The 61501-nt window shown below is 40.6% G+C and overlaps 2 protein-coding genes and 1 long non-coding RNA gene across 5 annotated transcripts; 1 reads left to right on the plus strand and 2 right to left on the minus strand.

Annotated features, from left to right (window-relative positions):
- Positions 1-652: 652 nt before the first annotated feature.
- Positions 653-11396, minus strand: snupn (snurportin 1). Its single transcript, XM_026175225.2, has 9 exons — positions 11107-11396; positions 9444-9608; positions 8508-8691; positions 8015-8119; positions 3896-3992; positions 2435-2532; positions 2177-2254; positions 1611-1691; positions 653-1518 (listed from the first exon to the last, which is right to left on the minus strand). Exons 2-9 carry the CDS (start codon positions 9599-9601, stop codon positions 1198-1200), a joined length of 1122 nt encoding a protein of 373 aa, XP_026031010.2. The 5' UTR covers positions 9602-9608; positions 11107-11396; the 3' UTR covers positions 653-1197.
- A 568-nt stretch (positions 11397-11964) lies between these two features.
- snx33 (sorting nexin 33) lies at positions 11965-37640 on the plus strand. 2 transcript variants are annotated; one of them, XM_026175227.2, is made up of 2 exons: positions 11965-14306; positions 16956-17181. In XM_026175227.2, the coding sequence occupies exons 1-2, from the start codon at positions 12887-12889 to the stop codon at positions 17048-17050; spliced, it is 1515 nt and encodes a 504-aa protein (XP_026031012.1). In that variant the 5' UTR covers positions 11965-12886; the 3' UTR covers positions 17051-17181. The 2 variants fall into 2 exon arrangements, with proteins under 2 accessions (XP_026031012.1, XP_026031011.1); XM_026175226.2 differs by lacking the exon at positions 16956-17181 and adding an exon at positions 34348-37640 and having other exon boundaries at positions 11968-14306.
- Positions 37217-55302, minus strand: LOC145430143 (uncharacterized). Of its 2 annotated transcripts, none has more exons than XR_013910563.1 (3): positions 55043-55301; positions 54806-54965; positions 37217-40031 (listed from the first exon to the last, which is right to left on the minus strand). It is a non-coding gene; the product is annotated as an uncharacterized LOC145430143 (long non-coding RNA). The 2 variants fall into 2 exon arrangements; XR_013910564.1 differs by lacking the exon at positions 37217-40031 and adding an exon at positions 50432-50925 and having other exon boundaries at positions 55043-55302.
- Between the last annotated feature and the right edge of the window lie 6199 nt (positions 55303-61501).

Raw genomic sequence — 61501 nt, forward strand, 5'->3', positions numbered from 1 at the left:
ATTTAATTTATAGAGAAATTATAGACGAATAATTGAAAACAGAATCGAGGTACTTAAAAAAAATACTATGGGAGCAAAGGGTGAAAGGTATTCTTTCTTAGAAAGACACTATCAACATCAGACAGCCTAGATGTGGTAACCTCAGGCAATCGTCTGTGGCGTGCCTGCTCAGAGGATGTGCTGGCACAGGTTGCTGAAACATAACCCCAACAGACACTTTCACGTCTTTTCCTGTTGACAGTTTCCACCCTCCTCTTCACGGTTATGCAAATGGCTCAGTAAGCCAAATGTGGCTCAGCTCACAGGAGATGCTCATGAATGCTGCTATTGAGTGCTCTCTCATTATTACGAGTCATACACTGAAACATCACCTACTCAACACCTATACTGACAGAGCAATCAAGTCTGAACTGTCTACCTAGGGCTTTTAAACACAACACATTTTATGTATCCACATTAACATGTATGTATATTTTTTAAGGTTATCAATGTTGCCAGCTTTTCAGTGAAGGACTTATATTACAATGAAATATGTCATGTTTAACTTGCACTAATATTTTGACAAAATGTCTCAAATCAAACTGATTTAGTCTTTTAACAAAACTGCAAAAATCCAGCAGTCTGTGGTAACAAAGTGAATAGCAAAGCAAAGGCCAATAAAAAAACATTTATTTAGAATACACACAGTTTAAAACATTTCCTAAGCAATTTCAAATTCAACATTACATCGTAAAAACCCATGTCCCTGTTGCTGATAAGCACTAACTAACAGGATGTGACCAGTCAGCATTACCGCGCCTTCCAAATTGCTGAGTGTTCATTCTGCAGACTCTGTAGCGTTTGCTCAGCTAATGAGCGAACTGCTCCAAAAAATTTCTGCAATAAACCTGCATAAACTGACAACAGTAATGATGAGATGCTTCTTTTGCAAGACCCTGCTCAAGTGAAAAAAAGGGTAGATCACAACCTTCACTGTGCTGCACTTTGGCCATTTATGCCAACACGTTTCTCATTCTATTCTAACTGCAGCTGCAGACGTATGATGTTAGGAATATGCATGTGGTGAAATACTGTGTGAGGAAAGTCTTTTCAAGCTTTCAATTGGTCAGATCTGCAGAACCATTCAGAAGAAATTCTAAAGAACCATATATGGGCTTTCACCACCATTTAGAATTTGCATCTCGTTAAGCCTCCCACTCAGATCTCCATATATGCTTCTCGTATTGGCGTCTGTTTCAAAGAGTTCAGAGTGTCCTCACTGCCCTGGTTTGGAGTGGACAGGTACTCTAACTCATACCCTCCGCTTCTGTTGACCGGGCGGACTTCACTTGATGTTTTCTTATGTTCCAGGATCTGCTGTAGCTGATGGCTGGCATATTCTGGCTTCTTGGTGAGAGGTCCTGCAGGAACTTCTATACCCAGGATGTCAGTGACCATGTAAGGGCGAAGCCAGCCGACCAGAGGGGTGCTGCCAGGGGTGTAGTGGGTCTGCCGATGGTAGAAGAGGAGACCATCCACCTGCAACCGGAAAACCAGAATTAAGGCAAACATGAAACACTGTTTGCATTTAAAGAATAACTGGAGATAAATAATTCACAGTCTGCTCTTACACTGAAGCTGTACTCTGCTGCCAGGGCTGCCTTTATTGATTCTGCTGTGCAGTCTGTGCTCTGGAGCCCCACAAACCGGAACTGTGGGACCAAACAAAAATCAGAGAACCACACTGCTAGCTCAAAACACAATTTGCCCTCTTGTCACATGTGAGAATTTGCCTTCCAGTGACGAATCTACTCAGTAAGCACTGAACCTGATTTAGCAGATTTGGCAGTTCCACACAAACACTTAAGAATGAATAGATGGACCTTGAACTCAAGCTCTCTCAGGCCTCCACAAACATCCATAACCTTAAAGATGTGTCACTTTAGGGCGCATTTAATACAAAAAATTGGGGGACTGATTTTCTTTTTTCTCCTTGGCCTGAGGAGTTCCACATTTAAGTTTGGGATTTTATTAAAACCATATGTGGAAATAATGAGCAAGGCACAACAAACACAATGCAGACAATGTGTGACTGTGTAAACACGTTGCAGTGTCCCAATTAACAAACAATAAACTTGGACTTTAAAAAAATGGAGGCACAAGGAAAAAGGCTTTGATTTGTGTTGCTGGTACACACAGGGTTGCGTTTGGTGATCTCTGATAGGCTGTCGGTCTCCTGGACTTTGGACTGGAGCCAAAAGAAACGGAACTCGGTCTGTTGACGAGAAATCAAGCAGTGAGAACAAAAAACTGCTTTTCACCTTCTGAGCCAATGAACTGGACAACATGGCAACACAACCCCCCCAACATAAGGCACATCTGTGTCCCAGACTCTGCTACTTATGCAATTAGACAAGCATTCCTGGATTGCTGGAAGATTAGAAGACAATCTTACTGGGCAGTCGTAGACCGGGTGGCCTCTCCAGCACATGACGTCCAGAATGTAGTAAGTTCTGTCCACCTCGCTGTAAATGCAGTCCAAGATTGTGTAGTCTGCATGCAGCACATTACAAAAAGAAGCTTTAAACTCTTATTACAACTTCATTCTCAATCAATAAAATCAAATAAGAAGGTATAACTTCATATTACAAAGGATCAGATATTCACTGCTGTGAAAAAGTAGTTACTCTTTTCTTGATTTCTTGTTGATTATTTTGCATATTTGACAGACTTAAATGCTTCAGATCATCAAACTAAATATAATATCAGATAAAGATAACCTGAATAAATACAAAATGCAGCTTTTAAATAATGATTTCATTTATTAAGGGATTTAAGTTATCCAACCTACCTGACCATCTGTGACCCAGTAATTACCTCCTAATCCTATCAGCTTGTGCAACAACTGCAGCCAACTGTTTGCAATAACTCATAATAATAATTTTGTCTCACTCTTCAAAATTGTTTTCATTCAGTCACATTGGGGGTTCATAAGCATGAATGGTCTGTAAAGTCATGCCAAATCCAATCCAGACTTTGTCTAGGCCACTCCAAAACTTTCATTCAGTTTGTTATTCAGCCAGTCAGAGGTGGACTTGCTGGTGTATGGATCATTGTACAGCTGCATAATCCAACGATTTTTTAGACTCCACTAACTACAGCAAGTTGTTCAGGTCCTGAAGCAGCAAAGCAGCCCCAGAAGATCACACTACCACCACCATGTTTGAGTGTTGGTCTGATGTTCTCTTTATGAAATCCAGTGTTAGTTTTACACCAGATGTAACAGGACTCAAACCTTCAACTTTCATTCTGTCAGCCCACTGAATGTTTTCCCAAAGGTCTTGGGGGAATCACAAAGATGTTTTGGTCAGCAGTGGTTTTCTCCTTTGAACTGTTTGCTCTGGCTCTTTGTTACTGCTTTGTCAGGTTTTTAAACTTGTCTCTTTTCTGTAAATGCCCACTTGAAATCAGGTTTTCTCAGTAATTTCCGCTTTGGTAGTTTTAATCTGAGTAAAAATCTCTTCACAAGAAATGCAGTGCTGCCTAAACTAACGGAAATATCTGAAACTCACATTCCATAGTTTTCTTTTCTTAAATGATAACATCGTCTAATCAAATGGAAATCATCTGCACTTGTACTTCATACACAAAACTCCAGCCTGTCAACTACTTGCCTAATCCCATGTAGTGAGCTGTACCGATTGTCCCACTAATATAGGTGGAGTTGAAAAGGATGTGAAAAAGCTTTGTGATTATCACATAAAAAAAGCGCCTGGAAGCTGTTTCGATGTGGCTGAAATGAAATAAACTCACAGGTGAATGGGAGAACCTGCTGTTTGCCGATCACTTCCTCGTGTTGTTAAAATGCCTAAGTGGCCCATTATAGAGATCCAAATACACAGTCGGGCCCACCTACCTTTTCCCATAGCAGAGTTGTGTCTGTTCCCACCAGGCAGCAGGGAGGGGAAACGGTTCACACAATAGCCACTTTTGGTGTACGCTGCAGTGGAACCCTTTAGAAGAAAACCAGAAACAATACAGGAGGGAAGAAACCAGTGTTATCATTTCATTTACATGTCTCCACAATTCTGTCAATGTGAGCATTAAAGAGCAGGAGTTAGAAACGGCTTTAACAATGTTTATGTTCAACTGTTAAAAGGGAGAAAAATAACTAGAATGTATTTTCCCCTCATGGTTGTCCTTATTTTCTCCATACATCAAAGGCAGCTATCAGACAAGTGCAGTGCATTTAGAGCTCCGCATGTAAGGTCAGCTCATTGAAATCTAATCATAGGAGATAATTTACATTCACTGGCCACTTTATTAGGTTTACACTGAGCACAGCTACACTGCTTCAATCTGACTGGAAGGGAACAATAGCTCAAATTATGACTCGCTACAACCAAAATATGCAGAAGAGCATCTCTTCCGGTCAGCATGACGCTGAGCCTTGAAGCAGAAGGGCTACAGCAGCAGAAGAAGTGTGATGAATCTCAATTTGTGCTGTCACATTCAGTCGATGGTGTAAGCACGAAAGCACAGATCCATCCTGCCTTGTATCAAGGGCTCAGGCTGCTGATGGTGGTGTAATAGTGTGGGGGATATTTGTGGCATCTGAGCATTGTTTGAGACACCACAGTTGACCCTTTATAACTACAGCGTAAAGGCAGGTCTGGTGGAAGTAGCAAGGTGACGTAAAAAAGCAGCGAGTGTATCATCACTAAATATTGCATTTCCTTGCAAAATGCCTATGATCAAATTAACTGCTTGCCTCTGTGCAATAAATGAGGCAAAGCTCTTTACATAAGTGGAGCAAGAACTTTTATGACTCATGTTGTCAGTTTTTAATTGTAATGTAGTTGTAATCAGTCATTTAACCTACAGAGAGGTAATCATATAGAGAAGGAGCTCAGTTTTCACAGCACAGTTTCACCAACACTATGAGGACCACAGTCTTAATCAAGCGTGAATACTTAGTCTCATTCACTCTTCCTCAGGACATGGAAAACATCTTCATCTTAATCTCGTAACCTTTTTTTTTGTTTGTTTTTGGTGCTGATTCAGGGAATTCATTGACAGCGAGCTCGAGCCGTGATATAATGAACAAGGAACCAGATGACTGTAGATGCACAGTCATTATGATTTCCTCCATGGTTGCATCAGAGGGTGTGTGGTTTCAGTAACACTAGTACAACACCAGCTTCTGGGTGCAGTAAGAGGGAAAATGGGTGCAGTTCAGTTTCCTTGACATGACTACAATTTCAAGGAATCTCATCCAAGCATTTGACAGCCTTGCCATTACTCATGAACATCAACATCATCAGGTAAATTGCATATTTAAGGCTAAATCACATAAACAGCTGAGGAAAAAAAAAAACCCCTCAAGTGCACTTTTTCACAAGAGGCTACGATAGCTGCTTTCACTTCCCTAAATTGATGTCTTGGTGATGATATTGAAATTTCTACAGAGGATATAAGATCTTAAAGGGTTTGTCTGCGGTTGGGTTTTTGACTTTCTCGTTTCTCATGAATCAACAGAAGTCGTCCTGAGGATCACCGCTCCCCCTGCCTCCACGCAACTCGACTCCAATTTTACTCGTCAATTTGGAGTTCTGTCACAGCACGGTTCATTCTCGGAACACCTTCTATTCGACATACTTTTCCTCACTGCTGGTTAATGAACTGCATCTTATTTCAGATGATCTTTGCAAAACAAAATAATAAAGATGAAACACTTAGTGTGCTGTAATCACACTCCTGATTTTTTTCTTTTGTTTTAAAATCCTTTGTTGGTACAGCAGTGCACTCCTGGTCTCTCTTTAAAGCTCAAACTCACTATTTATTTGAGCTCTGACTAAATCATGCTGGTCGTCAACAAGACTTATCTAAAGGAAGAAAGGAGGTGTAAAAAGGCATCCACAGGTGAACCTGCAACCTGCTCTTCTCACTGCTCCTTTTTAGGGTTAAAAAGGCACATTTTAAAGTTCAGTTACCAAGTTTTCTAAACTTATTGAGCAATAGTTTTAATGTATATTGGTGATGCCAATATATACCACACTAATATTGTTTATGACTTCTGCTCTCCTTCTCCAATTTTTTACAGCCTTGGTACAGCCAGGATTATATGCACAGCAGCAAAAGAACACAAGGGAAGAAAGAAGGGACAGAAAGAAAAACTTTGGATATTAATAATGAATATCAGGTATTTTATCTCCTCTGCACCTCTGAAGCTCCCGCTTTCAAACTCGCCCTGCTTTTTTGTTATTGGCAATAAGGTTTGGACTTGATAACAACTCAGTGATTCCAATTCTCTTATCGCTTCTCATTGGCTCGGTTCTGGCAGTCCCCACCATCGGTAAGCAGCATAAAAAAATTACATTCATGCAAATTAATTGCATACTGTGGGTCAAATGTTTGTGCATGTTTGTTAAAGATATTTCCCCTCTTTGGTGTGATCAGTGTTGGAGTCATTGCTCAAAAAAGTCATCATTAAACATATAACACAGAACGCCTTTCTTAAAAGTAGTCCAGTACATCATTTAACTACTCCCAGGAAAAACTAATTTATTATACTGCAGGTTGCATTACTTTCATGCTACTCTGTAAAATAGCTGAAACACCGTTTCATGATCATTATTTAACAATATAAACCTGAGGCTACAACCACACACACCAACACAAATCCCTAATGAGGACACATCTCTAAGATCTTTCTCTTAGCACAATACAAAGCTGACCACACAGAGTGAAGATGAAGAAAAAAGACATCGCTACAGTGACTTTGCTTTAGAAATGGGAACAGGTAGCAAGAGAGGCTGCAGCCTGACTGCTCATCTGCTCGTTACCTGTTGAAGTTCAGGGTCTGGCTGCTGGGGTCGGCATTCGCTCAGCTTTCACTCTGGGTTCTTGGCTAGCTTAGCGTTAGCATGCTGTCTGTGCAGATGCTTGCAAAGAACCGAAGTTGTGTAAGCAGCATAATGCAGCTGTTTCTATCCTTGGTGCAGTGTGCACCTTTATCTTGTCCTTTTGTGCAATAAAAATAATATGTCTATATCCATGCCATGGACTGCGTTGCTATTTCCCTCTGACACATGAACTGAAATCAGCTGTGAGTGCAAGAACTGATAAGCAGGATCGATATGCAGACAAACAATTCCAAGGAATTGGACTACTGGGAAAGGGTTCTACAAGAATTGGTTCTCGATTCCCATCCCTAGTTGGCAAGTTAAATGAATGGCAATGCAAACACAACACAGTCAGCTCAACTTGGAAATTTGGTGATGATGGATGGATGACCTGTGCCGATGACCTACTTGAGCTCAAAATCAGCACGCTGCCACAAGTTTAAAGAGGAAAACCACCAAAAAACGCTCAAGAAGATCCCATCTGATTATTTTGTAGGTATTTTTTTTTTAGCTTTTAAACCAAATTCTTCGCTTTATTTTTTCACTTTCTAAATGGAGAAAAGTGGTATAAGCATGACACATATTAAAAACCTCCGTGTTGCTTTTTTTAATCATTTCTGGAGCACACAGTCATCTTTCTAATTTAATCTACTGATTCTAATCTATTGACTGTGACTCTTTATCGCAGCTCGAGGAAAATTCTCTCAAACTGTTTGCCACATTATTAAGATATTGGGCAGCGTACCTCTGACAAGGTGGCTCATTTCAAACACAGACACAATCCACATCGTCCTCTGCAATACCACGAAGGCAGCGTTGAAATAAAAAGCAACAGATGCAAAGTACAACAATCCTCTCCAAACACACTCACTTTAGCACTGCACTCAAACTGCAGGAAATACTGACTGCTGTTTTTCAAAGACTGATACGACTTTTGATCAGGACTGCAAGATGACAATCTGATGATTCAAAAATTCAGAAATCAGTAAGCCTTCTGTTTCAGTCATCGCTGTGAATAGTGACTACAAAAAAGGAATGTTTAAAGAGATGACTTTAAAGTTACTCGCTAGATTCTGAAATTCAGAAACAGGCATCAACGTGGAGGCAAAGAAAAGAGGAACGGCTCCTACCTTAGAGGCAACAATCAGAGATCTTTTGCCCACAGGAGAGACCACCATCAGCCAATCAGTGTCCAGCTCTGATGGTATATCCACTAGCCACTCTGATAGCATGAGCTGAGGAGGAAAAGGGACATGTCACCTTCATCAAAACTTTATTTAAGCCTACAAGAATGACAATGACAATGAACACAACAGTGTGAGTTATTACAGAGTTTCATGTTTGGTGACCAGGAGCCCCACTTTATAACAGACTGTCATGCCACATTTTAGCTAGCTTTAGTATTCAGAAGTTAGTACACCAAAAAAGACACTTTTCTTTCAGACTCAGAAACAAAAACTTTCCCACACAAACAAACTCTTTGTTCCATGCTTTGTTTGTTGGGATCTGCCTGCTCTATTCTCCAGACCGGAGTTGTAACTTTAGGACTCAAGCGCCCTCTGCTGGAAAAGACAGGAATTCAACAAAACTTCACACAGCAATGTCCATGCATCAAACACTGACCTGGTTTGCATAATGTTTTGGCAGCTTCCTCCTCTCGATCTCCATCTCCTCCTCTTCTGTGTTGCCATCTTGTGCTCGTTCTCCCTCCTCCTGTTTCTCCATTTCTTCCTCCCCATCACTGTCTGCCCCCGTCCAATCCCCATCAGCCAGACGCCGTGCATGGTTGACATAGTTTAACCTTTTACTAAAATAAGAAATGGAAAAAGAGTCACTGAGATGCTTTTGCATGGCGCAGTGTAAACATATAGTGTTTTACACCTGTTTAAGCTTATCTCCACTGGTTGCCAGTGAGGATTTGAATGGAGTTCAAGAAAAGCCGTTCATGGTTTGGCTCTTTCCTACATCTCTGACCTCTTACAACCCTATTCAGCTTCCAGGTCCCTCTGGTGAGCTGATCAGATGCTTCGAAGTGTCCCACGCTTCACATTTACCAAAACAAGCTTTATAAATAAATCTGAGTTGAGTTGGGGCTGTGATGGTATGGGGGATATTTGTTGACATGCTCCTTCCCCCTTAGTGCCAACTGATGCATGTAAAATGCCACAGCTTGTCTGAGTGTTCTTGATGAATATGTTCATCCCTTTATGGCCACAGTTTACTCATTTTCTGATGACACAGTGCAAGGTAACACATCATGTCATAAAGAATCATCTCAAACTGGTTTCTTGAGCATGACGAGTTCACTGTACTCAAATGACCTTCACAGTGGTGAAGAGGATTTGTCTCCTGGACAAAGCCGACACATCTGGAGCGACTGTGTGACAAAATCATGTTAGTGTAGAGCAAAATCTCCGAGGACTGTTTGCAGTACCGTGTTGAATCTGTGCCATGAGGAATTAAAGCAGTTCGGAATATCAAAGAGGGTCCAGGAAATATGTACCTAATAAACTGTCAGGTAAGACTATGTAGATGTTAAATAATGAGCTGGATGATTACCTTTTTTGCCAATCAAGAAAACGCTGCCGTCGCTCACTCTGCTCCAGCACACTGTACTTGCTTTTGTACTGGGCCAGCCGAGGGTGGGGGCAGGCTGTACTGTTGGGCTCCTTGGACACAGCAAAGCTGGCCGAGAGGGCTTGGGTCAGGTCATCCATGAGGGCACTGAAAATCAACACCCCAGTACTTATTTTATATTACAAGGAAGAGTGGTTAATAGGTCTGAGAAGTAAGACTACAGGCAACCCAGTGGCTTATCTGTTTTTGTGTGCTAGAGCTCTTGTACAGGTTAGCTTGAAAGATTAACAATATGTACTTCAACGTAGTCATTATATTCTAATGCTCAGTGTTTGTTGAGATGCACCAGTGTTTATGTGCTTTTAATTTACTGCAGATATCTTCTGACAGTTTGGTTGCGCATTTAAATTTAAGCCATATTGAATGATTCAGGCCTATCAGCATGTGTTCAAAGATAGTGTGATAAAGAGCGGAAAGAGTTTCGATGTCTCGATTTCCCTTGAAATAGGGACACATCTACCTATCTCTGAATGTTCATTTAAATTACAATGTTGGATTGTAGCAACTTATTAAAACTATATGAAATAATATGACTAGTGTCCCACTTTCGATTTATGGTCATGGTTGTTTTGCATTTGGCACATTATTTGGCCTCAACATAAAAGTAAAGTTAAAGTAAATTAAAACATTTTTCTACAGCACCTTTCAAGGCAAATATCAAAAAGTGCTTCATAACAAAATGCCAAAAATATAACAACATAAAGTTACCCATAAGCAAGTTTGTAAAGACGAATTTGTAGCTGCTTTTTAAAAATATCACCAGACCACAGATCTCAGTCCAACTCCCCACCACACAGTGGCAGATTTAGTTGACTTCACACATAACACTATATTTTTAACGTATTTATAATTAAAGTTTGAGGATTTCGTTTCTAAATTAAACTCTTATTTTTCCAAAGCCCATGGGTAATCGTTTTACATATTCATGATCTTAATAATGACGTGACTACTTATGAATACTTCTTCATAATCTGTACATCCTTAATAATTCATCAGCTAATTTCTACAAATTAAGTATGTCATGGCCGATTATTTGACCTTCATAAACCAGCGTTAGTAGCAATGTTAACATCTAGTCCAATTTGCCCCCCACGATCACCGAGAGCTTAGGATCATCCTGTATGTACTCTAAATCAAATATAGTCTATAGAAAGTGCGGGTACAAGTGACTTTGCTTGTACAACATTTACACACTTAACTAGGACAAACATGTGCTGATTGACGGGATGTTTTTTTAATTTAAGCTTAATATTGCACAGGTAATACCAATATAATCAAGCACCAAACGCCCTGGTCTAGTGGGGCATCTGTCTAGATTGTACTTCGCGGAAAAAGGCCAGAAAAGCCTCCTATTACGGACTACTACAACTGGCCAGTCACATAGCTTAGCTGCTAGCATTGCATCGCGCTAAACCTGCTAGCACGCTCTGGTTGCTAACTATGCAACCAGTTAGGAACTTTGACCCTAGCGCGTTTTGCAACAAAAACGTGCTTTCGTACAAACTATACACAAATACTGGACTCAAACGCAATGCAGTAAACTTTATGAGATGTTAGTTTTCACAAAGCTAGCGTAAACAGATACCTTGGACATTCAGGGAGGGTGCTGCCGAAACGTCACGCTGTCATCATTTTTGCCGGGTGGCGTTTTTCAGTTGGCCGACAAAAAAGCTCAACCTAACCCGGAGTTTGTTTTTTCACACGATAGAAATAATATCGGTCACTTATGTGGAACTATTACAAAAAACAAAACACTCTCAAAGTTATCCTAGCAAATTTGACGGTGCTAAACGTGTTAAATAAATAAAGTAGGGTAAAAACAACAACGTTTAAATGTAGAGGAGTTAAAAAGTATAAAGGAGGCCACATAAACATGTACTGTATATAAATTCAGTTTAAACGCAGCACTTAAATGAGACTATTACGGCTACATTGTTGCTCGGTTGGATAGTCTAACACCTTATGTCTAAGAATTTATTGAAGCTTTGAAATATATATCATATCAACGTTATTGTGGTAGCCAATAGGAAGTAGGTTTCCTAAATTATAAAGACTATATTTAATAGTAGTAAGCATCACTGCAATAATAATAATACACTAAATCGTAATTATCGCCAACATTAAGCTTAACTATAGTGTAAAGTATAATTTATTATTCTTTTTTATACTTTTTAAAATTTAAGTTGACTTTCTGAGTTAATAGTTTTTCTTTCATTATTTTCAGAAACCTGGTATTTATTTTCATTATTCAAGACAAAATATACAAGAATAAACGAAACAAACAAACTAAACTCGAAAATACAAAACTATAATATGCCTGGTAACCCACGACATAAATTGTGCTTGGATGTTGTAATCTTCACTGTATGTAATGCTCCTTCCCTCCTGGAGGGGGCGGCATCGAGCCTGTTCCGCCTCTTCCAAACAATATAAAGGAGCTGATGAAAAAAAAAGGCGAAGTTGCCTTCAATTGTCTGACCGCACGTCATGGAAAGAGTTACTTTGTTGCCGCTCGCAAAGGAATAAACTCCAAGAAATAGCAGCGGCTCGTGGCGTGTGCTGATACTTAGTGGGCGCGGATTGTTTTTGGCCGTTTTCTGCTTTTGCTGAAAAAGGATCGACTGAAGATGCGCAGGAACCTGTTTACAAAGGAACACGCAGCAAGTTTCAGTGTGAGGGAATGCGGCGTTTAAAAATGCACAGGGATACCATTACTCATCCATCTGTTTTTCCTTCACACCGGGCCACTTTATCCTGGAAGTAGTCCCATCACGGATGGTTTTAAAGCTCGGTAATGAGACACAATTGTACAATAAGTTAACAGCGAGGCTGAAGCCCACTTTGAGAGGATTTTAAAACGACCGTCGGCGCTTTTGGAGGAGCTCTTCGGTGAAAACACTTTTGGTTTTGAACCTGTTGTGTTTGTGATGAGAAAGGAGACACGGGGTCCTTCTGTATTGAGAGGCCTATTGTGTTACAGATCTTTTGTAGGTTAAAGTTCTTGTTAGACCTGCTAGTATAATGCAATAATAGATCAACAGCCTCAATGGGCTGAGTATACTAATTGTTACCCTAGGCCTGTTTCAGACTTTTTATTTTTGGCAGATAGAAGTAATAGTTTTATGTAACTTTTGACAAGCTCTGTGTTTATCTAGTGTCAGATCATTAAATTTACATAGGTCATATTGTGCTGTGGCACACACGATCGAACAGCTGCGATGCCATTTGATATGAGTTTAAATATTACAGTGAGCTAGTGTCAAATGTTTCCAATGTGGCATGCACCGAGACAGCAGCATCGATATAATCTAAGCACTATGTGCATGTAGAATTCTCTGGTTTCGCAGCCACGGGAGTAATCAAAGATGTCAGTGAAAGCCAAAGCCCTCTATACTTTTTTAAGCGAAAACAATGGGGAGATTAGCATCCAGGAGAATGAGGAACTGATTATCTTTGACGAGAACTCAGTGGACGGCTGGTTTCAGGGGGAGAACAGCCGAGGAGAGAGGGGTATCTTCCCTGCATCTTATGTGGAAATTATACGCAGTCGCTCCAACTCTAATGTTACCGACTGCTCCATAAGCCCAGCGGGCTCTTTAGGAAAGGACTTCTCCACTCCAAACACCTCGCTCCATTATCCACAGAATGATTATGATGATGACGATTATGACGACTGGGATGACTGGGATGACAGGTCCACTGTTGTGGATGATGCTGATCACACCAGGAATCCTGGAGCCAATGGACATGCCCCTGAGAACCCGATGACCAACAATCCCAATGTGCACTATCGACCCAAGCCGGCATCCAGACAAGATAGCATCACCAGTTCTAGGAAGGGCAGTATGGTGGGCAGGAACTTGAACAGATTTTCCAGCTTTGTCCGCTCAGGGGTAGAGGCATTTGTGTTGGGTGATGTCCCAATGATGGCAAAGATAGCTGAGACTTACTCCATTGACATGGGTCCCCTAGGGCCCCGGTGGAAGGAGAATCCAAAGCCTTTCTCCTGCTCCATTGAGGATCCCACCAAACAGACAAAGTTCAAGGGCATCAAGACCTACATTTCGTACCGGGTGACACCAAGTCATACAGGGCGTCCCGTCTACAGACGTTACAAACACTTTGACTGGCTGTACAACCGCCTGCTTCACAAGTTCACTGTGATCTCTGTGCCTCACCTGCCCGAGAAGCAGGCCACGGGGCGATTCGAGGAAGACTTCATTGAGAAGCGCAAGAGGCGACTGATACTGTGGATGAACCACATGACCAGTCACCCAGTCCTTTCCCAATATGAAGGCTTTGAGCACTTTCTCATGTGTGCTGATGACAAGCAGTGGAAATTGGGCAAGAGAAGGGCGGAGAAGGACGAGATGGTGGGCGCGCATTTCATGCTAACCCTTCAAATCCCCAAAGAGCACCAGGACCTTCAGGACGTCGAGGAACGAGTCGACAACTTCAAGGCCTTTGCCAGGAAGATGGACGACAGCGTTATGCAGCTGACACACGTCGCCTCGGAGCTGGTGCGCAAACACCTGGGTGGATTCAGGAAAGAGTTCCAGCGTCTTGGAAATGCCTTCCAGTCTATCAGCCACGCATTCACGTTGGACCCTCCCTATAGGTCAGATGGACTCAACAATGCCATCTCCCATACTGGCCGCACCTATGAGAACATTGGAGAGTTGTTTGCAGAGCAACCTAAGTATGACCTCTTCCACATGCTGGATAAGTTGTCGCTCTATCAAGGCCTGCTCGCCAACTTCCCCGACATCATTCATCTACAGAAAGGTGAGCCTGAGAAATTTAAACGTGTCAGAGAATTTTCTGATGAATCTGTGCACGAAAAAAAAGCAAAACAAATGCCACAGGAGTCAGAAATCGTAACGATAATTGCATCCATATGCTGGATGCAATTATTAATACGGTTGTTCAAACAAACAAAGCCACACACTGGGCCACATAATCAGCTTTTCTGACATGTCATTTACAATTTGAATTCATCAGAAAGCTGTGCTGAAGGGTAAAGGATTAATTGGTTCAAGATGTCATTTTGTTAACCTAAATTTTGTGACTTATCCATCAGTAATCAGAGAGCCTGCATCAGCTGCAACAAGAAAGCGTTTCATTTTGCTAACTGTTAGGAATAATAAACAAAGTGTCTGCTAATAGGAACATGGTGAGCTGATAGCTCACAATCATGTTTTGTTGCTCAAGCCGTGCAGTTTATTTTGTTATGGATGGCAGACGAGGGCAGGCCTTCCATAGCTCCCCTCCCCTCATGACAGACACAGACACATAGATACACAATACCTGAGCCCAAGATTAAATCATAGTGTTAGCCTGTTATATTTTTCACTTTTTTGACGGATGCAGTAATAAGAATCATTTTAGTAATTTTATGTGGAAAAATGCCAGATATTCTTCAGTTTGAGTTTCTTAATTGAGATGATTTACTGCTTTTTTTTTCATCAGTGAAAAAATAAAAACAGATTCGTGTAATACTTTAATGGTACAACAGTCAGCCATGTTTACTTGGTTGTCATTGACAAGAAGTGGTCTTTGTAGTCAGTGTAGTCACTATAAGAGGCATGTTTATGGTAGGTTGTCAAGCTAGTATTACAGTATTTTGGTTCGTTCTCCAGGTTTTAACTAACAAATTAGTGCTGACACACACACACTTTTTTTTCATCTCTTAGTTAAGACATTGAATTGATATAACGCTTTCCCTAGCCTACCCTAACCATCAAAAATGAACGCCTAACCCTCAACCGTCGTTGTAATTTACCAGTCTTCAGGAATAGTTCTCCAGACTTCTTGAAGCATATTCAAAACAGTTCTTTGCATGTTGCCTACCTTTTGCTCTCAAACTACTTCAGTATAGCTGAGGTGTGTTTAGTGTGTTTGGGATTGTTGACATGCTGAAAAATGAATTAATTGCTAATTAGATGCTTTTAAATGGCGACTCAAACTCTAATGGTCCTTTGGTGTGTTTGCATTTCCTTTGGTTTTGACAAGATACCTAACACCACTGGCTAAAACACGGCTACAAACCATTACAGAGCCTCTGCCGTGTTTTACAGATGGCTCTCTATTATGTCTCTCTCTTTAATCAGAGATTTCAAATCTGGTTTCATCCCTCCATAAAACCTGTTCCCACGGACTTTCAGTTCAGTTCTAATTTGGCATACCTTTGCTTTTTCTCAATGTGTTCCTTCCTTAAAAATGGTTGGTGCACATACTATTTTTTCACAGTACTGTATGCACTAGTATATAGTTTTTAGTATATTATTGCTTCTGTTTGAAAATGTGAAATACACATTACCCTTTGCACAAGTTTTCAAAAACGATGCAGTTGGATATTAGCATAGAAATGTGCAACGAGTACATTTATTGACCTGAAATCATGAAACGCACCATTGTTTTGTAACTGTGCTGCTCCTTATTTGCATATGCAATTTTCTGTTTGAGATGCCCAATTTTCTTAATCCTACATGGAGTTCTGGTAAACTTGGAGCTTGTAAAGTTTTACGCTCGAGCAGAGCACAGATAAATCAGCATTCTGTGTCAGCTCTCAAATAAACAACACATCAACCGATTGGAGTTTGTTCAGGAGGAAGGAAGGGGCTGCTGCCAGTGAGGAAGGAGGAACGCTGTTGGTAAATGTTATTATCTCCCTTCAAACAGCTGGTGCGTATTATCGCAGAGGTCATTCATGTTACAATACAGCTAGTTACACGAAAGCACTCCACCCAGGAACAAAAGAGAAAATGTGAGCCATCTGAATGAAATTAAAGGGCCAGTCCACCAAGACCCCCCCAAAAACAAACAAACAAACAAACAAACAAAAAAACCATGGGGAATCTTTCAACCTCAGAGTATCAGGTCATGCAGATGGTTTCAGTGTTATGTATCGAGATTGGTCGGACTCTGATATTGAAATGTATAATCCATTCACCTCCACTATATGACATTATAGTAAACAGAATAAATAGTGTTTACCCCAAAGAATCAAAGTTGTTAGGCCTGGCGTTCATTTGCTCTTTTGATTCTATAAGTTCATGTGTAATACCTGAATGGGGGTGATTGACCATTTCAGGTAAGATGTTTTTGTTTAGCACTCAACATTAAGCCTGGATTATTTAAACCACACTGTTTCCAACAGATTCAGATTTTATTTGTGTTTGTGGCATCCGTGCATACCCATGTGTGTTCATCTACGTATGTACAGCTCCTGCAGGGTGAAGGCTTGCCTAAGTTTTTAAATAATACATTTTGAAAAGGCAAATAATATCACTAAATGCTACATGACAATAATGAAACAATATAATGCTGCTTCTTTAGTGAGACTCTTGCGGAACAAATGCCAGTGTTACCATCCTGTTCTACAGCTGTAGATGCAGTAGTAAGTAGTACAGTAGTTCCTCTACTCTTTTGCAGGATCATTGAGCTCGTGTAGCAGCACATGTGCCAGTTCCCTAATGGGTAAAGTTCCTCTCCAGCTTTCAGCAGACCTTCGACTACCAGACATCTGAGTATGCACACTCAGGGGATAGGATCCTCTCTGTAGAAGAAGCTAATTTATAACATGACCACTACAACAGAAACCTGGCAACCAGCTTGCCTGTAGGCCGGGGCTAGCTGGTCAGCAGCGACTAACCTTTCAAAATAAAAGCGAGGAGCCTGTCAACTCGCAAATGGATTGTGGGTAGGTGTCGCTGACAAACAAAATTATATGTTAAAATTATTTGCCTTGTATCCTTGGGCTGCTGCTGCTGATATAACTGGGCTGCCCACCCCAGTAAAGTCTGCGTGTGAGGAAACACTGATGTAATAAAAGCATGATGTTGGAATCTACATAAAAAATTTGATTTGGCAGCAGTGTCTACAAATAGTTCTCACCCCAACCAGGAGGTGATAAATACTGTAGGAAACTGTATTTTGTTCAGGCAGAGACCCTTTCCCCCCCTCTGCTGAGTCTTCCCTGTCGGTCCACATAACTCCCCTTGATAGGACTTGTGTTCTGCTGAACCAGATACAGCTGTGGCAACAGTCGGAACACAGAGATCTGAGGTCGACCTTTTCCGGTACACTCCTCCTTCATCCCTTATGGCTTTTTCTTTATTCCCTGCCTGCCTTCGCTGAGGTCTACAGGAGCTGATTTTTAACTGTGATCCATGTCAGGATGTGAACTCCAGGAATTTTAACTGGTGGTGGGCAAGCGAGCCACGCAGGTTGTGTGAGGTTTTGGGCAGTGTCAGGAAAATCTGAGGGTGTGCTCCATTTGTGTTTTCATCCAAATTGAACAGACATTCACTTTTGGTTTCTGCCTTGAAATCAGTCTGCAGCCAAAGCTGCCGCACATGCTTCAACTATGTTTCGCTATTCTCTTTACATCTTTTTCTCCTTGTCCCACATCTGCCCATATCAGAACTCTTTGACTGGGAAGTTTCCTTGGCTTAGATACAAGAGAAGGTAAATCTATCCTGGTTTCAAATGCTTGATCTCCTAACGGTGCATACGCTGTGCTTTGAACATCTGCCAAAACAAATCCCTTAGTTAGACCTTGATCTCATTTGAATACAATTGAAAGTCTTGATGTGAAGAGTAAATAACATTGCATTGTTGGACAATAAAGACCTTCTGAGGGTTTTGTGTGAGGCGGATCTAAGCACTCCCAGCTACAGTTGGGATGCCTTTTACAATCACTTGTTTGTTAGTCATCCTGGCCTCTGAAATTCACTTCGCTCCTTCACTTTGAATGATTGGAGTCATTGCGCTCCCTCAGCGTTCATCAGGTCTTAAATATTACATGTGTGATTTATTTATTTATTTTTTTTGTCCAGTGTCTGTGAGAATTTGGGTAGAGATCATGTTCTGTAGATTCTGTACCTGGCGACAATCACTGCACTGATCTTACACAAAAGCCAGCTCTTCAGGGGTTGAATACGTATAAAAAGAAAACACAATAGAGTGAAACCAACGCGCTCCACAGCGAGGGTATCGGACCAGATGATCTGGTCACATGTTGTGTAAGATGAGATCAGGGGTGTTGGCTCTGCATGAAATCGGGATCTGCATCATCCGAGAATGACATGTAGAGCAAAGTAAGGCCACGATCACCGTTTAGTTGTAAAACTAAGCTGTTCAGTTTGTATTTTTATTTATTTATTTATTTTTTAAAGGAGTGGACTTTTTGTCTTTTTGCTACTTTAGCAGCTGCTTGTAGTTGGATAAAACCTGTGATCCACACCACATCATTATGCAGTTTGAGAATGAACTAGCTACCCTGGGACACCTTTAGCAGGCCAGACTTTTAATATGGACAAAAGGTTAGTTGTCCTCCATATGGCAACGCATAACAAAACCACATGCAGGCTCTTGCATGTGCATTTTTGAATAAAAAGATATTTTGCTTTCCAGCTCCGGGGAAATGTGTGTGCCAAATGCCCTGTTGATTTGAGCAGATAACACACAGCCATCTAACTTTTAGTTCTAGTACTTATAAGACAACCACACAGCTCTTTGGTTAATTTCCAAAGACTTGACCAGGAGCGCGTATGGCGTTAATATGATCTGACAAATCTGTCGAGGATTAACGTTCCATATGTTGGTGAAAGTCCAAAGCCAAAGGCAGCGTTTTCTGCAGGTGCACAAACAGCAGTCTGTGCAATTAGCCTTGCATTTCGTTAGCATAGAGTGGACAAGTTATGGCAGTTGTAATTTGGCCGATTATAGTTCCCTTTTCTGACTGTAGTGACTCTGGAGAGCAAAGGTGTTTTGCTGCTGTTGGCTCACTCATAAATCTTGACAAAGGCTAGCGCCTTGGCTTCACACACAGCTTATCCACATGCTTCTGCATTCCTGTCTGTGCTGGCCCAGTGCAATGTTGTTTCACACTAAAGGAGATCACAGATGTCTCAGAGTCCTCAGTTTTTACCAGTGCCGCCTCCTTTCTTCTCTCAGAGAAGCACAAATTCTGTAGCCTTAGTCTAAAAAAAAAAGGCACGAGTTACAAGTAAAATGAGCTTATATGGAAAAAATTGGCACAGTATTTAACAGTACACAGCGTGACCGCTAACCGTGAGCGTAATGGCAATAAAGTTTGAGACCTCTCTGTCAAAAAGTGATAATTATGCTTTAAAGATATTCCATAATTCAGAATACCAAAGAGGGTGTGCTAGCGAGGCTGGCTTCTCAAGTTTAAACTTGGCGTGTTAGTGTGTAGCTACAAAGGCTGAGTCTTCTGCTTCGGCACATTGATCAGCATAAGTTTACTGCAAATGTGCCATAATCAAGTTTCAACTTGGCAGGCAGACACTAGTGTTAGAGTTATAAATTTAGAGTAAATGTTAATTACGACTGATCTAGAAATTGCACCAGTCGAATATCCCAGTAAGACTGGCCAGTGTCCCAGCGTGCACTCTACCAAGACACTGAAAAGCTCACCTAGATGCAACCATTTTATTTGCATCTGTACTTTTCCTGCTGTGGCACATGGAAAACGACACAACTGGTCACACTGTGAAGCATGGGTAAGAGCCGATTGAATTGTAGAGCTATAACATATGTGCAGTGTTTTCTGTTTTAATTTATTTATTTATTTTAAAGTCTGGTAAACTGTTGATGGTGCTGGGCAAGTTGCACAGGAACTGTAACAATACTTTCCCCCCCTCCTTAGTCGTAAGTTTTAATATTTGCTTATTGCTCTTTTTATGACCAGTTCCACTTCACTGGAGTAATAATTTACCCCACAAGCGGAGTCAACTTTTAGTCAAACTTCCACCCTTTAGACCTGACAGGCAGAAAAACTTCCTCATGTCTACTTCACTTAATTTTAGTTAAGTGAATTTAGTTCCCGTTGCTTAGCCAGAGTGTGCACATTGGTGGTAGCCTCACTATTAGCCTGTGTTGTTTATAACTTACTGCTGCTCTGCCATATCAGAGAGAGATAAATAAATGTTTTATTATTGCAACAGCTTAAACTTGAAAATAGGATGACAGTGTTCTTTATAGGGTTTCAAACTGGAAACAACCCATATGGAAAAGAAATAGTAAAAACTTATATGATTTACTCATGAAAGTGGCCACTTTCTCATTACTTTCATATATTGTTTTAGTAAGTATCCAAAGTTTCATTATATAATTTTTCAAGGGATCTTATATGTGTTTTCACTCTTGTATGCTTTTCATTCAAGTTTCACACAAGACAGATACAAACTTTATAAGATTTATATATATCTTTTCCATATGGGAAGGGGTGGCCCACTGTTATGTTGGCTAGTGTGAAATTGGCTTACTGTTCCCATTTACTATTTTTAATAAACTAAGAACAAGACGAAGGTTTTTATTTAATACTGGGGCTTTTCCATAGCATATTGTCAAGGATAACTGGTATACATTTTACTGTGATGTCACTGTATAGCTTTTTTTTTTTTTAAATTAAAAAAATACAAAAAATTATGCAAGCCCAGAAATGTTTGACATTGAGAGCTGTGTGTCATCCTCCAATAATGATTTAGTAAAACTGGAACTACTTCAACAATCTCCAGCACATCGCAATGCTTTCCAAAATATGCAAGAAAACTGTCCCCGCTAAAGGTGGAAATTCCAAACATGTTTAACCGCTTGAGTCATAAACATATTGTAAAGTACAATGAGGCTTTGATGGAAGAGTTGCTAGCAGTTAAGATGTATGACCCAAAAGCACACAAGTAACTCAACCGACATTGGCTGAAAGACTAGCTAGTACTCTAGCTAGTACTGTTGCTAGCAGCTAATGATATATGACCCAAAAGCACACAACCAAGCTTGGCTGAAAGACTAGCTAGAGCACTAGCTAGTTGCTCTCCAAATAGAAGAGCAAATAGAGTATTGTGTGTAATATTGTTTAATATTTAATGTGTAATATTGGGTGTCAGAAATATCATTATCACACATTTCTGTGATATTTTTTTTAGGCTTCTACCCGGTGCTGTTTTTACCTGTTCATCTGATATCACCTATGTCCATAAATCTAGTTAGGCTGAGTCATTGTTTGCACTGCTGTATCTGAAGCAGGCTAAACATGATTCGGTGCTCCCACTGGCAAATATAACCAATACTTTCTCTTCATGCTGGAAGTGCCCAATGACTCTCTGTGTCTCCTTCCTCTCCCTTTCTTTTTGCAGAGTTACCCATTTATGAATTTATCAAGCACTGCTATTCTGTTTGTACCACTGCCTAACCAGTGGTTACATTACAGAGGAGAGAGCACGCTACAACTCGAGTGGAACATGCAACTGTACAAAAATCTAAATTATACTGTATCTTTTTCCAAATTGTAACTTTTTTCCAAAAACTCCTGAAAATTAGAGCTACTTGGTAGCAACGATCCTTTAATCAAAGCCTTGAGTGCTCACTACTCTAAGCGAGCACTTAAGGCACTTTTTAATAAAAGTCATTCTCCCAGTCACACACACATTCATACGGTGCTTCATTCTTTGACTTTGTGAACTTCCTAACTGTTATGAACACATTCCACTATGATGGATGTCTCAGAGACATTTTAGGGTTCAGTATCTTGCCCAAGGTCACTTTGACATGGAGACCTTAGGAGCTGGGGATTGAAATGCGGATTAGATGGCCAGCTCTGCCTCTGCCTGCCTGTCCTGGCTGCTTGGGTGGCTCACCTTGCCCTCTAAAAGCTCTGGTCTGTCTGTGTCTCTATCTCGGTATGTAAAATTAATCTGAAATAATAAATGTGATGTTTTAGGGTCTCTATGTGTTCGCAACAAACTCTTACTCAGTGTAGGTTGCATTCTGCTTTCTTGCCTTTATTTTGCTTGCATTGTCATGAATAAATGGAAACTAAAAGCCATTGCCATCTGTATTTGTTCATAGTTTGGCTGTTCTTGGAATAAGATACATCAGTTAGCTTGGAGAATGGTGTTTTTGCCCCGTCTATAAAGCTGCATTACAATATCTACATCCAATCCAGCTAAAGTACAGCTGACGTGCCACTAACTAACATGTAATCCTCTTTTTCTTCTTTATCTTTCTGTCTTTTATACAAGTTTTTAGTTCAAAGGTGTCATTCTTCATATAAGTCTCTTAATTTTCTGCTCCACTAATAGAGATCGGAAATTCCGTCAGCCCAAGTTAACTCGTCTAGATCTAGGTATTGGTTTGCCAATGTATTTTATTAGCCTACTGTTACTGTTTCAGTATACTCCACTTGGGAGAAAAACGAAAGGAAAAATGATTGACAAATGTTATAGCTTTATACTGTTTTACCTGATATCCTTCTACTTATGTGCACTAATTATGGATGACAGTAGGCTTCATTCTTTGATGATTTGGTCATTCTCTTACAGGCTGTCAAGTGGGAGATAAACTCCCTTTGTCTGTCTATTTCTCTGTTGTGGCTCGTTGTGTTTGCAGAGACACACCTAGGCCAACGCACATCTATGGCGCTAACACGTCTTGAGTGCACAGTCTTGCTGTTCGTTACATTTCACAACAGACACCTGCTTTGACCTCATTCTCCAAATATCAGCCAAAGTTCATGTGTGAAATCTACTACTGCATGTATGACAACAAAAGTATACAATCTGTGGCTTATGATATTGATTTCTTTTTCACATTCTGCAACTGATTACAACTTCGGGTGCTGGGGTGGCTGCAGCTCAGGAGGTAGAGCAGGTTGGTGGTTCAGCCTACGTCCACACTAATGCGTTTTTGTTTGAAAACGCATCGTTTTCTCTCCGTTTTGGCCTCCCGTCCACACTGAGATGGCGTTTTTCCCAAGGGAAAACGCAGTGTTTTGAAAACACTCTCGAAAATGCATACATTTCAAAACGGAGCTTTCCCGTCGCAGTGTGGACACTCGAAAACGCAGACTTTCGAAAACGCATTTTAGTCATGTGATGCAGTCATGTGACCAATTAAAGATAGCTGGGGGCATTATACAGCAGTTGTTTTGTTTGCTCTCAATTTTGACAGCCATATTACAGATTAATATCAGTTTTGTACATGCTCCAGATAGCTTTTCTTCAAATTATTTAATTCTCACTTGCTTTTGCAACTTTGTACTTTTGTGTTACTCGCAGCAACAACTCCACCTCATTGTTAGTCCATTTAAAAAAACTCGGTGCTTTTCTTCGACCTTTTGCCGCCGCGTTTCAATGAGTAAAGTAAATAAAGTAAATTTCGGCCGATTCAATGTGGACGTACAACTCTGTGAAAACGACTGAAAACGCTAGTGTGGTGGACGCAGAGGGTTTTCAGACTAAAATGCCGTTTTCAAATCTATCCAGGCTAGTGTGGATGTAGATACATCTATCAGAGTGTGAACATGCGTGAATGTTTGCCATAAATAGGGCTGCCACGATTAGTCGACTAGTCACGATTACGTCGACTATCAAAATCGTTTGAAGCTTTGTAAGATCCCAAAACACACAGGAATAAGTAGTAGGATTTAAGAGTGTAATAACGGACTGAAACAGAAGATGGCAGCACTGCATGTACAAGGATGCCAGCTGCCGTTAAACCCCGAAGAACAAGGAACAGTGTCCGGTATCGTAGCTGTGTCCAAATTCAGGAAACGCATCCTCCTGTGTCCGCATTTGTAGACTCCGACAAATGCGGCCCACAAATGCGTCCTTCATTTCCCCAGATTTGAAGGATGGGTCGGGTGTACACTTCGTGGCCCAACCCATCCCAGAATTCATGGCGCAGCTCTGCTCTGTTTCCAACAATGGCGGCAGCTAGTTAGTTTTAATATTACTCTTATTATTCTTTCTGGGTCACAAAATAAACGTTTAACATATTTTCAGGCGAGAATGTTGCTGTGTAAACTTGCTCAATAGCGAGCCGGGGTTCAAGGCTCACTAGAACCCGTGAGAGCACCGGACTCCCGACAAATCGTTTTCAAACCCACCGCTGTCTTTCGCTACTCAGGTTAAACATACATAAGTCACTTAGATAACTTAAAAATGTTATTGTTTGGCTTTTTTCAGTATTTTATTTGTTCCTGAGTAAATCGGTTTGGCTGAGATTAAAGTTATAGTTTTTACACAACTGAATAAACATCAAGCAGACAACTGATTATCAGAAGTGTGAGATGCTTGAGAATATACTCCAGTGTCCTGTTATATTTTAGATAGCAAGGAGCAGACGGCTCAGTTTATTAAACTCCACCGAAACAATCTGCAAATTTCATTAAAATTTAATAAACTATCATCTTGTCTTTATTTTTAGTTAGCACATACCTTAAACACTTAAAGCTGTAAGCTAATGATAGTTATATAAGAGCAGATGCATGCTGGTGCAGTAAGCTGTACGTTTTACGTCCAATGGATGCGTGATCTGATTAGTCGACTAATCGCAAAAATAATCGGTGACTAGTCGACTATCAAGATAATCGTTTGTGGCAGCCCTAGCCGGAAACACAGAAAACTTAAGCATAGAAAAAAGTGCTTGTATGACTGGGTGAATGAGGAATGGTGTAAAGCGCAGACAGATTGTCAGCATGTTGCCGTCAGTCTGAATGAGTCTGTATCAATGTCGAGCAAAACCTGAGGGGGTTTGACTCAACTTGAACAGTATGCTGGTTATAACTCTATAGAGCTGGGGGGTTGATGAGCAGTAATGTGATAATTAAGTATGAATTTATGTTTAAGAGCAACAGATATGTGATTTTTGACCATTTATCACAGTTAATTGCTCAATTATAAGAAACAGATGGCAGATTGCAGACTGACTCCATCTTATCTCATTTTGCAGGAGAATAAATAACTGAAGTAAGATAACTTTGTCTTATTGGATAAAAGGACTGAACAGCTGTTGACAGCTTTTAACTTTGAGCACATAATTTGCTTTTGAGGTGATAAAATGCAATATATGATTTATATGATATTACAATACTCAACATGTCACAAAATGTAAAATTAACAAAAAGTATTGCAATATCATTGTATCGTGGGCTGTCTGATGATTCTCACCCAATAACTACCATAATCTGCTAGTTGATATTTTACTTAGTGTGACCTAAAACTATCAACTGAGCCCCTGAAGTCATCAAGAAAGTGTTCACTAAGGTCCCAAAGATGCCAAAGTTTGAGGGCCATTTGAAGCCTGAGGAGCTGACCCCTACTATCCTTTAAAAAGAATTTAGTTTTAAGACATTTCCAAAGTTAACAATGGACTGTGGTGGTTTCCAGGTTTTTGTTTTGTTACTATGTCTAAGCTTTAATTGGTGCTGACTAAGGTAGGCAGTCCACAAAGCAGGGATGAATTTATTTTGACCACGGGAACAACCTTAAAGTCATACTGCCCAGACATTCTTTATCAGAACTGCATGTCTTACTTTTTCTTTCTTTCTTGTAAATTTCAGCCATTGCAACACTTCCAATTAGACAAAAGTAAACACTCCATTTATTCCACAGAAGAAGAGCTGACACTATTATATATGAATTTGATGTCACAACCAGAAACACAACAGAATGCCTTAAAACCCAGAGGGATTTCAAGGCAACCTGACTCTTGTCTCACAAATCTTAGTAATAAATAGTTATACAAAGGAGCCGTGATGTCACAGTTAATGCTAACTGCTTATTAGTTTTGCATGATATGCGATGACAGCACTGATGCTGTTGTTGTCTGAACTTTTGTGAGGTAGTTTGAACAGCTAAGTTGTAACAAGGCCAGACATTTTGCTCCAGTTGGCAACTGGAAATGCCAAATATTTTCATCCTCGTCCAGTCCAACTTTTGATTTCATGTCGACATACAGATGTCGGAAACCCGACTTGAAAAGAATTGAAATAAATCCCTTTGAAGGGGAGCGTTGTGACTTAACACCCCACCCCCACCCAGCGAGAAGCATAAGTGTACATATCTTTCTTAATAAATGAGTACATCATGCTAGCATAAATGTTTGGCACGAGGGTAAATTTATAACTCTGTCTGTGTAAATATGAAATATATAGTCGTTTACGATTAGAGTCTCTCTAAACATTAAAAAGAAGAACAGCTGTTGAACACATCAGGGCATGGCTTCAATTAAGAGATTTGTGCTTTGGAGCTGTTGGAAGTCTTTTGTTGTAGTTCTGCGAGTGTAAGTGTTGTTGTCATGGTTGAAAACTTATTATCCAGGGTGCAGAGGAATTTTGGACTATTACTCATTCTGTTTTATTTTAAAATTGTTCCTCATCCTCAAAGTACTGAAAAATTCGAGACGTTTGCCTTTTGTGTGTGTGTCCATGCATTGCATTGACTTTAAAGATAACATTTCTGAGATGGATAAAAGTTGGTTGTGAGCGCATTCCAGCTCAGGTCATTAACTCCAGCTCCGTTTTATCTGTGTATCTGATTGGCTGCTGTAAACACTATTACATTTTCTGCTAACTCAGCAGAGGTTTTTTCTTCATGTTTGTCTATCCTCGAGGCTTTTAAGGCCAACTTTAAACGCCGGCAGATATCGCGGAGTCCTTTTGACCCCGTCATACATTCTTGAAGAAATGTCTCTTCTCTTTTTCTTCTCTATTTTCAGCTTTTCTGCACATGATGTTCCCTTCCTTTCCTGTTTTTTTCCCCCTCCCCCTCTGTTCCTGTACTCTCCTCCATTAAGATTAAATGTCAGTGTTTATCTTTGTCTTCAGATTTCTGTGCTTTATTACCTTGTTTGAATAAAAATCATAAGTGCTTCTACAGGCATGTTCTGGACTGAATCAGCTTAAAGGCTTTTAATAGCAACAGACTTGGAGCTGAATAGATAATAGTTGTTTTTTGTGATGTCATTGAAATATAGAGTTATGGTAAAACACATGAGCATAAGTATTAGTAGTAATTTGAGTCTGTATCCAGTTTTCTGTAATGCATCCATGATGAAACAAAATACAGCCCTGATAACAAAGTATTAGGGGTAGGGGGGGAAAAGAAAATGGCACAGTATACAGGAAGTGGCCCTAGCATATTGAAGACTTGCTAGCGCGCTAGGTTTTAGGCTGCTGAGCAGTTAACCAACTAGACACTTTCAGGTGTAACTATAGATGGTATAAAACATGGACGTAGATTCCTGGTTAGAAAGAAAAGCTAATGTGAAAGTGCCTTTTGACCTCCAGATGGCGATAGCTATGGTGACAAAAAGGCTTCCACATATATAGAAGTCTATGGGGAAATAGCTTTCTGTTTTGAACTTTGTAAACACTTAATGGGTTCAGTTTTATTTTATAAACTTTGGTCATATATTTCAAAATGGAGGATTACCTGTGGTATGCTGATTGGTGAAGGCATTTGTTAGCCAATGAATATGTGATTTCACAGTACAGCATTATATTGCGTTTTTGTTGTTGTTGTTGTTTTTTAAAACAAGATGGCGATGGTAAAAATGCTAATCTCTCAAGGCTAACGACTAACTAACAAACAAAGCTAACAAAGAGCAACTGTATTGATAGAGATGGTGGAGGCTAGTATAGCTCGCAGCAACTAGTAGAACACATAAACATTAAAGAAACTAAAACATAGTACATAGTACTACTGGTATATTTTCTTTTTTTCCAGGCAGTATGAAGACGGACATGTGTAGCTTCCAGTTCTGAAAAGTGAGATCAGTGAGGGAACGTCTTAACATCTGCATTCTAGTTAATGGCCACCAGAGGGCTGATCTTTGCGCTTGTAAAGAGACTTCTGGTGTCCTCGGCTCCTGATGACTTTATTGATTTATTGAGTATATTTTTAAAAAAAGGCCAAGAGTCACTTGTCACATGTGGTTTCAAAACCCATGGGTGGCAACCACAACGCAACTTTACAAATGAAAGGTGGCATGATTATATAAAAGAAAGGCCCCATCCTTCTATTCTAACATCTGTGGCCGTTCCTCGTCACAAGCATGTGATGACACTGTTTGTGTAATTACACAAGTTCCACAGTGCACTTTGTTTTTTCTTTTTTTGCCGTTTACATTCTCAAAGCTGAGAGGCCAACAAAGAACAAATATGTCATGAGTTCACTGCGGTGCTTGACACAGACGTCAGCCCTTTTACACACACACACACACACACACACACACACACACACACACACACACACACACACACACACACACACACAGAGCCCATTATTAATGGTCAGTGTTTTGTGGCGACAAGCCTCACTTGTCCTCAGTTTAGAAATATTTCTGTTTACCTCTGTCCAGTATGAATAACACAGACTAATCTTATTCAGGCACGTTAGTCCTTCCGGTGTTTGAAATCTTTGAAACAGTATTTCCAGATTTGTTTGTTTTACTGTTCGCCGAAGATTCATTTTGATTACGCAGACTCAGAATGGCTTTCTTGTTGGTATTTAAACTTTTAAGGCTTATAGACGACTACTCTAGTATCACATACAGTATTATACAAGTCCGTCAGTTCAGCGACTGCAGCACATTTTTATGGATTTTAAAATGTCATGTCGTCACCTGCAAGATATTTTTCCTTTTGCTTTTCAGAGAGAGAGAGTAATTTGCCAATTCTGAGTCCTAAAGGGAAAGTGGGGGTATGTGTTTTGTGGTTTTCATTGCAGTAGTGATGTCATTACATACTGGAGACTGCACATTTCACATATTAGCCCAGTACAGTTTAACTAACACACACGCACACATGCACACAGCTCTAGAGAACTGCAAAGAATTTCTTTAAAAAGGCGAGGTCAAATTAAACCTTACTTTTAATAGTTCTTGAGGAAGTGTTGATTTTGTAATAACAGGGTCATTTTTGTTCAGCTCACTGCCGCTCAACTTAGTGCTGGTAGGGTGGGGGAAAAAAAGCTAATTATTGTTTTAGAAAAGTGTTCACAACTCCATCAATTAGCTGCAAAAGCTGGCTATTCCACTGGTTTTCACACCCCACCTCTTATTCCTCTCCAGTGACTGCATAGTTGTGGTACATCTGTGACTGACAGTTTGTTACTTGGTGACTATTCAAGTGTTTGAAAATCATGGTCATCCAACATATATTCGATATAATGATATATATATCGGATGACGATATAAAAACGTCTATCGGTTCAGTTTACGCTATCGCTTGTTTCGTGGTGTCGCAAAATAAACTGTTTACGACAATATTTTTTCATCGTTTTGATGGTCACTGTAGTGGTTATATTAATTTCTTAAAAGTTCTCTCTTTCTCTTATATTTTATATAACCACACTACGGACGGACAAGCGCCTGTTTTTATGCGTTGTGGTTAGCAACAACGACGGTAAAACCCTTGCGTGACCGCTTGTTTATGTTCCAAATAAACCTTTCACAATAAAGCTCAAGATCCTGTTGAGACTTTTCAAAATAAACTGAATCACGTGAAAGAGCAGATTATTTACGGATGAGAAGTGCAAAAGAGCCGCCAGGTGCTAATAAATAAACCTTAGACTCAAACGTTAGAACAGGCTTTTCCCCGCAGCACGCCGTGTAATAAATACTCACAAAGAAAACGGCAGCCGTTACATTTTTAGACATACAGTAAGTTGTATCGTTTCATACATCGGTTAAAACACTCGACTCCAGCTATGATGCGCAGCTGAAAACACTTCCTGCAAGTCGAGATTCACAGAATTTACAGAAGATGTTACATTTTTGTGATTTATATCGTTATCAGGACGATAGAATTCTTATATTGGGATGTGAGATTTTGGTCATATCGCACAGCCCTAACATGGGTCACACGTTAGTGCACTGCTTAGTATTGGCGACAGGCCAAGTGTCACCTCTGTGTCACTCTGGATTCCTCTCACAGTCCAAAGACATGCATGTCAGGTTACCCAGCTATAGGTTTGAATATAAATGTGAATGGCTGCTTATCTCTATGTGTTATCCCTGTGATATAGCAACGTGTCCAGGGTGCACCCTGCCTTTTGCTCTGTGACATAGGGATGGGCCCCTTTCATCACTATTGTGCAGTTGAATGTTAATAATATAAAGCTTTCTATACTATTCCAAGAGTCACATACCTTTTATATAAAGCTTTTCTACTCAACTTGAGCACTCAAAGCGCTTTATACAACAAGCCTCATTCACCCATTCATGCACACGTTCACACAAACACTTTTTCCTGGTCAAAGTTCTTTCTGTCTGATATTTACATGCATTGACACTCTGGTGAATGCGTCGGGAGCAACTTGGGATTCAGTATGTAGTTCAAGAATAGTTTGGTATGGAGACTGGAGCAGCTAGTGATCAAAACACCAGCCTTTCAATTGCTACATGACCTGAGGTACTGAGCTACACCCTAAAGATAACGAATTCTCAGGTCTAGTGTCGGTCCTGTGATGTGTGTTTGTGGCAGCAGTGAGAATGACTTCATTCCTAACTAGGGATAAACCAACTCAGCTATTTCCACTTCCAATCCAACACCATTACCCTGGCTGTGGGTAAGTATCTCCCAGTGCTGAGGTTGTTGCTGTGGTGTGGCTAAGTAAACACGGAGCAGCATAGAACTGAACTGAATGAATCAGCTTATTGTCACCGATTGCATCGCTTATTGTGTCTGATCGACCTTTTTGGGTCAGTATTGGAACGATATCTGATCCATTATCAGACTGATGCATCCCTACTTGTATTTTATCCCAAACCAAAATCTCTTCCCAAATCAAAACAAGTTGTTTTGATGCGTAAACCGAACCCTAACCAAAGAGGGTGTAAGTCGCTGGTTTCTCATGCTTTCTTTAAAATGTGTTTAATGCATCTGTTAGAATTTTATAAAAGCCATTCACATAGTATTTAGAGATCACAGTTACGATTCATGTGCAACAATTTACATAGTATAGTTCTACATTTCTCGCTACCCAGACAAGCTGATTCATTCTATATATGACAACACGTAGTGCAGCTGTGCAGCAAACCAATAAACTTTGTCTTTAGATTTATACACACTATCCATATCTGAAGAGGCTCCACTTCAGTTTAAAGATGACTACACTTCAGGATTTAACAGTAGGGCTGATTTAAATCTAATGTGACCGGAATCCAGATGACACAGAGTTAAAATTAGACACACTTGCCTAAAAAGTGCTGCGTTATAATGTCTGGATCATAAAGAAATCTGCAGTCTCTGGAGAAAAATACCAATGACAGTGCTTAATAAGGACACAGTAATAGTGAAGTATACAATCAAAACATGCTGTAAACACGGACTTTCCGCTCTCAGTGAAGACGTGCGTTTCCCGAATTTGCCCTGCAGTGACCCCAGGCTAAGTGAGAGGCTGTGGGAATGAGGAATGTAGCAATGTCTATTATCTCAACTGTCTTCACTCATTTCCTCTTCATTTTAAACCTCAAATGTATAATTGCATTTATCAAAAACTGTGCGACCTGACCGCACAGGCATTCACGCTATAAAATATTTTCCAAGACAATAGAAGTAGCGTGATGGCAGCAGCAGTGGATCACAGGAGGTTGCATAATCCTTTTTACTTGTGGCGATTCAGTCAAAGCTGTTGGAAGTGCTGCTACAATATGGACTATAAGCATTTAATCGCTTACATGAACGCAAACAAACCAACCATCTTCAGCTAGTTATTCTATTCACCCAAGTCCTTTTGCTAAGGAAGAATGATTTTTATGCTGCTGAATTTAAGTTTTCTTGTTGTCCGCTGCCTCTCGTTTTTGTTTCCTCCTCCTTTCTTTCACTCACTCTGTGTCCAAAGCCTTCTCCAACCTCTTGTAGAGCTCTAATATCTCTCCAACACACGCCCATTAATCTGTCACATGTGAAACACTGTGATAGCTGGTCTGGTTAAGCAAGATAAACAAATCTAGCAACTTTCCAGACCACTGATTGTGTATCAGTGAGCATATGTAAAACAGGGAAACGGTACGACACTTGGAAACTAATTCAGTTTTACTTCTAGCCTGATGCACTTCTTCTTCATTTTGTTCGTGGATTTCGTGGCTTTAAATATTCTTGTGTTTAGCTGTAAGCAAGATTCTCTTTGTGGCGAGATTGTGCATCAGCTGTGCCAAGAATTTCAAGAGAGGAATTGTTTTTTGTTGCTTTGGAAAGCTAAGCAGCAGCATTTTACTATATAGTTTTGCATGAAGTCAGAGAGGACGTTTAGCTGCATGGAAGAGCACGTCAAGCTGTTGTGGGATTCTTTATGATTTCAGTCTCACTCACACACACAGAGCTATGAGTGCCTTTCCTTTATGTCCCGCAGACATGCTTTCTTGTGCTGCACATTTTCCTCTCATGTGGAAAACAGAATACATAAATGTAGGTCAGAGCTACAGACTGCAGTCCACATGCCTCTTCTGCTGGAACCGGCTCCAGCTGCTATTCATGCTTTCCCACACTTCTGCCAGGAGTTTCGAATGAAATGCCGTGTAGCATGACCTCAGATTTACAGTTAATGGATGAGTGTCAGGCAAGTACTTACAAAGCAGAACACCTAGCTTGTCCAGACTAGTCCTGCTTCCTGATTTTGAGCTCAGGCTTTTTGAGGCTGACGGTCTGATGGGAAATGCAGCAATGGCGACGTGCCATCCGACTGCCATGTTCGGCAATTGGAAAGTTACTTCATAGCAGTCTCGGTGAATGTGGTCCCGACTAGCAGTAGGCACACTGAAAGTAGACGTTTGGTATGCAGTGAAACAAGAAGTGATTGTGTGGTTTCCTCGGTGTGCTACCCTGTAAAGTGTATAGCTTACAGTAGTTAATGTCTGGGGAGAAGGTTCCAATGTTTATCTTGAGATATTAAAATCAGCATAGCGATATAGCATGTTGTACTATAATGGTGAGTAATAAAAGTCTGTGACTGTTTCTGTGCTGTATTTATCTTTTATTACAGCATATGGGGATTTTTTTTGGTTTAAAAAAAAGACCACAGACAATTTAATTGGGAGGTGAAAGGGGTTGGCATTTAAGGATTAGATTTAGCAAATTAGACAAAAACATGGTGTTTAGCATGCAGTAGTGTTCTTTTATTTGCTTGGTTTATCATTTTAGATTTCTGCATCCTCCCAAAAACAATAGAGGTACTGGGAAATATGTTTCTTGTTTTAAATAAGTCACTCTGTATAATTCTGCTAGCACTTTCACGTTTCACCCAGAGCAATAAAGTGATTCCTAAGAAACTATTGAGCTGTTTTCTGCAGACTCTCCAGAGCAGAGTTACTATAATGATTTTAGTGTATATGTGTGTATATATGTCTGCATGTTGTGCACCAAAAATGGTAATTCTTCACCCTCAATATACATAAAGCAATCATTTTGAGTAGAACACAACTAAAATAAAAAACAAAACAAAAGCCAAAAGGTTTATTTTATCCAACTCCTCTGCTTATCCAACTCAAGGTAACATTTTACATTGTACTTGTGCAACAAAATTACAAATTTACATGTAACTAATTCAGTTAAAGTCAGTTTTTTTTTTCTTTTTTTCAGACATCGTCACACATACAGCAATTATTAATATCTGTGTGTGTGTTTGTGTGGTGGTTTTTTTTCCATTTAAAATAAGATTTATTATAAATCCCCATTTTGATTGATCAGTCATATTGATCATCGCTCTAAATTGAATGTCAAGTTCAGCGTAATGAAAGCTTGTTATGTGGCGGTCACCAAAATTTCTCTCTTTAATGGAGTTTTGTTGGAGACGCTATTAAATACAGAGTAAAACATTTGAAAAAGTGTTGCAAGCCTGGCAAAAAAAATGCCCACAGGGCATCATCTTTGAGGTTTTTGTGTCATTCGCTATTACGTCTGAATAAAAAATGCAGTTCTCAGAAGCTCGGAGAGTAAAATCAAAACAAACGTGCATTGCCCCACATGCCACTGAGTTAATGAGAACCTATTGGCATTTTTTTTTTCTTGACACAGGTGCCTTTGCCAAGGTGAAGGAGAGCCAGCGGATGAGTGATGAAGGGAAAATGGACCAGGATGAGGCTGACGGCATTAGGAAACGCTGCCGGACTGTGGGCTTTGCCCTCCAAGCGGAAATGAGCCACTTCCATCAGCGACGAGAGGTGGACTTCAAAGACATGATGCAGGCCTACCTCAGGGAGCAGATAGCCTTTTACCAGCGTGTTGTCCAGCAACTGGAGCGCACCCTGCGCATGTACGACTGTCTGTAAAGACACCGGACTGCTTTCTGGGTCAGGATGTCAAGAGAGAAAAGGGAATGCGCACACACAGAGTGGAAAAAGGAAAGGGAGATTCAAGTCTTGACTCTTTCATCAATGGTTCAGTTAAAAAAAACAAAACAAAACATTTGCAGATGAATGAAGCGTGGGTTTACTGGAAAGACATGCAAAGCCAGTCACTCTTTCACTTTGATAGATTCAAAGTTTATGTTTTATTATTATTTTTTGTGTGTTTTCTTTTTAAGACCTACTGTATCTTTTATTTCTGAAATACACAGCACACAGCATATTGTTTATTTGACATAATTTAAGGTGTTGGTTACATTAAAGTAAGAGTATAGGTTTCATATTCATAGTGGATCTATAGTAGAAACGGGTTCTGTTTTTAAAGTCGTCCCTTTTCTCTTGAGTGTTGTGTAGCGTGGCCTCCACCGGTGATTGATTGAAGTCACATCCAGTGTAAAATGTTTAAACTTTTAGCTGAACTTTCAACAACTTTCATTAAACTATCCAGAATGTCCTCATCAGTACTTCCTGGCCAAAGAAGTGCACTGTACGCTCAAGAGGAATTAGCCCTGTCGATTGCTCGCGTGGCTCAGGCGTTTCATACTTCACGTTAGTTACTTTAACGAAAAAGACAAATGGCTGTCTAAACTTTGCACCATGTGAAAAATGTACTGATAACGTATAATTTTGTGAGTCCTTTTTTTGTTTTCTCCGTGACGTTTGTGCCTTTAAGGGGGACCGTTGTCTGTCGTCTGCAGTGTGGCTTGTGTTTTACGGGGCGAATTGTTGGAATGAGCTCAGTTACGAGACGAGTTTGCACATGTTCCTTTTTTTTATTATACTGTTAGGTCATCCTGGGTGTGTATGTGTTGTGTGGGTTAAGGAATGTAACGCTGTGCAGATCAATTCCCTTGTCCTTGATGGACAAAACAATGTTTCTTTATATGTAGCAGCAGGTGTATCTGTAAGTTTCATATGAAAAGTGTTCAGGTAGTTTAAGTGGAGCAACTTGTAATCATATAGTTAAAACGAGACCACATTCCTCCCGTGTATTACCCGAGTTTTGTGTTCATATTAAGCATTTTACAACACTGAATGCTCACAAAATAATACTTAGTCTCTTTCCTAAAGCCATAGCAAAGAAATGCATTAATTCACTTCCTTGGCATTAGTTGGATGAGGAGATTATTAGCACACTGGGCCTTACTGCACTCCCTCAGTTAAGAAATATGCAGTTTTAGCTTCTAAGCAAACTTCCAGCTGATTGGCTGTCCCTAATAAACAAGATTTTACCAGCAAGTGGGCGGGGCTTCTACACTCATAGACGATTAGTAGTGTGATACTTTTTTGGTGTCAATCAAAATACAGGGCCAATATATTTCCGATACCAAATACCTTTAACCCATAAAGGCATGAATTTGCAAATTTTGAATACATTTTAATTACCACTACCACTACTCTGATTACTGTGATTGTAACTACTTTCCACAGTAATTACTTGATGCAACAAAACACATCCCTCATCCTTTCATGTATTTTGAAACTTTTTTTTGAGACCTGAAATGTTAATGTTCCTGTCTCTAAAGCGCTTTCGGGTCAACATCTGTTGTTTAAATGTGCTTTAGGCTATAAATAAAATAATCGGGAGCCTGGTAGCCTGGTTCTGTCCCATTGATGATTAAAATGGATGTATACATTCCCATAAATTAAAACTGTTGAAAAACTGATGTGGAAACATTCTAGTTACTGATTTTATTAGTTGTTTTGTTGTTACCTCTTGAACAGGTAGCCCATCAAATTGCCTCCTGTAAAACCAACTTGTCCTTAACCCTTGTTTTTGTACTTATTAAGCAAACCAGATGCAATGTGCTGAATATAGATTATTGCAGTGCTGGCAGATTTTCTTTTCTTTAGTAATAGCTAGGCTAGCTGTTTTCCTTCTTTTCCAGTCTTTGTGCTAAGCTAAACCAGGTGCCAGCTAGAGCTTCTCACGTAACTGACTTGACCAGAGAGTGGAACTGATCCTCTCATTCGACCTACAAATCAAATACGTGTTTCTTATTTTCCCAACATAAAACCGTTACTTCAACAGCAAGTGGCTGTGAGGGCTAGAGGTCCACTTACTCATCTGGTTTAACAAGAGAACATTTTCATGGCAACTTGCGGTTTAGACGAGACTATCTTTAGCATTACCTCGAGGGAATGTTTTCTGACTCTGCTTTGGGATTGAACAGGGGTCGATCTAGCGGTGGTGTGTTTGGGTGACAAGTGGAATGAATTCATTTTTCGTGAAAATCTGCTGCAAATTTCAGTCTTTTAGAATCTTATGAGTGTCCTGTAACAAAAACAAAAAAACATGCTGACTCGGCATGCAGGTTTCCCGGCAAACGAATGCTCTGGTGTGTGTGTGTGTGACTCAGATACCGGTACTTTTCAGTCCACAACTGCAGCCTTCGACTGCCTGTTGTTGTCTAATTTTGAACAAATTTTTGCGTTTCATACGTAAATTGTATTTTCTTTTCTTTATTATTATTTTTTTTTTAAATTTCTGTCAGAATCTACACTCATGACAGACCAAAGATGTGTTAGATTTTTCTACTGGGGCACTCGGTTTTGTTGTGAAATGATAAATGCTCTCTGGTTTTCTTATTCAGTCTGTTTCAAATATTTGGAAAGACCAAAAAAAAAAAAAAAAAAAAAAAAACAAAGCAAAAGAGAAACATTCCACAAAGAAATGATCGTGGACACCAAAAGGTTGGTGCAGGATTTGGGGAATACAAAGACATGTAAGGCAAAAAAAAAAGAAGACCTCTTTATGTTCCAAAGCTGCACGATAAGTTAAGTGAAAGACATTTCGCACAGATGACTGTTTCTTAATACGGATGTTTGACTTTGTGAGTTGTAGGAGCTCTGTGCTTTAGCTTCTTCCTCTGAAATACCAGATGGTGATTTTTCAGTAAGGAATGTGTCACTTGATTAAGGGGAAGAGGACGTATAAATCTTAATAAAAAGTCATGATGGTAATTGCTGTCTTGTTTTTGTCGTCCATTCAGAAGTCACGCCCTGCATTAACATTATTCTGCACGTATTTCATCTCCACTATTTAGCTGTTGTGTTTCTATTTATTCACAATGACCTCCTTTTTAAAGAAGCTGATAACTAAAGCCTGCATTGCTTGTCCTGTCTTCCTCCTCTCAGCCCCCAACCGGATGGCCGCCCCTCCCTGAGCCTGGTTCTGCTGGAGGCTTCTTCCTGTTAAAAGGGTGTTTTTCTTTCCCACTGTTGCCAAGTGCTTGCTCATAGGGTGTGTTTTGATTGTTGGGATTTTTTCCATATTTTTATAGGCTCTTTTTTTATTGTGTCCACTCTGTGCGTCAGGATATTGGTGATAACAGGATATTATAACACATGCAAACAGTTTTCCCCCCTAAAGTAACCAAAACAAGCACTGCCGGGAGCTGTTATCCCAATTTTCCAGTTTGCGTAAACATACATAGACAGTGAGATGATAACAAAATAAATAAGACTCAAAGAAATGTATGAACATCCTGGCTAACCATGTGAAAAACTGGGGTTGGGGAATCTTTTGATTCAACAGCTGCTGAAGGTCTACTTACGGTGGGGATCCCCTTAACCTTTTGCATTTACACACATTCTGATGAACATTTTATGGAAAGTTTTCTTTAAAGAATGAGGCTGTCCCGTGGAGTTGATTCTCTGAGACATAGTAAATGCCAAACTATCGCCTAAAGAAGTATTACAATATGTTCAAGTGAACCCAGGCTTTTCTCTTTAATGTGTTCCAGATGTTTCGGAAGCGAGCATTTCATTTGGACAGCTCAAATCAACATGTTGGGTTGTTAAAGTGAAGGAGTTGTTGGCATTAATCTTAACAATCGTAAGCGCCCTCTTCTGTTTTAACCCCAACGGCAGGTGTCTTAATAGTGTCTTAATGACACTACTTTGTTAACCTTTAAGTTCCTCCGTGATGACATCCTGCAGAGTGATGCTAACAGATTGCAGATACACCTCTGGCTGTCAAAAGCAGAAAAAAAACATCCAGATGTTAAACCCAGCGCATGGCTTGGAGGCTAGTGTTTCAGGCTTGTGGGATGATGTCACCGTCATGATACGTACCAGGAATACACATCATCCAGGTTCACTGAGAAACCTAAGACTGACAGAAGGATGAAAACCTAAGCGCGAGGCATTAATCACTGCTCTATAATTCAAGTCGTGAAAGTAAAAGCATCTTCAGAACAGTTGAGTGCATCTTCCACACTCCTGATGGTTACCGCAACGCATTAGCGAAGCAAAAAGGCCTCAATGGCAGTAAAATGACACCGTGGAAAAAGTTCCAAACCCTATTGCCAGAGCAGTGCTAACAGTGCACTTCTCCAACGTGACTCAGTTTATGTGAGTTAGGAAGTGGGGTGAAGGAGAGAGGAGGGGGTGAAAACAAATTCAACTTTGCTCTCTTTGAGGTTTTTTCCGTCAGATGCAGCTGAAGCCTGGATGAAGCCTGGATGAGCTAACCACCTCTTTCCAAAGAGAAGGAAACATTCGAAGTAGATCCAGCTTTTTTTTTTTTTATCATAAAAATCTTAAAATGGTTGCAAACATAGCAGTGTTTCATTTTTCACATACCTGTTTCTACAGGTACATGCTTTTGGAATCATCAAGTCACCTTTATATTGCGGCTCATACGTTGTTGTTTTTTTTTCTTCTTTCTCTTAAAAATCCCAAAGCAGCTCGCTTGGCTCATCATTGGGAAAAGATTGGACCTCTTTAAGGTCCAGAGTGGTGCTGCAGGGGCACATGGTAAAAACGTTATGGCTTAAAGTGCCAGCAGATGTCTATTAAAAAAAGGGAAAAAAAAAAGGGGGGGGGATGCTGAGTGAAGGAAAGGTTTCAGCGTGCAGAGTCTGGGGAAGAAAACTTCTCCTCCAGCCCCACAGACAGCATACCTCAGAGGACACTGCATGCCCAGAGTTCTCATTTGTTTCCCTTAATGAAAAAATCAGTCAGAGCTGCAGAGCACAGAAGCTAATGTGTTTTATGTCCCAGCAACAGCACAACCAAACGTATATCACACGTTTAATAAAAAATAATACAAAATCCGAGGTCTCACAGTCAGCCGGGAGTGAGTTTCCCTGGAGCTTGCAATCGTGTGCACAGCGCATTTCAAAGGGATACACTGAGGATGCTGCTGCTTTTGTGAATGAGCTGTTTGGCTTCTGCAGCCACTGCGATGACATGGACTTGACCTCTACGGTGCACAAGGATTACAGCGTTCTCCTCCTCCTCGAGCATCTGAAGGAAACAAAGGCAACAGATGGTCGAATCAAAATACATGGTGGGTCTGGTAATCCCTCTTCCGGCTCCTCCCGCTTGCTGCTGGGGCCAACGTCACAACTGGGCCAAGAAAAAAACAGAAGAAGCCAACTTTAAAGGCAGATTTGTGGCTCCATGTATTTTCGTTTTGGGAGGCAAATCCTGGATTACAGATTTAACTTTATAGCCAGATAAGTTTGCTCACATTCAGTTCTGGAATTCAAATATAGAGACTTTTTTTCTGTTCAGACTGATTGATTTTAATGCAAAAATCTTTTTTTAAAAATTAAATATTGACAGTTAAATTGATACCTTGGGATCTCTTTAGGGTTGTCCCAAACCCCTACAGTAGGACCCAGCAGCTTAGCACTGCTGAGGATTTCAGTGTGTTTAACACGGCCACCTTAAATGTGGAATCACATCTTTAACAAGTTGGTTCGAAACGGCTCCAGAAACTATATTTGTAAACTGACACGTGTGTGGGAGCCACGCTTCTCAGCAAATGATGACTTATGTATCGCGAGACTAAACAGTGTACAGATGTAGTCAGCAAAACTCGCCGTTTAAAGTCCTCCACTGTTTGACGCGTCAGCTAATAGTTTCATTAAGAGATGACGGTGAGATGTGTGCAGAGGCAGGTGTGGGTTGAGGCTGATGAAAATATGGTCACTGTAGTGTTTCTGAAACATATGGGAATTATTTTTGAAGTACTCGTCTTCTGGGAAATTCTCAGGATGCGTCAAAACAAAAGAGGACCTTAAAGGGTCACTCACTGATTTTACACAATCATTTCTGCTACTGTGGAACATAAGAGGGAACTTTATTTGTTCATTAGTGAGCATAAAAGTATCAATTAATGTAACAAAATGTTAATTACCTGCACTGACATATACTCACCGGACACTTTATTAGGTATACCTGTTCAACTGCACATTAACGCTAATATCTAATCAGCCAATCATATGGCAGCAACTGCATTTAAGCATGTAGACAGGGTGGAGATGACCTGCTGAACTGTTCAAAGACAGCATCAAATTGGGGCAGAAAAGTGATCTAACTAATGTGGTTATTGCTGGTGCCAGACTGGCTGGTCTGACTGTTTCAGAAATTGCTGAGATGGAATTTTGAGACGGGATCTGCTGGGAGTTTCTCACACAATCCCATCTCTAGGGTCTGAAAAAGAAAAAAAAATCCAGTGAGTGACAGTTTTCTGGTTGAAAATGCCTTGTTGATGTCAGAGGTCAGAGGAGAATGCAGAGACTGCTTTAAACTAATAGGAAGGCGACAGTAACTCAAATAGCGACTCGTTTCAACCAAGATGTGCAGCAGAGCGTCTCTGGTCACACACTGTGTCAAACCTGTTAAAACTCTGGCTGGTCTGACGAGCCATGATTTCTGCTATGACCATCTACATGGTGGGTCAGAGTTTGGCATATAATACATGAAAAAAACTACTTTGTATCAAACATTCAGGCCGCTGGTGGTGGTGGATGGTTAACCACCACAGCCTACCTGAGAAGTGTTGCTGACCATGTCCGCCCCTCTATGACCACAGGGTACTTATCATCTGATGCCTGCTTCCAGCAGGACAACACACTGTGTCACAATATTAAAATCATCTCAAACTGGTTTCTTGAGCACCACAATGGACCTCCACTGGGCTCCACAGTCTCCAGATCTCAAAGATTTGCATCATGGCAATCGGCAGCAACTGTGCAACACTATCAGGTTAATATGCACCAAAATCTCTGTGGAATTTCAGCATTTTGTTGAATCTATGCAATGAAAGCCTAAATAAAGGGTGTCCAACTTGGTACTGGCAAAGCGTACATAGTAAAGTGTCTGCTGTGTTTAGTTCATAGCATGGCTCTTTCTCAGGCTTAATCTTTACCTCTTTGTGCTAAATCTCTGTTTGCCTTTGGCTGCTGTTCTGTCTAGACCTTTGTCTTGTTATGTCTCTCTGTCTGCCCTCCTTCATCCCTCTGTCTTCTTGCCCTCCACTCAAATACTGATAAGGGGGTGGGGTGACCTAGACTTCAGCCTGACTGGTTCCAGATGCATCACTCAAACTCAAACTCAAAGGCCTACAGGCTGCCTCAATAATGTGTAATTGTTTTGTGTAATTTTAACTTTGTTTGTTCGTATGTATTTGTCTTGAAATGTGCTGCCTCTTGGCCAGGACTCCCTTGAAAAAGAGGTCTTTGATCTCAACGGGACATTCCTGGTTAAATAAAGGTTAAATAAAAAAAAAAATCACTGTGAGAAATCAAAGTGTTTCTCAGATGGTGAACGCGCTTTCTTCTACCTGGTAAGCCCTGCAGATTAGACGTGTAGCTTTGCCACCTATAACAGATGTCAAGTCTCCTCAAGCCAGTAGAAATCGAAGTCTTTGTCTCTGTTGCTGCACAGAACGTTAGCCTTGAAAACTCCAGTTTGCTCCCCCCCACCCCCGCCTCTCTCTCACACACACATTATAGATACCAACACTGAGATTAGAGGTCACGTCTCCGTTGGCTTCCACATTTACTCTTCTGGTCCTTTTTTAATACTTCTTACTAAAACAGCATAGACTAAAGGCTGGTTAAGAAAGGACATTCCAGTGGGCTGGACTCAAAAAGCTTCTACATTCTTCTGGAAAGTCCCATTAAAATCTTTTGCCTTGGTTTATTTTTTTCTTCTTTTTTTCTATGTGTGTTTTTGGTAAGCCATCTGACCAGTCAACACAGCCTTACCCTCGGTGTGACAGCGGTAATGTCCCAAAAGACGGGGTTTATCATCCAAACCCAGTATCTTTTCTTACTGACAGACATTTTAATATTTGACTTACTTGTTAGTCCACTCAGCAGTGATACACATGAACAGTACGCTGGCAAAAAAATGGAAAACCAGAAATCCAACGAGTCAGACTGACGTACAGCCTGGAGCAACTACACAAAGAAGAAGTGATTCTGTGAGCCAGCATCATATTTCATCTGTACTAATGGTCTGTAAATGTGTGCTAATGTGACATCAGAATGCAGTTTGTGACTGGGTTTTGGCTTCTGAAAGACACGTGTAGTAAATACTCATTGCCATGTACATTTCAGTACTGTCACATTAAGCTTTATACACTGTGTAACATCTATTTGCTTTCATTTGTAGATGGCAGAAAAAAATGTCATTGACTAATCTTGTTAATCGAAATGTTTAATTGAGCTGTTTGTGTGTGCTGCAGCTTTAAAATGATAAGAACCTTGTTCCTTTCCACAAGCCCAAATAAGTAACACTTGCTTTAATGGCGTCACATGGGAAAGACCTGTTTCTCAAGACATGACAAAAGATCCAAAGATCATTAGATAGCAAGTGAGTCGGGCATGAGGTAGTTCAGGAAACCAGAGGGACTGCTTGGGAAACGACAACTCAGGCTTAGGTCAGACAAATACAGGGCACATAAAATGTTCTGAGATCGGGCAAAAACACGCTGTTGCATCCAGACTGCTCTCTCTCTAATTCAAACAAAATGTAGACACAGGACTGCTGTGTCATCACATGGAAACTGCAGTGATGGTAGTTCTAATTTGGGTACTTCTGTATCTGTTTAAACCTTAACTCGTTATTTTAAATCCAGCACCAGATATTTCCCTGAGCTCTAATTTAGAATTTGGCCTGTTATTCAAGTTCATGTGAAATGTGCAGCAGTTTCTTACTGCCAGAGAGCTAAACTGCTAAACTTCAAGCAACAGTAGTTTGTAATAGTGAAATAAAAACAACAGCAGTTTTTTAGGTATCTTTGACTTGTGACTGTTTTGTCTTGTTGACTCAATCTTGTGTGGTTTCCTAATGCACTCTTTGGTTTTAATGAGTGCTTTAAGTTGAGGTAGGTAGACTATTTTTTTTGGTCAGGCCTAAAGGGAGGGCCAGGGGTGGCCCTGTCCCACATGAAATTTGATTGGCTCATGTTGCCCCTCCTTTTAGTGATGTTGTCATGACAGTGAGGAGATTAGACATGGGTTCTTGTTCATGCCCCCCTTGATGTAGTGTTTAGTAATGTTACACGTGGTAAAAGCCTTTGTTTAACTGTAGTTGGAAATGAAAGCATTTGTGTGAGACATCCTTTCCTTTTTTGTTTTTACTTTATTTGTTATCTACTCCATCCATCCATTTTTTTCTCATGCTTATCCGACTCAACATTGGCAGAGCTTATACCAGCTGTCACATATAGCTAGGTTGCCAGCCTGTTGCAGGTTTAACACTCAAACACGCTCAAAAGCAAAAGACGTTCCATCAGAGAAAACTGAACAAAGCAACACAATATTGGTGCTCTTTATTTGGTGACTTTGTTGACTTGATTGCTCTCTTGAAACTGCCTGGAGTTCTTTAACTTGAACAATGTGTTTGGACCTTTCCCACACTTTTCGATATCTAGAGTGGGATGCATTTACTGGAGCTATATGGAAGCACATTTGTGTTTGGAGAATTTCATCTTGTGGAAAATTATCCTCATCACCTTCAACCTGAAGGCTTCTGAACAGCTGCAAGAGATTGCCCATCTAACAAGCTGTCAAAGCGATAAAAAGTTTCAGGATCCTGCAGGAGTGCCAGACTGATTTTTAAAATAATATTCAATTCAAAAAGTATGTTTAAAAAATGACTTCTTGTCAGCTTGAAAGTCATAGTTGCCTGATGAGGCCCCAGTGTAGGTGTTTGATCACATGCAACAGGGCAGTGTTTCTTATAGCAGTAATAGCATAGTGGTTTGGTGGTTAGCACTGTCACCTCACAGCAAGAAGGTCCTGGGTTGGAATCCAGGGTGTCATTCGGGTTCTCTTTAAATGATAATAATCCCATATAGAGCTATTCAAAACTATGTTTCTCACTGCCATTGTTTGTATTGACAACACATATCAATAAGGGGAGTGGCATATGGGGATTCCCAAATATCATAATATTTTATGACTTTGTTATGTACATTACACCAGCAGCTGATAACCATTTAAATACATACAGTAACAATAACATATACTGTAGCCAGATAAATACAAAAACAACAAATGTGCAAAGAATTAAAACATTAAAATTGATCCCACTGACAGGCAACAAGCTATAAAGGATTTGGATATTTTAGGCACCACAGTTTGCACCTAATGAGCCTCAGAAAAACTGAAATCAGTGCTGCTCATTAAGAATAATTTTCTATCCACTTATTCTTCTCTGCACTCTATAAGAATGATCTAAAGGGAAAATTGAGTTAACCAGCCGCCGCTTTCTTCTATCCGCAAACCCCCTCTGACTCAACGTCAGGTTAATGAGAATTATGTGTTTCCATCAAACAGGATGAAACACCCAGCCTACAGTTTAGCAATCTATAACTCTGTGTGGGCAGAAAAGCAAATAATCAACTCTTGTTTTCTGTACTTACACAAAACCAAACCTCTCTCTCGTCATACTGAAAAATGGCACAACTCACTGGGCTGTTACCACTCTTTGTTTTCAATTTCAAGGAGAGAAATTAAACGAAATGCCAAGTCACCTAATAATGGGGATGCCATTAAATCTGAGATTGTATTCCTTTTCCTAGGAAACCTTTGAATGTGCCATTAAAGTCTCTCCCTGTCAACCTTTCTCCCTCTGGATTTCCAGTCAGCCGGTAGAAGTTCCCTCTGGAGACAACAGTCATTTCCTCAGAACAGCCTGCATTCCTGAAACACTGCCCAATCCATGTAAACAACATTCCTGTTATGGGAAACAAAAACCACAAAAAAACATTATCTCATTGTCTGAACTAAGACTTCAACCATCCTCTTTTATTCTACAGATTATCTTATACACTAATCAGTTGCACGTGCTTTTGCCAACATTCTCCTGAAGTTGTCAGACAAGTTAGAGTGCAAAGACTGAAGTGATGTGCACACCACGTATAGCACAGATTCTCATAGAACTTCATTTTAAACATTAGATGACTAAACTGACAAAACTCCCACCATGGCAACAGAAATAAGTAGGCTAAAGGACACACTTAGTCTTTCCTGAAACTGTTGCAAGTTATCCTCAGTCTGAACATTGGTGTTGCCGTTGATGAAAACTGAGTGCATTTTAGCGTAAAATGTTTTGAAATTCAAAAATTTCCTAATGATCTTGTTGCCTGTGATGCTTATCTAGCATTTCTATAAACTAATTTGAAAGTTAGCCGCAGCTTTCCAGAGAATTTGTGATTACACAGTGGACAGATGTGGGCAGACATTAATGTCTGCACCCACTGTATTTACAGGCGAGGGGAAACAAAGAGAGCGGCCTGGAAGAAAATGGAACGATTAGCTGGAATTCATGGCGAGACTGAGCCGACACACACAAATAAGCAAACAGACTTCACACAGGAGACATGTTGAGTGTGTATGAATTGCCGAGTCTGTATTACTGCATGCCTGATGTTTCTGGCATATAAAAGTAATTGCACTAACCTGACAGTGTCAAATTCACCAAAAAGCTTCTTTTTGCATATGAACACATTTGAAACCTGCAGAAACTACTGAAGGTAGGTCCTGAGAGGAATGTCTGTCTCTTCAGTTGCTGAGGGCTCCCAGAATAACTAGTCCCTACAGTTTCACACTAGAAATGAAATATATTTAGAATGGTTGTGATACTTTTGGACCATATGGAGTTAATACACATCATAAATCCTGGTTTAAATGCTTTGACTGTTTGTCCCTGTCCACCTGTGGCTGAGCAGGTACTGTGCAGCAGTTCTTATTTTCCAAAAATGACACAAAGTGAGAGGGAGTGAGAGCGCACACATTTTGATGGAACATGGTGGAAATTATTAAACATAATTTTCTGACTCATTTTGGGCCATTTTATTGCCAGGACAAACAGTTTTATATTACAGACATCCCCTCTCCAAGATATTTGTGCAACAATGGTGTAAAACAAAAGAGAAAATTATTAACTCGTAGATCATTACACAACTGTTAGAAAGCAATACAAATATCAGAAAGTCTTCCAAACATTTTGAAACAAAGAATTGAAAAACACTTGAAACGTATTTCCTTATATGACTTGATACGGACTTAGGTTTGAATTGTCTGATGTCATGTTTTATTTATTCTCATGTTGTAAGACGCTGCTGTCATTCTGTGTAAAACTTTCCAAAACAGTTCTTCTGTGCTGTAAAACAGAGGTACACATGTCCACAGGAACCCTGCATCTTGCCGTGTTCAATTCAATCCAGTTCTACTTATACTGTGCCAAATCAAAACAACAGTTTGCCTTAAGGTGGTCTATATTGTAATGTAATGAACCTAGAACACTACAGAGAATGCCCTTCATGCTACAGCCAACTGCTGTAGCACTTGGCTACAGCAGGAAGGAAAAAATCCCCTTTTAACAGGAAGAAAGCTCCGGCAGAACCAGAATCAGGGAGGGGTGGCCATCTGCCACGACTAGCTGAGGTGATGTTGGCCAGAGTGATATATTATATTGTATTGTCCAAGATAAGATTTTGATCTGGAATGCGAGCTGTGGATCTCTGCTTGTTTCTCTTCTTTTCATACTTTTAAGATATCCCACCACTGGCTTGCCCTATCTTCTTGTTTTGTTTTTTGGGATTGCACAGACTTTGTGCAATTTTATATTTAGGACCACATTTCAACTTGCCCCTACACCTGGAAGTGGTGGTTGGACAGAAATGTGATACTTTCCCAAACACTCTGATTGGTTAGCATCATTTAAGTTCACATGTACTGTCTTAAAAAAACTTTCTGTTGCCCTGGGGCAGTGCTGTGCAGGGTTAAAGTTTAAGGCTATGGCGTAACAATAGCCCTATTTCACAGTATTGAGATTTCCTGCAGTAGGACAAGCCAAGGTGGGGCAAATGTATTAATGATTACTCAAGTCGTCAAAGGAGCTTGCAAAGAAAAGCGTCTGGACTTCTTTAAGTTGCTTGAAGATGTTTCACCTCTCATCCGAGAAGCTTCTTCAGTTCTAAGGTCAAATGGTGGAGAGTCCCAGATATAAACCTAGTGGGAGTATCCCCCCAAAGAGGGACAAAAGGACCCCCTGATGTTCCTCTAATCCCCTGAGCCAAGGTGTGAAACTGGGCGTGGGTCCCAATCAGCCAGAGTTTCGGGTGTGTTCATTGTGAAACCTGGCCCCACCTTATCATGTGAATTCCTGAGATCAGGTGGCCCAGGATGTTAGTGGGCGTTAAGGCGTCTGGGGAGGGATCTCAAAACTGGGTTATAGATGGCAGAGAGTTGGTGTCGTAAACCCCCGCCTCTGTTCAAAGATGGTCGCTCACAGTGGACATAGATGGCTTCTTTCACTCCTCTTTCAAACCATCTGTCCTCTCTGTCCAAAATGTGAACATTGGCATCCTCGAAAGAGTATCCTTACAATGCAGATGGACTGCTGAGTCTTGTCCTGTGGAGGTGGCTCTTCTGTGTTGTGCCATGCGCTTGTGAAGTGGCTGTTTGGTCTCTCCAATGTAGAGGTCTGAGCATTCCTCGCTGCACTGTACAGCATACACCACATTGTTAAGTTTGTGTTATGGCGTTTTGTCTTTCGGGTGAACCAGTTTTTGTCTGAGCGTGTTGCTGGGTCTGAAATGCACCGGGATGTCATGCTTGGAGAAAACTCTCCTGAGTTTCTCTGATACACCGGCTACATAGGGGATGACAATGTTGTTGTGTCTGTCTTTCTTATCCTCCCTCGCTGGTGTCTGGTCTTCTTTTCTGTGCCTCTTTGCTGACTTTAAGAACGCCCATTTAGGATAGCTGCACGTTTTGAGTGCTTCCTTTACATGTGTGTGTTCCTTCTTTTTTCCTTCAGGCTTAGAGGGAACATGTTCTGCCCGGTGGTGTAGGGTCCTAATTACTCCAAGTTTGTGTTCCAGAGGGTGATGGGAGTCGAACAGGAGGTACTCTCCACCATTTGACCTTAGAACTGAAGAAGCTTCTCGGATGAGAGGTGAAACGTCTTCAAATAACTTAAAGAAGTCCAGACGCTTTTCTTTGCAAGCTCCTTTGACTACGATGACCTGGATGACTGAGAACCTTCACAGACAGATTACTCAAGTCCACTCAGCAGCTTTCTCAGTGAATCATAATAATCTAACAGACTCTGCATTACAAAATGGGATAGTCATTTTAATGTTAGCGATTGATCCACAGCTACACTTTTTCTTCTAAGCTAGACATGACTGCAGAAAAATATCAGACCAAGGAAGCTGCAGTTTTTGAATGCAGCTGATGAATTACACATTACTGTATTCAGTTTCATAGATATTGAAACTTCAAAGGCACAGCGTGTAAAATCTCACCGCTACATGTCACAAGATTGTTGATTGCAGTAAACTGAATTCAGTTTTCTTACCTCTCTCAGTTCAAGTACATAACCCTAGCTACGTTAGCTGCTGTAGGACAAACAAGTCTGGCCACTGTTCTTCTTTGAGTATATTTTTGTTATATGAGTATATTTGATTATTTTTTTGAGTATATCTTGAACGTGTCTGCAGGTAAGTGCTGTGGTTTTCGCCCCTGTTAGCTGCTGTTAGCCTCAATTTGGTGCTTTTAGCTAACATTAAAAAACTTTCTTGGAAGTGGATTTAACATTGTTGTAATCAGAAACTATTTAGAAAGTGTGATTTTTAGGACACTTGAGCCTAACATTAGCTGGTGTAATTTTAACTTATAACCACATGTTGTTGTTGTTTAACTGGCTCACTGTCAGCTGTCCAGAGACAAGTTTGCATGTGTAATCTAGTGACAATAAGTAATTACAATAATATCTGGAATAAATGAGCATGTTTATGCATGTTTTCTCCTGGAGAGACCTATTTGTGGAATACGGTGAGCAGTGCTTTGTGTTTGAGTATCACTAACATTATTCTTGTGTTTTCGACTGTGCATCATTCACTGTAAATAAACTCACCAAACTGAACCTTCAGTGAGTCCACGTACAGTATCTGGTGGTTTCCATGACAGTGAATATTCTACCTTCGCTGTTTTTTGATTTTATCTTATAAATAAAAAAAAATAAAGGCATAGACCTCCATGAAAGTAAATGTCACTGCATGTAAATAAATATGAAAATACAATCCCCTCCCAAAAGACAAGCAAACAAGAAGACAGAAGACAGTTGTGTGGCTGTGCAAACACAACTGACTGCTGATAACTACTTCAAGGGAATGAGAGGCAGGTGTGTTTGCAGGTGAGGTTCAAGTGACTGCAGACGAGACCTTCATCGCATAGCAGGGATGGAGGCATGGACTCGTTTTTTTAATGATCTCATATAAGCCTAATGACAACAGGCATTTTTAATGTAGCAACTTTATCTCTGTACAACTAATGGGCTAGTACCAACATATCTGACTGCACTGAATCACAATGGTATGTGCTTGATCGTAACACTGAGTTCTGTAACTTTGAGTATTGTATGTATTTCAAATAGAGTGCAGGAAAGAAAAAATTGTTGACATCTAGAGGTTTAAGAACGGGCCAAAAGAAGAATTCAATTCAATTCAGTTTTATTTATAAAGCACCAAATCTCAACAACAGTCACCTCAAGGTGCTTTATAGAGTAAGGTAGACCATACAATAATACAACCCCCCCCCCAAAAAAAAAAAAAAATCATCAAAAATCAAGCACTTTGGCAACAATGGGAAGGAAAAACTCCCTTTTAAAAGGAAGAAATCTCCAGCGGATTCAGGCTCGGGGATGGGTGTCCATCTGCCGAGAATGATAATAACAATAAAAAAAATCTATCCAGTTAATGAATCAGATCCTGCAGATATATTTTTGAGGCCCAAACCACTTAAGAATCTTGCCTTCACTTTCATTTTGAGTGTAAGATGAAAAACAAAACAAAACAAAGAACCACAGGCTTCTTTTAGACAGGCACTGGAATGATGATTTTAACAGTGACAGCCATCTATACACACACTTTAGCAAAGCTATCTCATACCAAACTTGCTCCTCGCTGGTCTCCCTCGGGACAGATAATCTGTTTGAGAAACAGAGCAAACGTCAACACTGAAAAACTAACACTAGGCTGTAGAAATGATACAGCCAAGCGTAACTAAAAGGTTTTATTCCAACAACACAGACGTCCACGCTTTGTGATTCACTGCTCTCTGATGTACAGTACTCATTGCTTGATGTTTCCACTTTAGTGTTATTGACCACACTGTTTTGGGAAGAGTGTTACTCAGTTGCTTGTTTTTAATGGTGAATATGTATTGTTGGAATGAAACACTGGAATGTTTTCATAGTCAACCCCTCCATCATTGAACACAAACTCTGAGAATGAAATACATCCAACTGGGACTGGTTAACTGGTATGAAAAAGTTTTGGGCATGAGTTTTTTCCCCCTGTTTTCTTAAATATTGCCGAGGGACAAGAAACACAATAGAGTGTTAGTATCTGAGATTTAATCTCCACCAAGGAGGTTATTTGTCTGGTTGCCTGTTTGCTAGAAGCAACCCTCAAAAACATTATGGATGAACTGGCATGAACGTTGTTAATGAAGGCGGGACTTTATTTTTAAATGAGCTTTTGATCTGGATCCCAGAATCTTTTAAGGACTCATTCATGCTGTGAGATTTGACATTTTGCAACATAGCTTCACAAATATCCTCTAGATGATATTGAACAGTGTGTGAGGACTTCATCCTTTGGGGTGTGGTGTGTGGTGGTCCCTGTACAAGTGTAGGAAGAGCCTGGCTCACATTCTCAGAAGTAATCCAGACTTATTCTTCTCAGACAGAGGCTACGTCCACACTAGCCCAGATAGATTTGAAAACTGCGTTTTCATCTGAAAATTCTCTGCGTCCACACTAACGTTTTTTTTAGTCGTTTTCACAGAGTTGCGCGTCCACATTGAAATGGCTGAAAACGCTTATGTTCCAGTACTGCGCATGCGTGAAACACAAGAAGATTCGACCTGCCTCATTTAGTCTGCCGCTTATTTACTCCGCTATCTTAGTTTAATTGGTCACATGACTGCATCATATGACTAACATATGTCATCGTTTTAGTCCACACTGCGACGTGACAGCACCATTTTCAAATGTATGCGTTTTCGAGAGCGTTTTGAAAACGCTGCGTTTTCCATGAGCGATTAGTGTGGACGGGAGGCCAAAACAGAGATAAAATGCATTAGTGTGGACGTAGCCAGAGTTTGTAGGGGCTGCCAAGTGCAGAGGGTCTGCTTTTTGCAAATGCTGTGTTTTTGCTGACTTCACCAAGTGATGACCTCCCGCTTGCACACTCTGCAAGTGTGAAACAGCTGGGATGAAAACTTAACACCACCTGAAGTTTTCTCTGCTGGAAAACCCCACTATGGGTTAGGAGTAGTAATGAGTTGTGCCCCAAGTGGAGGAGTTTACATAATTTTAAATCCTTGAAATCCTCACCTTAGGACACAGCTCATTTTTACGTATGAGGAAAGAAGGGAGTGCGAGATTAACAGACAGATTGATGCATAGTTTTAAGTAATGTGGACAGTGTACTATTCTGCTGTTGTGAAGCAAGAGCAAAGCTGTCTGTCTACCCACCTCACCCCTACGGCCATGAGGTCTTAGTAGTGACTGAAAGAAAAATACAGCATGAAAAGCACAGACAGTGACTGCCTGGACAGTGACTGTTATAACTTCGTTCCTCTCCAGGGTGACGAACCAACAAGAACACAACCAAAAGTGCCCCAGAGACCAGTTGTATGACATACTTTGCACTGCTTCCACCTGAAAACAGAGCTTACTGCAGGTAGATGGGCCATCCCCGGACAGCCAGCAGACTGCAAACACACTCTGCATGAATTCTGCTTTAGATTTAGGTTAAGTTAAGGAGCTCTGTCAGTTGGGAGGGGCTCAGAGTAGAGCTGTTCCTTCTTCACATCAAAACAAGTAAATTGAAGTGGCTTGGGCATCTGACTGCCTCCTGGATGTCTCCTAGGTGACATGTTTCGAGCATGTCTGACTGAGGAAGAGACCCTAGAACAGGTTGAGCATACGGTGGACAGATAATGTCTCCTGGTTGGTTTGGGACACCTTGGTGTCCCCCTAGAAGAGCAGGAAGAGGTGCCTCAGGGAAAGGAAGGTCTAGAGGTCTATGTTTAGAGTGCTGACCACATAACCCAGAGCAGGAATAGCGACAGAAAATGGAATAAAATGTTCACAAATAAATATCACATTCCCAAAACATGATCACAGACTTATCCTGATCCTTCTGGATTCACAGACTTAATACTCAATGGTAAACGGGGAAATTTCAGCTTCGGAGAAGACATGTTGCTTTGAACGGTTTATACTAGTGATCCCACTTTGAGTTCTTAAAAAGAATAAAAGTAAGAAAACGAACAAAAAGACCTCAGTAACTGCGACACTATCTAAGGACTTAACAGGACACTTAATAGTAGTTCGTCGTAGACCTCTAGTCCCTCAGTATCCGTTCAGTGTAACAGGCAGACTTTATAAAGTTTCTCAGTTACTCTTAGAGGTGAAATTCAAAGTGGGAAAATACAAATCCCAGAAAGAGTCTACATTAAGAGTGTGACCTACAACACAGGAGTGAATGAGCTGAGCCTGGTTATCTGGTAACCTCACGCTCTGTGCAAATGCTGGAGTTTAAGATGGACCAAAGGGAAGACGATAAGAGGGGGAAAAAAGAGACAAAAACGCTAAATCTACCCTGGTTGCTCAGCCATGGAGGCATGCCAAGTTTGTTTTCCTGTAATGTTTGCAGCCCGTGATTTTTGTTGTCTTTGTCCTCCTCTGACTCAAGCATTCCTCAATGGTTTGAGACTAAACTGTGAACAGATAGTGCCAGAAATTAGCCACATCCCAGCAAATCTTCCTCACCAGCAATGAAAACACCCACTCACTTTGTAAACAAGTCACATTCCTGGTGTCTAAACTGTCAAGTGAACTCACAGGAGATGTGTTAGTATGATTCAGGCCTGTGCAAAGTGCACATTGTTTTCCTGTGCCAAAACAAAAACAACGCCATGGTAGAAGCGAGGACAGTACTGTTATGTATGCATTCATATTAGAGTGTAGGACACTGCATAGCTGTCATTGACTTTTTCTTGACATAGTCAAACAAGAAAAATGTTTGATCTTCTTTAAATCAAGTAAAGCTGCTGCACATGTACAACACCGCAAAGAAAATGCACTTTTTAAAGCATTTATTCTTCAGTGGATGATGTAAGTGCACCCTTGGTCTCAGAAACCAGGATTGCCCCCTGCAATTGAAATCATTTCACCTTTTCTGTTGCAAGTCGAGGTGACCATGGAATTTCACAAGCTTTCGTTTCTTCTTTTTGAGCCATTACTTTGAGGATTTTGCTACTGCTCACAATATGGCTTGAAGGTCGATGTTTGCTTCAACTGGTTTCACATCACCTTCACATCATCTGACAGAATGGCATTAAAATTTTTTATCCGTAAACGTTTCTCACATTCAAATGGGAAAAAACATGAACTACTAGTAGGGATGGGTATTGATAAGATTTTCATGATTCCAATTCCATTTTCGATTCTGTTTAACGATTCGATTCTTTATCGATTCTCTTATCGATTCTTTTTAAAAAAGGAGAACACTAAGGTCGATTAGCTTAGAACTTTGTTTTATATCTTCTCTTTGAACAAGATAGAAATTTAGGAGTAACATGGCCTTACAAACCCAACAGTGAGATCTTAAGAGATCCAGCCTATGGCTCTTCAATGGGGTGTCACAGGGTCCCCAGGAAAAAAAATTGTAAATGTAAAATAATAAAATAAACATTCTTCTGTAGCAATAACAAAGTATAACATAAATTATTCTGTAGCAATTGCACAAGAATATCCAGTAATGTCCCTGCCTACAATTAAACACATTCACTTACTGAAAATCGGGGCATCTGCTGTGGCAAGCCTTTGACCACAAACTTAGTCACTGCTCGGTGACATTCGTCTATCCTGGCCTGAAAGGAGACGCTACCGGTAGACTGCAGCGAGAACTGCCAGCGAGCGCCAGCCAGACTCTGTCTCTCTCATCATGGTCACCTACATGCACAGTAATGGCAGGTTTGTAATAAGGCAGATCGCGCTAACATAATATGCACTGTTAGTTGATTATTTACCTGCCGCATTAACGGGAGAGGACGTGCAAACGTTACCGCTGCTGCTGGGTTGAGATTCACGAGCTGAATTAAAACCACGACATTCATTTAAGGTCATCGTGTGTTTTGTGAGCAAATGCTTTTGCATATTCGTAGTGTTTCCTCCCTTAAATGAAATATCTACTTTGCAAGTATTGAAAGTTGCCCTGTTGTCATCCGCTCTCGTAAAGTATAACCAAACTTTTGAGCGTTTGAGCCGCCGTGTTTCCTGCCAGGTAAATGACGCTCCGCAACGTGGTGACGTCATTCGGGGCGACTGGAATCGATAAGGGAATCGTTTGCAAAAATGGCAAACAATTCCAAGGAATTGAAACAGTGGGAACTGGTTCTCAACAAGAACCGGCTTTCGATACCCATCCCTAACTACTAGGCTGCACATTTAAAAGTTTGTTAAAGGTTTTTTTTCCCAAGGCACACCTACAATACTGTCATGATCACTTGATCTGTTCTCAGACTTGTCAAAGCTGGAGCTAAAAAACAACATTTTACAGCTGTTTTCACAGGAGAACTCCCCTTGAAAACCTTTTATATTTTGCACTGGTTGCAAACATAAAGCTCATTGTTTGGCAAACAGATATTCAGTCCACACTCTCGACTGCTTTAGAATTTGATTAAAGAGCAAAGTTTTTCCACCCACTGGATGGTTCACATTGTTACGTGGTGGCCTGCGGAGCGACGCCGGTGATGAACAGCAGTGGAAGCAGACATTGCTGTTGAATTTCCAGAAGGGTTCTTGCTTAAAATAACTTCTCACTTGGGTCCTGCATACCACGTCTGGGCCTCCACCCTGCTCCTGCACCTTCAGGTCCACCTCAGGACCGCACTTCCTCGGGTTGAGTTACAGATTGGTGCGTTTCATTTCCAAAATCGACACAGAGTTTGCACAGTATTTCTCTTCTACAAACCCACCTTTGACTCAGAAGCAAACCGTAAAAATTTGTAGAACAACATCAGGTAAAAAAAATGTTTTTTGTTCTCTGGTGAGGTAAACCCCCCCCCCCAAATTGTTTTCCATTTTATTTTAATGAGTGTGTCTTAAAACTGATGCAATTTGTTTTTCTTGCTCCATGCAGTGACACAATAAACCCTGGAGGGAGAGCTCCACCCCACCCCAACAATCACACAACCCAAATCAGATAACCTGAGTGACTGGGAGCCACCCCGATGACTCCCTGTTGGGGTTTTGGCCTCTGTTCGTGATTTCTGGGGTGGGACGAGGAGGTGAGGTGGACTGAAGATAAAAGGAGGCTTGGTTGGAGCTCTCTAGTCTATCCCACTCCACTGTGGGGTATTACACACACATGTGCACACTCTCACACACAAAACAAAACAGAGATTTCCATGACAATAGTGTTCCAGCCAAAGGGAGTAACAAAGCAGGACGACCACAGTGCCTTTCTCACAGGCCAGGGTACTTGCTCAGTCCTGGCTTGGAGGAATCATCTGTTTTTCTGGTCAGGCCATAAGCCAGAGAAGCCATTTGAGTGACTTCAGAGGGAAGCTGCCCTGCTGGTGGGGCTGTGTAGTCAGCTGAGGAATGAACTGTATGGGATTAGAAAAGACTGGAGGTCAGTTGCTAAAAACATGTTTGCAATATAGAGTAGGTTGTCCTTCCTGTTATTAACTTATTAACTACATTATATCCAATAAGCTAACTGCTAACGTCTTGGAGCTAAAAAGATACTGAGCAACAAAAGGTAGAATTATTCTGTTTACATGGACAGTCAGGGATCATGAATTACAGCGGCTTTGCCAACACAACTGAACAATTCCAATGTGCTGTTCCCAGTTATTCCCAAATTTTGACAGTGAGTCCAAGGATTAATCCTTGGATGAAATTTCTTATAGCGGTCAGGGTGCTGTTGCCTAGCCTGTGGAGGTCTGTGTGGCCCTGCATGGAAAAGCCTCCCCAAACCACCTACTGGTCTTTATGAACAATGTTCCAGGCAACATAATGTTCTCCAGCTTCTCATGACACATGCAAATCTGTCTCATGTGCTCAGCATGAACCTGCTCTCATCTATGAAAAGCACAGGGCACCAGTGGTGAACTTGCCAGTTATGGTATTCTTTGGGAAATGCCAATGCCAGTGTTCATCCTTGCAAAAAGGAAGAGATCCTGGTCCTGCTGATGGGTTAAAGACCTTCTACAGCCCTGTCCAGCTCTATTGGCATAATTGCCTGTCTCCTGGAATCTCCTGTGCTGTGCTACTGTGCTGGGAGATACAGCAAACCTTCTGGCAATGGCATGTATTGATGTGTCATGCTGGAGGATTTGGACTACCCGTGTAACCTCAGTAGGGTTCAGGTGTTACCTCACGCTACCAGTCGTGACACCGATCCTTGGTAAATGCAAAACCAGTGAAAAAGAGACAGAAAAGATGAGCAGGGAAAAATGTCATTCCTGTTTTGCTGCCCCTCTAGTTCACCCATTCTGAATTTTAACTAACCAGATCGATATCCCAGAAGTTAAAGTGATTTGATGCTTTAATGTGATTAAAAGTGTCCCTTTACTATTTTTGAACACAATATTAAATCTGTTACTATCTCCAAAATCTAACCTTTGCATGTTTTCTTGGGCAGGTCTCTCTTGAAATAGAGATTCTAACCTCAGTGATTTTTATTAAACCTGGATAAATAAACCACAATTAATAAAATAAATAATAAGTATATAATTAACAGACCAGGTTGTAACTAAAACTTTAGGGAATTATCATCATAGCAGAATGAGTGCCAATTTCTAATTGATATCATCCGCACTGTTTATTGTCACACGCTGGGCAGCACTAAGCAACATAAAACTATCATCTGTTATCTACCAGCTGTTTGTGTGTGAATGAAAGGCCTTTCTACTCTCAGGACCAACTGCTACAACAGGGTTGTGTTTCACTCCTCTGGCCCCGGCCCAGCATGTATCGGCCATACACGTGGCCCACGGGGACCACCTCAAAACCTCCTCTGACATCTGTGGGCAAGTGCAGAGTTGCTGTTTGTGTGTTCAGACTGAATCTTAGGCGATACTTTTACAATACGGACACATGTATTAAGTATCATTTATTTTAGTGCCGCATGCATGCAGTTCATTCCTTCCATTTATCATTATCATTCCAGGAGAGATAAATAAGCAATAAATCAAAATATGACACGTTTGGTGTTTACAACTGCATCAGTACTGCAGGAACTCCCAAAGGAATTTGAATCTTTGCAATAACTCAGTGACTTTCAGTTCCATGTGCCAGGGTCTAAATTAGGTTCTAATGACCTTAAACAGTCCCTGCTTGGGGCCAGTATAAGTACAGAACTTGGAGTTTGGCGGGCAGTGCTGAACACTTCTGATTGGTCAGGTACACATCTTTGTGTTTTTTCACCGCTTACTGGATTCAAGGGGAGCAGCTGCCTGTGAAAATGGCGGGTAAAACCAGCACGGACTAATTTTGACTAATCTTTGCAGGTCTTTGGACTTTTGGAAGGGAGGAGGATATGCAGACAATCATAGTTCTGCAGAACCCCTGCTTACAATTTCAGAGCACTGTGGATGGAAACACAGTGCATTTGTTTAATTTCTGTATCTGCAACCCTGAAGGGAACAAAAATGCTAATCTGACTGTTTAATCATGGCAACAGGGTATGAGCTGCAGAGTATTCATTCAGAAGAGGTCAAAACTCCAGCAGCACACCTGCCAACAGGGTTATAGCTAATCACATCCACATTTATACCATATCCTAGTTTAAATCCTGTCTGGGTTTTATGCTGACGCTGATCAAAGCCACAAAGCTAAATGTGTTGGTGGATGAAGCTGTTCTTTGTACTGTACTGGAAGTTTGGCCTCTTCAAAGGCCGACGTGTGTCACAACTTTCAGCACTGGAGTGGGAGATGTCATGGGAAGGTGGGAACAGCACGCCCTGAAAGGCATTCAGTATCAATACTGAATGCTGGTATTGGTATCGGATCTATACTGGTGCAAGAGGGTCGATACCTTACAGTACCTACCGATTAAGACATTTCAGGCCTCCAAAAAATTAATTAAAAACTGAAAGGTGTGTTTTGTTGTATTAACTAATTATTGTGGAAATTACAATGATTTATTAGTCAGTGAAATGTGTTCAGAATTTTCAAATGAATGAGGATTCATCTCATAAATCATGACACGCTGCTCGCTCCTATATAAGCTGCCTTTATTTGTTAGAAGTATCGGCAACACTGGCTCTGTATTCCTTGGTATCAGATTGATACCAGAATGAGCATTACCACACAGCACTAGCATCCAGTTTAGGTAAGTTCCTTTGTTGTGTGCTCTTTGCTGTGTGTCGACAACTGCTGGAGTCTGTAGATATTGTAACCTGAATAAAATCCAAAGCAAACAAAGTGACTCAGAGCCTGCGTATAAGAACTAAAGCCAATGTCAACACAGTCCAACTCAGTCCCTTATTGAAGGTTAACACACAACGTTATGCTGTTAAACTCAAAGAGGCTGGAAATAATGCTGACTTAACTAGTTGAAGCTTTCATTATGAATTCACTTTATCTACAAGTTTTTAATAAAAGACTGGTCAAGTTTTGGACAGAAAAGGAGAAGATCATTTCTCCTCAAACAAGCAATTTTGCCAAAAATTCAAGTCCATGTCTTTGCGTGTTTTTCAGATTTGGCAACTTTGACTGGAGGAAAAAGGGTGCGTGTGCGTGTGTTTGTTCTCCAACTCTGCATGCACAACAAAAATCTGATGTGTCACTTTTTCTAGCCCCGTGAAATCGCAGTTGAACTTCAAGCATTTCTTTTCTTTTTTTAATGGTATCTCAAGAATGGTAACGCCTTCCTCCCTCCTTCATGTGTTTTCATTCTTGTAGGGCTTTTGGGAGGGAGGAGGAGCCAGCTTGTTCCAAACCAAGCAATTCTTGGCTTACTTTCTTCAACCTGGTCAAAACTTAAAAAAAGGAGTCCTGCTTTAAGAAACATCTTTAGGTTAAGATTGTGAAGCAGGAAGAGGGGATCTTGTGGTTACAGAGAAACAGCCTCTGCTGGGATACAATCAGATCTGTGGGTGGTGTCCACTTAGCATCAGAAGAAGGAAATGATTTCTCCCACAAAGAGGGTTTGCATGTTTTGGCAGCAGTGCTGAGATCTACAACACCGCAACCTTTTTGGTGCCAGAACTAAAATTCCTTCTCCAACAAGTTTGTTATCAACACTACAGGGCAGCACATACCCCAGTTTGAACTTAGGGGTTGGCTCGACACACACACACCAATCCAGATTCCTTTTCATCATTTCCTTTTCAGTTTCTTCAAGTTTGTTTTCTAAACTTCTTTCGGTTTTGGGGAAGTTATTTAGCAGTCCTCATTTTTTTCTGTATTCCTTTAAAAAATACATTTATCTTGCCAGAGCGCGCGACTTGTCATGCGCGGCGCTCCTCTGAGTTATGACCTAAGCACACACATGTGGAGGGACAGCTGTGCCAGGTAGCTTATGAAACCTGCGTGACGTGAGCTCGAATCCGAGCTGCAGCGGACCAATGAGAAGCCGGGAGAAGACAGCAGAGCACATGAAACGTAAGGAGCTCGGAGAAAGCATGAATGCAAAGGCCATTCACTGGAAAGAGTGACGGATGGAGACAGAGCGGGATTTTGAATGTGAGCTCACAAACTCAGGAACACTTCAGCCCTCCACACTGGCCACCTGCACCCTAACGCCACCTGGTGGCCAAAAAGGGAAACATTTCAATTCAATTTTATTTATATGGGCCAAATCACAACAACATAAGGGATCAGTCAAGGAACTTCTCTCTGCGGTAATCTCGTTAAAAAGAAAGTCTCTTTGTAGAAATCACTTTGTTTATGCCTGTAAATATCAAAACAAGCACATGAGCAGCAATGCAGGATGATTTGATTTCACATTTGTAACTGGCAAACTACTTAGTGGGAAAGTGCAGACTTCCTCTATTCCAGCATGCAGCAGAGTCTGGTTGGCCAAAATGAAATTTAAAGGGCTCACTTCTGAAATGCAGAAACATCTGTCATAAACATTTATGTTTATAGTTTTGCTTTATGGTTCAGCTTAGAGCCCAGTGATCCAGTAGTGTCCAAGAGTGTAATAAGCACTAACTTAATATTAATGTTAACTAAATATTAACTAAAGCATGGAAGAAGTGGGGTTACTGGTAACTGTATTTTGCAGTCTTGGCACTTATAAAAGTCAGACAGATTAACGAACACAGGTTTTGTTGCGCAAACATTTTATTTCCATTAGTACTGAGAAATAAAGTCCGAGACATACTGAGGCTTTAAAGGACATTTCTACTGTTCCAGAAACAAGTTTTCTCCTAATAGTGCTATTTATTGTTGTGAATGCACCTGCAGTTTACAGATAAGTTTCATCTCTGACAAAATACACATAGCCTGAATATGAATTGATGCGTGGGGAA

The sequence above is a fragment of the Astatotilapia calliptera genome, chromosome 7 (genome assembly GCF_964374335.1).
Source record: "Astatotilapia calliptera chromosome 7, fAstCal68.1, whole genome shotgun sequence".
NCBI classification, from domain to species: Eukaryota; Metazoa; Chordata; class Actinopteri; order Cichliformes; family Cichlidae; genus Astatotilapia; species Astatotilapia calliptera.

What these genes read in the sequence shown, in the direction of transcription:
- snupn (XM_026175225.2), bottom strand. Translation starts at nt 9,601, where the DNA reads ATGGATGACCTGACCCAAGCCCTCTCGGCCAGCTTTGCTGTGTCCAAG. An exon ending in TTTCTTGATTGGCAAAAAAG is followed by an intron (nt 8,692 to 9,443) that starts GTAATCATCCAG and finishes TTCTTATTTTAG; the next exon opens with TAAAAGGTTAAACTATGTCA. An exon ending in ACCCGGTCTACGACTGCCCA is followed by an intron (nt 2,255 to 2,434) that starts GTAAGATTGTCT and finishes TCTCGTCAACAG; the next exon opens with ACCGAGTTCCGTTTCTTTTG.
- snx33 (XM_026175226.2), top strand. Translation starts at nt 12,887, where the DNA reads ATGTCAGTGAAAGCCAAAGCCCTCTATACTTTTTTAAGCGAAAACAAT. An exon ending in CATCATTCATCTACAGAAAG is followed by an intron (nt 14,307 to 34,347) that starts GTGAGCCTGAGA and finishes TTCTTGACACAG; the next exon opens with GTGCCTTTGCCAAGGTGAAG.